We start from the raw sequence: 72,089 nt of genomic DNA, 5'->3' as shown, positions 1-72,089 counted from the left end.
CTCATTCTAAAACAGTTGTTTTAGATATACTGTACAGTGATTTTGTTTTCTAATTCCTTTAAGTAAAATTCTTTTTTTTTGGATTACTGTCTTTACAGAATATGGAAAAAATTTACATCTAGGGAGGAAACTTCCTGGCTGATGTGAGATATTTGTCTTTTTAAAAGTATTTATTACAAAGTATTTGAGAATAATGTCATAAACAAAGCAAGTTTCTGAATTGGTTAGCCCAAATAAAGCTGGAAAAGGTTGGTGATTAATAATCTCAGAACGCAGAGGATGTGAATGATTAGTTCATCTTTCTTTCTTGATGAACTCTTTGTGTAGAGAATCAATGAACAGATTAGACCAATTTTGAATTACATCTTTTCCTCTTGCTCAAATAAATCCTTTTATACTAAGCATATCGTGGGGTTTTTTTTTTGTTGTTTGTTTGTTTTGTTTTTTTTTCTTCAGCCACTAACTTTTTGTCTCAAATGAAACAGATGGTTGGATTCTGGTTTGTTTTCTAGCATCAGTCTAGGTAATTGAAGTGAGAAGAAACTGTGTGGTCCTGGCAGTTCTGGATTAACCAATTAGCATCTGATGCTTGGGGTGAAAACATTAGTTAACAAGCCCAGGCTTCAAATGCCTTTCTCACACCCATAATCAGACAACAGCTAAAGAATCGGCCATCTAGGGATAATGATTTTTCATCACTGTTGGCCTAGTTAAGTCCAAATGGCCACCGCGGAAGGAACATTGCTTGCATTATGTGTCGCCTTCCCATTGCTCCATTTCCTCTCCTTCACGTGGTTTCCATGCCATCATGCCTTCGCTGGCTGCAGCGACTATCTCTAGGAATATCCTAAATAATCAGGTTTGCTCTTAGGTTGTCTTTTATTGATGCTTCTAAAGTGTTTTAGTTCCTATCCCTTCAAAGTTTAGCTTTTAACAGTTATAAAGAAACCTTTTCACCTGCAAAACTTCAATTAACTTCAGCACTTACTCATTTAGAAGGTGTATTATTATGTTACTTTTTTATTGTAGAGACATTTATCATGTAGTCAAATCATTAGTAACCTCTGGAACTGAGTGTGAAATGAGGATTTTAAAGGCCCTCCCCAAGCTCTTTATATTTATTTATGAAGAAATTTCCCCAACTAATTTTATTAAATATATGTCCTTTTGCCTTGAAATAAATTATCGTTGGCACTGTCACGCTGTCTTGAGCAGAAACAAGTGGTGCTCTTACATATTTTTCTGAGAAGAACACATGGATGTAGTTACTTACGGGAAAATGAATGGAGAAAATAGAGACTTGAGGCAGAAATGTTCTAGACTTTTTAAACCCTGGGTCTAAATGTTTGCATATGTTTTATGTGTTGTACCTATGGTGTGGGGTCTGTTTTATGGTTATGGAGGGAAAAGCAGTCCTGGAAAAAGAGAGTATCCAATGTACGATTTCTTTGGGGGTATCTTTATTGGGGTTGCCATGAATTTTCTCTAAGTATTGGCCAAGAAGGAGGAAGTAAGTACAGATTTTTGGATTTAGTAAAATCTTTTTGATCAAAGAAAAATACTTCCCTTGACAGATTGTTCTTTTTATCCTTAACTCAAAAAGAGAAGAGTATTTATTAAATTAGGACAATTGAGGCACAAAGGACAATGTTGCTGTTTGACAGTAGGAGCTATGAAAAGTAAACTATGTAATGTGATTTCTTTGTGAGTTGCACAACCAACCATGTTTTTCACATGTATAATTGTGTTAGCAGGGTATTAATTCATTTGTGCTGCCACAGGGACTACCTTCTGTTAGAGAGTTGACAGGCTCCTTATGTGTGGCGGTAATGGAGGTGTGTGCCATTTGTTACATTTTCCTCATTTTACTTCCCTGGGTTGGTGAGCAGCGTTATCTGACTTTATATAGAAAACATGGATTCTTAATACACATATGGAAAGAAATATCTTCCAACTGTTAAATTGAAGGGGAAATAGAGTCTGGAAGAAATCCCTCCCCCCCCCCTGCCCACCACTGTTGGCAGAAAGAAAGCTATCACTGATATTTTTTTTCCTTTGGGAAAGAATTAGGAAACAGAATGCTTTTAAAATATGACGACATAAATATGGCTCTACTTTGTCTTATCACATTATTCTGGCAAACATTTTACTACGTCACAAGAATTGTCAACAGAGCCTCTGAAGACTAGACAAACAGAGCAGGAATATTCACTGAGGCAGAAACAGAAATAGTAAAAATCCTGCAGAGTGAATGCCTTAGATTTGTTACATTTTTTTTTTTTTCCAATCAGGAACTTCTGAAGATGAATGGATCTTGTTTGTTTAGTTGGATCTAGAATAGATCTAGTTAGTTTAGATTTTGGAAGAAAACCAAACTAAAGACAGAATTAGACTCAGGGGTCAAAAGAAGTTAGGAGGGAGCAAATGTTCTGGAAAGAAGTGGCAAAATGAAGAATTTTTTTTTTAAAGGCATGAAAATTATGCTGTGTGACTTTGGCTAGTTGCTTGTATTCTCTGGGTCTCCAACTTCTCTATCTGTGTAAAGAGCAGTGGTGATCCATGGAGGAGGAGGTGGTGATCAGAAGGTTCCACTGGGTGCAGGTTATAAGGGGGAGTATCGACTGTAGAGAATTTAAACTGAAATTTAGTTTCCTTTCTTTTCTTTTTTTTTTTTAGATCATCATGCACAGGCAATTCTAAGTGATGTTAGGGATAAAATACCCCTTACCACAGGGGAGGGCCACTCTTGCTGGCTGCCCTCTATCTTGAGATGCTGTTTCCTTCTTTACATCGGTCCTGGTAGTAGAAGCAGTGTTGAATATTCATAATTTACTGCTGAATCTAAGGAAATGAGAACTAATGCCTTACTATATTAATGATAAAACTACAACATGACAGAAACAACAGGGAGTGTTTATTGAACAATTGTGATATCCTAGGCACTATACATAAATGCGTTTCTCTTTACTACAATCACAAAACAATTATTACTAAATTTGTCAGTTGAGAAATTTGAGAACTTAAGAAATTTGCCCAAGGTTATATACTTTATTGGTTTAGGTGCTTATATTCATGTCCAGGTCTGTCTGAGTTCAAATCCTACATAGTTTTCCATTATAAATACATGGTTTCCTACTAACTTGGTCTTCTTTGGAGAATGCTTTTTAAAAAAAATTTTTATTTTATATTGGAGTATAGTTGATTAGCAGTGTTGTGTTTCGGATGTACAGCAAAGTGATTCAGTTGTACATATACATGTATCTATTCTTTTTCAAATTCTTTTCCCATTTAGGTTATTACAGAATATTAAGCAGAGTTCCCTGTGCTAAACAGTAGGTCCTTGTTGGTTATCTATGTTAAATATAGTAGTGTGTATATTTCAATTCCAAACTTCCAATTTATCCCCCCTCCACCTTTCCCCTTTGGTAACCATAAGTTTGTTTTCTAAGTCTGTGAGTCTGTTTCCATATAAGTGATATTGTATGATACTCATCTTTCTCTGACTTACTTCCCTTAGTATGATAATCTCCAGGTCCATCCACGTTGCTACAAATGGCATTATTTCATTATTTTTAATGGCTGAGTAATATTCCATTGTATATATGTACCACATCTTCTTTATCCATTCCTCTGTCAATGGACATTTAGGTTGCTTCCATGTCCTGCCTATCGTAAACAGTGCTGCAGTGAACATTGAGGTGCATGTATCCTTTCGAACCATGGTTTTCTCTGGATATATGCCCAGCAGTAGGATTGCTGTATCATATAATAGCTCTATTTTCAGTTTTTTAAGGAACCTCCATACTGTTCTCCATAGTGGCTGTACCAATTTACATTCCCACCAATAGTGTAGAAGGGTTCCCTTTTTGGAGAATGCTTTCTAATGAAACTTTGATAATAATTTTGTTCTTTTTCTTCTAGCTCCTATTCCCCTTTCATTTTTCCATTCTCTTAAGAAGGGCTTTAATATTCTCTTTATCTCTTGACTACTTTGGCAAGTACCTCAGCTTGCCCTAAGTCAGATGTGGCTTTCTTGACAGATCCTGCAAGGCACTTGTGGCAGTTTGGGAAATAGACATGCAATGCACAACTTTCTAACCTGTTAACTTGAGTAAGAAGCCAATGATGAAAGTGGGTCTATGGATAGGATATAACCTAATTTCCTCTTGTTAATTGTGATAGGTCTGGTGTTACTTGTCACCAAGAGCACCTTCTTGCTGAATCCCAATGCCACTTGTTATGGACTGCATGTTTGTGTTCTTCCAAAATTCATATGTTGAAAGCCTAATCTCCTATGTTATGGTATTTGGAGATGGGGCCCTTGGGAGGTAATTAGGTCATGAGGGTGGAGCCCTTATTATGGGATCAGTGACCGTGTAAGAGACATGAGACAGCTTGCTTCTCTCTGCCATGTGAGGACGTAGTGAGGAGACTACCATCTGCAAACCAGGAAGAGGGCTCTCATCAGAACTTGACCACACTGGTACCCTGACCTCAGTCTTCCCAGCTTCTAGAACTGTGGGAAATAAATTTCTGTTCTGTAAGCCACTTGGTCTATGGTATTCTGTTATGGCAGCCTGACTAAGACGTTACCCAGTGGGATTCTACCTGAATGGAGAATCAACATCAAGGAGGAAGGAGGAAGGCTGCCATTACTCTTTTTTTTTAAGACTTTACTTTTTTAGAGAAGTTTTAGGTTTACAACAAAATTGAGAAGGAGGTACAGAGATTTCCCATATGTATCCTGCCCCCACACGTGCACAGCCTCTTCCATGATCAATATCACTTACCAGAGTGGTACACTTTTACCAATGATGAACCTACATTGACATATCATAACCACCCAAAGTTTTACCTTAGGGTTCACTCTTGGTGTTGTAAGTTCTGTGGGTTTGGACAAATGTACAGTGACATATGTCCATTATACTATACAGAGTATTTTCTCTGCCCTAAAAATCCTCTGTGCTCTATTGATTGCTCTGCCCCCACCCCAACCCTTGGCAACCACTGATCTTTATACTGTCTCTACACTTTTGTCTTTTCCAGAATGTCGTATAGTATATACGTGTGTATATATATATATTTAGTATATACGTATATATATATACTATATATCTATAGTATATAGATCATACAGCCTTTTCAGATTGGCTTTTTACACTTAGTAATATGCATTTACATTTCCTCACTGTCTTGCAATGGCTTGATAGCTCATTTCTTTTTAGCTCTGAATAATATTCCATTGTCTGGATGTACCACGGTTTATGTATCTATTCACCTACTGAAGGACATCTTGGTTGCTTCCAAGTTTTGGCAATTATGAATGAAGCCACTATAAACATCCATGTGCAGGTTTTTGTGTAGACCTAAGTTTTCAGCTCCTTTTGGTAAATATCAAGGAGCAGGATTGCTGTGTAGTAAGAATATGTTTAACTTTGTGGGAAACTGCCAAAGTGTCTTCCAGAGTGGCTGTACCATTTTGCATTTTGGCAGTGAATGAGAATTGCTGTTGCTTCACATCTTCATCAGCATTTGGTGTTGCCAGTGTTCTGGATTTTGGCCATTCTAATATATGTGTAGTGGTATCTCATTGTTTTAGTTTGCGCTTCTCTGATAACATATGATGTGGAGCATCTTTTCATACAGATATTTGCCATCCGTGTATCTTCTTTGGTGTAGTGTCTGTTAAGGGCTTTGGGCCATTTTTTAATTGGGTTGTTTTCTTATTTCAATAATTCTTTGTATATTTTGGATAATAGTCCTTTATGTCATTACCTTTTTAAAAAATATTGAGGGAAACAGGAAAATTATAGTATTGATTTTATTCCTTCTGACTATTTTTTGGACTACAATATGATCTGTGGTCCCAACTGCAACCCCTCTTTTAACTTTGATTTGAATTGCAGTGGATTTGCAACTATGAACAATGATTAAATAGTGATTATATAATGAATATTTGATGTTACTGAATAATCATTTAAAATTTAATTTTGAATGTTTTAAAATATTCTTTACATAATTAAGGAGATACCTCCTTTTGCATTTCCTAAAACTGGTACAAAAGGACCCCTTCCCCCATCACAATAATGGTTATTTAAAATTAGTTTTAGTTACTTCCAAATATTTAATTGTGACTATTGTAGATCTTCACAAATGCAAAAAATCCCAAATCCCTGTGCTATCAGCCTCATGTGAGCCCTATTATTCACAACGATGACACAATCAAAATGCGTGACCAGATAAAATGGGGTTGGAAATAGCAGTTCCCAAAGGGTATAGAAAATTGCGTTCTCTGTCCAAGGCTACATGTTGTGATGCATAAAGCAACATTCAAAGGGCAAATAACTAGTATCATTTAGATGAACAATTACTTCATAACTAATTTTGTTAGTATGTATTACATGAAGTATCACCCTGTTTTGCTAATTTATAATACAAAAGATGATTAGACCAAATGCAATATTTTCTAAAGCTGGGTTTTTGTCTATAAATGTATCCATTTGTCTATCTTAACCCATCCATCCTTAGTGCTGAGTTAAAACGCTTCGTAGAGAAAACAGACCTATATGCCCTTATTATCCATGGGCTACAGAACACTACAGTGAGAAAAAGAGGTTGATATCTTGTAAGAGTGGAATGCAAATTGTTTGTATGTGCTATTTTCAGGGAAAGACAGATATATTTAATAAGTGAAGGAGAATAAATGCAGACTCTTAACCTATAAGCCACATACCCTCATTGATTGCTTATTTCATGTGACTTTGGGGATTGGAGAGTATTATTTTACCCCTCATTGCTCCATGTGCAGAGTCTCTGCTGGCTTAGGACTGCTGGCTCCTTTGCTGACACATCACTCAGTCCTCCTTGCTGACTGCAGGTTAGAGAGAAAGAATAGAGAAAGCCAGCCGAGCCCTTTTCCTTCTATTTTTAGGAGTAGCTTCCTCCACTTTTGCCCTTTTCTCTCCTACACTCAGGTGAACTCCCAGGGATGGGTAAAGCCCGCAGTCCTGCCTGTCACTTGGTGTGTGAGTCTGTCTGCTTCAGGGATGGAGTGCTGGGAAATCCTTTGGGTGCAGGTTTAAAGCCACATTCTCTAATCTGCTTTTTCAGCGACAAAGCTGTCATTTAAATCCCCATCTATCCCCTGTGCTTTATTTTTAATTGGTTCTGAACCTAAGATGGGAAGAAAGGAGTATTGTATATTGACCTCATAAGAGCTGAAAGGTATCACACTGAAATCCCTGGAGCATATGTTTCTGTGAAATGTGGAAAATAAAGCCACCCTGTTGGAAATTCAGATGAAAATATGACTGAATTACATTCAAATGAACGCTGTTGTATTTTTTAAAACTCCATTTAAAATTTCTAAAATGTGAACTAATCGAATGTAAAATCCAAAATCATAAATACATTTATTTTGGCATTCTTCATCCAGGTTAGATATAGAGAAACTATTCAATTCCAATGTATAAATATAAATATAAATCCCATGATTTAATTACTTCAAAAATAGTGATTTGGGCTTTAGCCTGTGTTGTGGTTCATTATATTGTTTGTTTAATCATTCAAAAAAAAAACATCCTGTGAAAGCCCTTTCCTATTAGTTCAGTCTATTGCCTTTCTCCAATACCAAGTTAATCTAAAAACTAGTGCATGATATTTATGGTATGAAAAATTTCAAATAAAAAGGGACATAATTTTGTTAGGGCTTTTAAAAGTTTTTACACTTGAGAAGGACATTTTACAGTATGTTTCACATCTTACAATACTTAGGGAGCATAATACAACTTTATTAGTATTCCTCATTGAATTAAATTTCTTCTTCAATTTTTTTGTTACCTATTTTTAACATTCTGGCCACAAAGTGAACTTTTCATTTTTATTGTCAAAGAATTGAAAGAGTTGAGGAATAAGATTGCCTTGCCTTTCAATATTTTGTATATTTGGTATTTCTCCTAGTAAAGGAGTATTCTTAAGATGCCAGATTTTCTGGTTCTGTTAACCAAATTACATATGTATTATTGCAAATAAGTTCTGCCACAAAGAAATCCACAATGAAAATATTAAAGGGAATTAAAGTGCTGTTTATAACATGTGAGCTAGCTCCATTAATCTGAGGGCAAAGGGATTGAGCTATTATGTTCCCAGATGGCATCAGGCAATGAATGAACAGTCCTTGCTAAAGTGTTAAGTTGTTTTTTTTTTTTTTTTTTTTTTCCTGAAGGTTAAGCCTAGGAGCAACAAATTGATGCTGGTTAACTGAAGTCCCTGAGAAGCATTTCAACTCAAGTTTAAATCTTTATGCCCCGAGTCATTAGGTCCCTGTTAACTAGCAAAAGATGTTTAAAGTTTTAAAGAGATACCTCCTAAACCATATTTGGGGGTAAAAACAGGAGTTAAACTAAGTCTGTATATACATTTGTTCTGCAGATTTGTAGGCACAATTGATTTTTCTTAAGTTTTTAGGCTCTCAGATGGGTATTTTGTGAGACAAGAATGAGATTGTGATTGTTACAAATGCCAAATTGTTGAAAAATATTATGTTTCCTGGCCAAAAAAATTGGCGATTATGATCATGCAATAGGAACTTCCTTTTGTCCATCCCTCTGAATTCTTAGTATTTATTTTCTTGTAGTGACTATTCGACCCTCAGAATGTACTACCTTACCACACTCATTGTATAGCAGAAAGAGCAAAAGCTTTGGAATCAGACATACATGGGGTATGTCTAGCACTCATAAGCTATTGGACTTGGACTATTTTCTCTTAACTGATGTGAATCTCAATTTTCTTAGCTGCAAAATAGAACAATAAGTACGTTACAGAAAAGTTGCAATGATTTAATAAATTATATAATGTCCCTAACAAAGTTCCTGGCACGAAGTAGGTGCTCAACACATTTAAATATAACAAAGTCTTGTATTTCCCACTAAGGCATCACGTGCTTGAGCAAAGGAACTATGCTGCTTTTTTAGTGTTGGAAGAATTTTCTGTGGCTGCAGCTGCAGCTGCATTCCCTTCATGAAGATTCCTTTACTGGCACAGGTAGAGCTCTCTTAAGGGTTTTCAGTGACTGAGCAGACAGGGCACATCAGACTTCACTGTAGAACTGCCTTGTGTTCTTTGATTTAACTCCTTTGGCTCTAGATAGAGAGGGGGGATGAGATGATGTCAGAGAGGTTTCCTGTCTTGCAGGCACCCTGGGCAGCCTGGAGACCACAGTTCCAGGACTCCATTGCCTTCAGGGTTCTGGTTACATCGTGGCAATTAAAGGCTTTCATGAAGATTCAGAATGGGAAAGGGGAGAAACCGTTCTCCCGATGCATCAGGTCAGGCACATGGCGTATGCAGGTGGCTGAGATGGGTTTTGTCTGCAGTTTGGGGGCATCTTCCTCAAAAATCTCTCCTTTGACTATGCAGGCAGATGAGAGTACTGATGGCAGCTTCCTTCTAACCCCGAAACTCTGGGTTTCCTGGGAGAGCTCACAATGTCTAGAGTAGCTTTTGTTCTTCTGATCAAACTTTAATAGATGCCTAATACTAGCTTCTTTCAGTTTAACAGCTGACATAGGAAACTTGTTATCCATTTTTATGAGCCAACAAACTAAACCTAAGCCTGGTGTGTGTACTCAAATTCATTTGAAAGAAAAGGAAAGCTAACAATTTATTACCTTCAATTTTGAACAGATTATTTTGGTGATAATATCTTGTTCATGGTAACACTAAGTGAAATTTTGAATAAATTATTGAAAGTTATCAGTTTCAGGTTAATAAGGCATTTGGTATCCTCTGCCCTCCTATGAATTGATTTTTAGTGAAAAGGAGAAAGGGAAAAGAGTTATTAATTAAGTTGAAAAACTTATTTTGGTAAGCAGAAAGAAAAGAGATGATTCAGGCTGCTTTTTTTTTTTTCTTTTGGATTGGGAGATACTTCAGTGCATTTTTGGATGCTGTGGCTTGTAAATGCTTGCATAAAACATGCTAGAATGTTTTCTGGGAATATAGACACATAGAATTAAAAAATAAGTGATTTCAATAATTATGTTTCTCAGATCGTCCTACACAATTAGAAATTGGTTAATGTAGGAAAATTCATATGGTCATATGGATTGTTCTTCTGAATTGGATTTCCATATCAGATAGCTGTGCTATTTCAGGATGACTTTCTACCAGAGCTGAGGGTAGAACGATGACTTGGCCAAAATCTCTGATTCTGAAAACTACAATCTTCTGGGGAGAAAACTTTAGTGTAGTTGTTAATATCATATTTATAAGAGTATTTTTAGGACCTGTTATTTGGGAATGGTAATGACTGATTTGAGGGTAACAAAAAGTCAAAAATATTTAATACCCTTTCCTAAACATTTCCTAAAATTTTTCACATTATACAGTAATTTTTAGATCAAGATTTAAGCAGAGTTTTATGAGATTGTGGGATTAATGGTTCCAAGGTGTGCTGCTGAGCTGGGCTATATGAGTGGGTCAGGGTCTGTTAATCCATGATACCACTGTCCTCCAATCCTGACCCAAGTCTCAACAATGGCCATCTGGAGGGGTAAGAGTATGTACCCATGTAAATCCATGCTCGTTTGAGAGTTCATACCTGTTGTGGAGGGCCACTATGATGTCCTTCATAACATATAACTTTAAAGCATTTTTTATAAAATTTCATATAACACCTGTACGTTCATTATCTTATATGTTTCTCAGTCACCTTGCAAAAAAAAAAAAAGATATTTTCATCTTTATTTTAAAAGATGCAGAATCTCAAGATCAAAGCACATCAGTGTCTTGGCTAAGGTTATCTAGGAAGTTTAAAGGGAGGGTGGAGGGAGGAATCTGGGTGCACTGACCTCTAGGCCAGTGTTTTTTTCTACTGCCATCTGAGCAGTAGTAATGGGTTTATTTTAATTTCGGGCACTGGGAATCTTGAGTGAGAGAATGACATAGCTCTAACACATAATATCAATAAAAAAGATATCACTAGTAGAAAATAATTGCGGGCACTGCAAAAGATATGAAGCCCCACATCGCAAATTTTCTTTCAAACTTCAGTGTCTTATCTTTTCGTTCAGCCAAGGATGTGCTGTTAGTCATCCATTGTTGCCAGAATGAACAACTTCAAAGAAACCATCAGCCGCCTGGCAAGGTTTTCCCCCCAACACTGATCCAGTGAATCTGTGCCAGGCTATTTGCACCATCTGTTGGGCATGATTCAGTGGAGGGAGGAAGGGTGGACAGCTGCAGCTGTCAGCTTTGAAATGCCACTTACTGGGGAAATACCAGAGTTCACAGCAAAAGGCATCAAAGCAAAGTCCTCTGCCAGTCCAAAAAGTAGGCTGGTTAAATATGGTGGCATTTCTGACGAAGGTCTTCTCTTTCCAGACACTCAGGTCCCTTTTTTATCCTTCCTAGCCTCCTTCTGAGGGAGGGTTTTGTTGTGCCCTATGAAAGAGATGTGAGCAGAGACTTTTCATGTGAGTGTAGTAGGAAATTGGGAAGCAGGGCATCTTGAAACTTTTGTTTGATTTTGCATTAGAGGAAGAGTTATACATTCATACTTGTGTCCATTTAGCTAGTCACCCATTCACTGAATGCTTACTGTACTCCAAGTGCTGATGGATGAAAGAGAATAATAACTACCATTTATTATGTACCTACCATGTGCAGTGTGCTTTAAATATGATAATTACTGTTGGCAAGAATACAACAGTACGAGAAGTATTTTCTCATTTTTCCATGACAAATAACCAATTCTGTGACTGTAACCAATTTTTAAAATAACCCAGGATTTCAATCCCAGATAAGTCCCTTTCACTTATCTGGTGATTTGGCACAAATTTACTTAGAAAAATCTAAAAAGTAAGAATTGAAAGTTCTCTACCTCTCGAACTTCACTCTTCAGAAGTCACCACCATTTAATAACACAATATCTTACAATAAATTGTTTTAATTAAAATGAAATCTTAACAAACATAATGGGTTGGAGGTTACTTTTATTAAAAAATAATGTATTATGGACATCTTTCTAGGTCAGTAGATTATATATACTTATTCTTTTTTACTGCACACTTAGTATTCCATAGTAAGGTTATATCATAATTTATACTACTGTTTCATTTTGATGACCATTTAAACTATTTTCAGTATATTGCTTTTACAAGATAAAGCTATAATGAAAATCATGTCTTTATGGCGTTCATAGTAATAGATTGAAACGTAATTAATGAAAAATACCAAATATTCTAATGCATGAAATTATTCATTCAAATCTTTATTCATTACTGTGAAAGGTTGCCCCCCCCATTCCTTTCATAGAGTTTTGCCAATGTCTTAAGTAGAAAAAATTGTGTTGATTTGCATTTACAAGGGACTCTGTCCAATCATGCTGCTCTCTTATATGAAAGAGCCTTGTATCTCAAGAATTAAGTTATATGAAAATAAAGTACCCAATTTTGTTAATTCTATTTACCATACTTACATTAAAATGAAAGATAGTCATAAGGGAAGAGCAAACAGAAAGACTACACAATCCTGTTAGCATTCTTGTATTTGCTAATATCATTGAGATGGAAATTGATGAGTTTAATCACACAGGAAAATCAAATCCTAGACAAAAACCTCTTTACAATTGCTTGTAGAAAGAGAATTTCACTGGAAGGATTTATATCCTAAGGAATACAGTAATTTTAATGGAAAACATTCTTTCAGAAGATCAAAATACATACTATTTAGATTAGAATATTTTTAACTTAGTATAAATATCTAGTCAGGTGGATCTAAACTACGTTCTAATAATCTCATCTGAATCAACTGCTTCTTTGATATTCAATTAATGATAATTTGCTTGTTAAGTATTTATGAAAAGTCTACACAATTATCTTTGATATACTTAATAACATAGCTCATAATTTGTAGGCTATTATATTCTGTGTGACATCGCTTAGCATAATACCATTGCAAAAAGTATACAAACATATACTTGTCATTTTAAAATCTTTTAAGCCAAATCCTCTTATAACAAAACTTTATTTAGTGTAGTGAAAATGTCTATTAAAGTATTTAAGCCACATTAATTCAATCAGCTCAAAAGGTATTTAGGTTAGTAAGATTCTAGGTTAAACAAATAGTACCTTCATCTTCAGGATATACTGAAATAAAAACTACTTTTTTTGACCATAAAAGCCAAAGACAGTTTCAAGTACAAAAAAGTCATCATCCTACTATTATTAATCTTGTTATCTTTATCTTTTTCATACAAAACTTTTATTTTTTAATCTTACTCTATGAACAATTTGGATTTGGATCCTAGTTTTCCTTTGTTTTATTTATTTATTTATTTATGGCTGCATTGGGTCTTTGTTGCTGCACGTGGGCTTTCTCTAGTTGTGGCGAGTGGGGGCTACTCTTCGTTGCGGTGCTGTGGCTTCTTTTGTTGTGGAGCATGGGCTCTAGGTGCATGGCTTCAGTAGTTGTGGCACGTGGGCTCAGTAGTTGTGGCTCACGGACTCTAGAGCACAGGCTTAGTAGTTGTGGTGCATGGGCTTGGTTGCTCCGCTGCACGTGGGATCTTCCCAGACCAGGGCTCGAATCCTTGTCCCCTGCATTGGCAGGTGGAGTCTTCACCACTGTGCCACCTGGGAAGTCCTTCCTTTATATTTATAGCATAATTTGCCTTGCCTATTGGTTTATGGTATTCATAAGCATAATTTTTAATTACTGCAAATATTTCATTATGTGTTTATCCATCAGTAACCTAAGTCATTTCTTTATTGTTGGACATTCATTTTGTGTTAATTTTTCCCTCATAAATAATGTTGAGAGGGTGAATACTCATGTATATATTATTTAACCTATTATGAGTTATTTTATTAAGACATATTGCTTGAAGTTAAATGTCTAGATTTAATGGAATGGACATAAGTAAAATGTTCTGTCTGTTTTATTTCAGCAGTATAATATCAACAAAATTAAAAAAATACACTGTTAGGGATCAAATTGCCCGAAATATATATGTGTGTATATGTATGAATATGTATATACCTGTGTGTGTATATATATGTGTGTGTGTGTGTATGCAAATAGCCAATGTTGACTATATAGCTTAATACTGAATCTTGAATATATGAAATAATAAGCCTAAATGGGGGTTCAAGATACAGAGTTGGATGTCATAGAATGAGTCAATCTTTCATGCATAAACATTTCACCATAAATAAACATTCCAAAGAACAAAGAGATTTCCATGGAGTGGCATATGGCCCAAACCACCAGTGTCCTGTTGTTACGAATACTTCTCTACAAGAAGTGATTCTGTTAGATAGTTTTGTGCCTGTTCACTAGCCATTTCCAAAATATTTTGCTTTCGTTAAAACAAGGAAGGTGAAAAACAAGAGTTGAAAGGTTTCTAAAAATTATTTTATATGGACAAGATTAAGTAACAGTTGATATTCAGTTTTCTTCCTCTCTCTTAGCCCTGGACATCTCTTAATTACTCACCACCCCCTAAACCCCAAAACCCAAAAACTCCAAACAAATCAAGCACACCTATACACCCATCCACACAAGACCTAAAACACCATCTAAGGCTAAACCAAACTTCAAGCCATAATTGGAAAAGAGAAGCTTACAGGGTGGTGATCTCATTATACTCTTCTCCTTTCCCAGTTGAGTTCGAAATATTTCTTTTCACTTACTAATTCAAGCCAGAGTAGCCACCCATCAGCAGGGGTTCAGCTTGAGCTCTTCTGACTAAGGGTATGATTTCTAAAAATATATTCACAGTAACAAAATTTAATTAAAGCAAAAGCAAATTACAAGGAGAGAGACCTTTAAGATGGCGGAGGAGTAAGAGGTGGAGATCACCTTGCTCCCCACAAATACATCAGAAATACATCTACATGTGGAACAACTTCCTACAAAACACCTACTGAACGCTGGCAGAAGACCTCAGACCTCCCAAAAGGCAAGAGACTCCCCAAGTAACTGGGTAGGGCAAAAGAAAAAACACAAAGACAAAAGAATAGGGACAGGACCTGCACCTCTGGGAGGGAGCCGTGAAGAAGGAAAAGTTTCCACACACTAGGAAGCCCTTTCACTGGTGGAGATAGGGGGTGGCGGGGGTAGCTTCGGAGCCACAGAGGAGAGCGCAGCAACAGGGGTGTGGGCAGGTGAGGGCTGGGAGCTGAGGCTCCGGCTTCGGAGGTCAGATCCCAGGGAGAGGACTGGGGTTGGCTGTGTGAACACAGCCTGAAGGGGGGTGGATAGCGCACCACAGCTAGCTGGGAGGGAGTCCAGGAAAAAGTCTTGCCTAAGAGGCAAGACACCATTGTTTTGGGGTGCGCGAGGAGAGGGGATTCAGAGCACCACCTAAATGAGCTCCAGAGGCGGGCGCAAGCCGCGGCTATCAGCACAGACACCAGATACAGGCATGAAACGCTAAGGCTGCTGCTGCAGACACCAAGAAGCCTGTGTGCAAGCACAGGTCATTATCCACACCTCCCTTCCTGGGACCCTGTGCAGTCCACCACTGCCAGGGTCCCGTGATCCAGGGACAACTTCCCCGGGGGAACACACAGCATGCCTCAGGCTGTTGCAACTTCATGCTGGCCTCTGCTACCGCAGGCTCACCCGCATTCTGTACCCCTCCTTCCCCCGGCCTGAGTGAGCCAGAGCCCCCTAATCAGCTGCTACTTTAACCCCGTCCTGTCTGGGTGGGGAACAGACGCCCTCAGGTGACCTACATGCAGAGGCAGGGCCAAATCCAAAGCTGAACCCCAGGAGCTGTGTGAACAAAGAAGAGAAAGGGAATTTCTCCCAGCAGTCTCAGGAGCAGTGGATTAAATCTTCACAGTGAACTTGATGTACCCTACATCTCTGGAATACCTGAATAGACAACGAATCATCCCAAAATTGAGGTGGTGGAGTTTGGGAGCAAATGTAGACTTGGGGTTTGCTTTCTGCTTCTAATTTGTTTTGGTTTTATGTTTATCATAGTTTAGTATTTAGAGTTTATTATCATTGGTAGATATGTTTATTGATTTGGTTGCTCTGTTCCTTTTTTTTATATATAGATATATATGTATATTTTTCCTGTTTCTCTTTTTGTGTGTATGTGTATGCTGCTTTGTGTGATTTTCTCTGTATAGCTTTGCTTTTACCATTTGTCCTAGGGTTCTGTCTGTCCATTTCATATTTTTAATTTTTTTTGTATAGTTTTTAGCACTTGTTATCATTGGTGGATTTGCTTTTAGGTTTGATTGCTCTCTTCTTTTTTTATTACTTTTTAATTTTTAAAAATTTTTTATTTTAATAACTTTATATTTATTTATTTTCTTTCTTTCTTCCATTTTTTTTGCGCTTTTCTTCTGAGCTGTGTGGCTGACAGGGTCTTGGTGCTCCGGCCAAGTGTCAGGCCTGTGCCTCTGAGATGGGAGAGCTGAGTTCAGGACATTGGTCCACCAGAGAACTCCCAGCTCCACATAATATCAAATGTCGAAAGCTCTCCCAGAGAGCTCCATCTCAATGCTAAGAGCCAGCTCCACTAAACGACCAGGAAGCTCCAGTGCTGGATACTCTATGCCAGACAACTAGCAGGACAGGAAAACAACTCCCACCCATTAGCAGAGAGGCTGCCTAAAGTCATAATAAGGTCACAGACACCCCAAAACACACCAGCAGACGTGGTCTTACCCACCAGAAAGACAAGATCCAGCCTCATCCACCAGAACACAGTCACCAGTCCCCTCCACCAGGAAGCCTACACAACCCACTGAACCAACCTTAGCCACTGGGGGCAGACACCAAAAACAACAGGAACTATGAATGTGCATCTGCAAAAAGGAGACCCCAAATACAGTAACTTAAGCAAAATGAGAAGACAGATAAATAGGCAGCAGATGAAGGAGCAAGGTAAAAACCCACCTGACCAAACAAATGAAGAGGAAATAGGCTATCTACCTGAAAAGGAATTCAGAGTAATGATAGTAAAGATGATCCAAAATCTTGGAAATAGAATTGAGAAAATACAAGAAACGTTTAACAAGGATCTAGAAGAACTAAAGAGCAAACAGACAATGATGAACAGCACAATAAATGAAATTAAAAATTCTCTAGAAGGAATCAATAGCAGAATAACCGAGGCAGAAGAACGGATAAGTGACCGAGAAGATAAAATAGTGGAAATAACTGCCATGGAGCAGAATAAAGAAAAAAAGAATGAAAAGAATTGAGGACAGTCTCAGAGATCTCTGGGACAACATTAAATGCACCAACATTTGAATTATAGGGGAACCAGAAGGAAAAGAGGAAAAGAAAGGGACTGAGAAAATATTTGAAGAGATTATAGTTGAAAACTACCCTAATATGGGAAAGGAAATAATCAAGTTCAGGAAGTGCAGAGAGTCCCATACAGGATAAATCCAAGGAGAAACACTCTACGACACATATTAATCAAACTATCAGAAATTAAATACAAAGAAAAAATATTAAAAGCAACAAGGGAGAAGCAACAAGTAACATACAAGGGAATTCCCATAAGGTTAACAGCTGATCTTTCAGCAGAAACTCTGCAAGCTAGAAGGGAGTGGCAGGACATATTTAAAGTGATGAAAGGGAAAAACCTACAATGAAGATTACTCTACCCAGCAAGGATCTCATTCAGATTCAACAGAGAAATTAAAACCTTGACAAACAAGCAAAAGCTAAGAGAATTCAGCACCACCAAACCAGCTTTACAACAAATGCTAAAGGAATTTCTCGAGGCAGGAAGCACAAGAGAAGGAAAAGACCTACAATAACAAACCCAAAACAATTAAGAAAATGATAATAGGAACCTACATATCAATAACTACCTTAAATGTAAATGGATTAAATGCTCCAACCAAAAGACACAGACTGGCTGAATGGATTAAAAAACCAGACCCATATATATGCTGTCTACAAGAGACACACTTCAGACCTAGGGACACATACAGACTGAAAGTGAGGGAATGGAGAAAGATATTCCATGCAAATGGAAGTCAAAAGAAACCTGGAGTAGCAATTCTCATATGAGACAAAATAGACTTTAAAATAAAGACTATTACAAGAGACATAGAAGGACACTACATAATGATCAAGGGATCAATCCAAGAAGAAGATATAACAATTATAAATATTTATGCTCCCAAAATAGGAGCACCTCAATACATAAGGCAAATTCTAACAGCCATAAAAGGGGAAATTGACAGTAACATAATCATAGTAAGGGACTTCAACACCCCACTTTCACCAATGGACAAATCATCCAAAATGAAAATAAATAAGGAAACACAAGCTTTAAATGATACATTAAACAAGATGGACTTAATTGATATTTATAGGACATTCCATCCCAAAACAACAGAATACACTTTCTTCTCAAGTGCTCATGGAACATTCTCCAGGATAGATCATATCTTGGGTCACAAATCAAGCCTTGGTAGATTTAAGATAATTGAAATCGTATCAAGTATCTTTTCTGACCACAGCACTATGAGACTAGATATCAATTACAGGATAAAATCTGTAAAAAATACAAACACATGGAGGCTAAATAATACATTACTAAATAAGCAAGAGATCACTGAAGAAATTAAAGAGGAATCAAAAAATACCTAGAAACAAATGACAATGAAAACATGACGACCCAAAACCTATGGGATGCAGCAAAAGCAGTTCTAAGAGGGAAGTTTATAGGAATACAATCCTACCTCAAGAAACAAGAAACAAGAAAAATCTCAAATAAACAACCTAACCATACACGTAAAGCAATTAGAGAAAGAAGAACAAAAAAACTTCAAATTTAGCAGAAGGAAAGAAATCATAAAGATCAGATCAGAAATAAATGAAAAAGAAATGAAGGAAACAATAGCAGAGATCAATAAAAGTAAAAGCTAGTTCTTTGAGAAGATAAACAAAATTGATAAACCATTAGCCAGACTCATTGAGAAAAGAAGGGAGAAGACTCAAATAAATAGAATTAGAAATGAAAAAGGAGAAGTAACAACTGACACTACAGAAATACAAAGGATCACGAGAGACTACTACATGCAACTATATGCCAGTAAAATGGACAACCTGGAAAAAATGGACAAATTCTTAGAAAAGCACAACCTTCCGAGACTGAACCAGGAAGAAATAGAAAATATAAAGAGACCAATCATAAGCACTGATGTTGAGACTGTGATTAAAAATCTTCTGACAAACAAAAGCCCAGGACCAGGTGGCTTCACAGGTGAATTCTATCAAACATTTAGATAAGAGCTAGCACCTATCCTTCTCAAACTCTTCTAATATAAAGCAGAGGGAGGAACACTCCCAAATTCATTCTGCGAGTCCACCATCACACTGATACCAAAACCAGACAAAGATGTTACAAAGAAAGAAAACTACAGACCAATAGCACTGATGAATATAGATGCAAACATCCTCAACAAAATAGTAGCAAACAGACTCCAGCAGCACATTAAAAGGATCATACACCAGGATCAAGTGGGGTTTATCCCAGGAATGCAAGGATTCTTCAAGATACACAAATCCATCAATGTGATAAACCATGTTAACAAATTCAAGGAGAAAAACCATATGATCATCTCAATAGATGCAGGAAAAGCTTTTGACAAAATTCAATACCCATTTATGATAAAAACCTTCCAGAAAGTAGGCGTAGAGGGAAATTACCTCAACAGAATACAGGACATATATGACAAACCCACAGCCAACATCGTTCTCAATGGTGAAAACCTGAAACCCTTTCCTCTAAGATCAGGAACAAGACAAGTTTGTCCACTCTCACCACTATTATTCGACATAATTTTGGAAGTTTTAGCCACAGCAATCAGAGAAGAAAAAGAAATAAAAAAATCCAAATCGGAAAAGAAGTAAAGGTGTCACTGTTTGCAGATGACATGATACTATACATAGAGAATCTCAAAGATGCTCCCAGAAAACCACTAGAGCTAATCAGTGAACTTTGTAAAGTAATAGGATACAAAATTAATGCACAGAAATCTCTTGCATTCCTATATACTAATGATGAAAAATCTGAAAGAAATTAAGGAGACACTCCCATTTACCATTGCAACAAAAAGAATAAAATACCTAGGAATAAAACTACCTAAGGAGACAAAAGACCTGTATGCAGAAAACTGTAAGACACTATTGAAAGAAATTACAGATACAAACAGATGGAGAGATATACCATGTTCTTGGATTGGAAGAATCAACATTGTGAAAATGACTATACTACCCAACAAAATCTACAGATTCAATGCAATCCTATCAAACTACCAATGGCATTTTTCACATAACTAGAACAAAACATTTCACGATTTGTATGGAAACACAAAAGACCCCGAATAGACAAAGCAATCTTGAGAAAGAAAAACGGAGCTGGAGGAATCAGGCTCCTGGACTTAAGAATATACTGCAAAGCTACAGTAATCAAGACAGTATGGTACTGGCACAAAGACAGAAATACAGTTCAATGGAACAGGATAGAAAGCCCAGAGATAAACCCACACAAATACTTCACCTTATTTTTGATAAAGGAGGCAAGAATATACAATGGAGAAAAGACAGCCTCTTCAATAAGTTGTGCTGGGAAAACTGGACAGCTACATGTAAAAGAATGAAATTAGAACACTCCCTAACACCATAAACAAAAATAAACTCAGAATGGAGTAAAGACCTAAATGTAAGGACAGACACTATAAAACTCTTAGAGGAAAACATAGGCAGAACATTCTTTGACATAAATCACAGCAAGATCCTTTTGACCCACCTTCTAGAGAAATGGAAATAAAAACAAAAATAAACAAATGGGACCTAATGAAACTTAAAAGCTTTTTTGCACAGCCAAGGAAACCATAAACAAGATGAAAAGACAACCCTCAGAATAGGAGAAAACATCTGCAAATGAAGCAACTGACAGAGGATTAATGTCCAAAATTTACAAGCAGCTCATGCAGCTGAATATCAGAAAAACAAACAACCCAATCCAAAAATGGGCAGAAGACCTAAATAGACATTTCTCCAACGAAGATATACAGATTGCCAACAAACACATGAGAGGATGCTCAACATCACTAATCATTAGAGAAGTGCAAATCAAAACTACTATGAGGTATCACTTGACACCAGTCAGAATGGCTGTCATCAAAAAATCTACTAACAAATGCTGGAGAGGGTGTGGAGTAAAGGGAACCCTCTCACACTGTTGGTGAGATTGTAAATTGATACAGCCACTATGGGGAAAAGTATGGAGGTTTCTTAAAAACTAAAAATAGAACTACCATACGACCCAGTAATCCCACTATTGGGCACATACTCTGAGAAAACCATAATTCAAAATGAGTCATGTACCACAATGTTCATTGCAGCTCTATTTACAATAGCGACGATATGCAAAGAACCTAAGTGTCCATAGACAGATGAATGGATAAAGATGTGGCGTATATATATAATGGCATATTACTCAGCCATAAAAAGAAACAGTTGAGTTATTTGTAGTGAGGTGGATGGACCTAGAGTCTGTCATACATAGTGAAGGAAGTCAGAAAGAGAAAAACAAATACCATATGCTAATACATATATATGGAATCTAAAAAAGAAAAAAAACTGTTCTGAAGAACCTAGGGGCAAGACAGGAATAAAGATGCAGACATAGATAATGGACTTGAGGATACGGGGAGGGGGAAGGGTAAGCTGGTTCGAAGTGAGAGAGTGGCGTGGACATATATACACTACCAAATGTAAAACAGATAGCTAGTGGGAAGCTGCCACATAGTACAGCGAGATCAGCTGGGTGCTTTATGACCACCTAGAGGGGTGGGATAGGAAGGGTGGGAGGGAGACGCAACAGGGAGGAGATATGGGGGTATGTGTATATCTGATTCACTTTGTTATAAAGCAGAAACTAACACACTACTGTAAAGCAGTTATACTCCAATAAAGATGTAAAAAAAAAAAAAAAAAGCAAATTACTGGTTCAGTGGAGTTCATTATAATGGGATCTTACTCATATTTGTATTTTATCAAGAATATAAATCAACCTGCTAGAGGTTTTCTTTACCCTCCCTTTCTGGAAGCCACCTGCCAATTTAATTTACATATTCTGCTCTCATGAGTGGGTACGTAGGAAAGCCAGTCCTGTCTGTGTGTTTCAGCATTACATGACAGATATGAAGTGTGTGCCACTCATTTGATAAGATTCACAAATGAGATGAGATACAGTGGTGTAATTTTTGTGTTATTAGGTTGTAACAGACTTTAGGAAAATACTTTCAAAGAGGCTACCCTTTGTCTATAGCATGGAAACCAGAATTTACCTTGCATGAGACATTCAGGATGGATTTATTTTCCAGAGGAAAGATGATAGGCAAAATAATCACTCCCTGGACCCATGAAGAGGACTTTATGAGTTCAATCTGCCTTAAATAATAATAAACAATTATAGCCCTTATTATATACCACATATTTTTCTAAGCTCTTGTATTTGTATTAACTCAGGCAGTCCTTTCCATAGCTGTATGAGATGTAAATTATTATTTGTTTTTGGATGAAGAAACTAAAGCTCAGTTAAATAAGTTACCTGAGGTCACACAGCTACCAGATGGTAGAGCTGAGAATCAAATCCTGGCAATCCCAGTCCAGAATGCATCCTCTTAATCACTGCTCCCATTGGGAGGTTGGAGAGATGGGGTACAGGGAGAGATGGTACTGGAATGTCTAGGCTAGATGCTTCCTCTTCTCCAAATGCAAATTGTACCTAAGAAAGTATGAGGGACCAGTGTCTCTGTCATAGGCCAGTAAAACAGACTTATAGGGCTGTGCTTCTCAAAGTTCAGCATACACAGGAATTACCTGAACAGCTTGTTAAAACACAGATTTCCAGGCTCCATTTTCAGATATTCTGATTTGAGATTGTGTACAAAGATTTATATGTCTAATAAGTTGTAGTTGATGCTTATTCTGGCTTAGGGGTCACATTTTGAGCAGCACTGGTATGAAGGACACCTGGGCCCTGAGTATCCCAGATGAGTAACATCCCCAATGGGATGAGATACAACTCTGGCTAAGAATTCTAAAGTTATCCAGTGAATAAAAAGTCAGAATGTCATTGGCTGACAAGATTGCCTTTGTTTTTCCAGTAGAGTTTATTTTACATGTTCGATCATTTTAATTTAACAGGGCTTCACAGAAAGTGGGGAGTGAGTGAGGAGGTCACAGCCCAATAACCAGGGAGCAGAGTCATACCAATGAAAGGGCGGAGATTTGACAAAACAGAGTTGAAAAGGAACTTCTAGTTCCTTTCAAGATTTAAGGCAGACTGAGGACTCCTAAGTCTTGCACTGTTTCTCAGGAAACGTTTAGGTATCAGTCTTTACGGTTTGAGGCGAATATTTGCTAACTGAGGGCTTCAAAATGCTTGTGTGTTAGTCTAGCTACTACATGTTTGTTAAGGAGTGTCTTATGTTAATCATACTTAGTATTTTATGGCCGGAAGTTTCTTCTTTCAACCCTCTCTTCCTTGTTTTCAGAAACGTTTATAGAACAAACTACTATGTGCTAGACTTTGCAGTATTGATAGGTAGTGGGGATCATGGTGTCTGTGGTCAAGCAAGGGGAAACAGACACTAAACACACAATGAAGCAAGTACTCCATGAATTAATTGCAATAGTGATTAGTTCTGTGAAGGAGATGCTGGGGATGGGGGTGGAAAGTTGGCGTGGTACATCTTTGAAAGATTGGACATCATTCCTTATGATACTAAATCTACCACAGGGAAATCTCCATAGTAGACAAGGTCAGACTGCCTTTCTCTGTGGTATCTGTCACATGATTACGTTGTAAAGAGACAATTTGTCGCTACTTGGGTTTGAGTTATTTCATTCTTGAGCAAGAAAGAAAGGCCATATTTCAATGGACTTGTGGATGCTCATCCTAAATACCCCCTCCCCCCCAAAGAAAAAATACATTTGAATGTCTAAACTCTTTGATGGTTACTGTTTATTACTTTTCTGGTGGCCATATGACCCACATACACATGCTCTGTTCTGCTGTCTGTTTCAGGTTGTAAAACTACTGCAGGTCAGAGGCCCAGAGCTATGCAATTAATTTTCTCAGCACTGAGAGCTTCATGCACGATTAGGTGCTTAAACACTTTTTCATTCTAGGGATAATGCTTATTGAAGTTTTTGTGTGAATTTGATTGATGGCCCAAATGATGTTTGGTTTTACACAGATAATATTAATGACTGTTTAATACAGTGTTAAGATGATTATGCTTATAAGCCAAAGTTTCAAAAATTAGTGAGGAAGCCATACATGGCCTTTTGTTATGTCATAGGGCCATATGCTTATGTAGAGTTAGTTATTTTTGATTAAATTTCTGGGTTGTGCTAGAGGGTAAGGGATAAATGTGGAGTATGGCAAGATGTCACAATAGGTTTGTTAAATAGACATTAACGTTAAACTTTACTAAGTATCACAAAGATAAGTAAAGTCATGTTCTAATGTGGCATGGTTATCTGTATAGACATTGAATCTTTTCTCTATATAACTGATGAGAAAGTTACAATCATTTTTTATGGCCCCAGTCCTCTGATAAATACTATATATTGATATATATTAATATGTAATATATGTTAAAAACTATATGTTAATTATTGATATATATTGAAATCAGTATGAAAGTGCAAAGTTAGTTCTCTAGGAAAATAAGCAAAAATCCTCCTTCGAGCAAGAATTAGATAAACAGAAACATTTTGAAGACATTGAAGGTGTCCTATAAATTTTAACCTTTCTTTTTTTTTTTAAGAAATTCACGTTCTTTTTATTTATTTATTTATGACTGTGTTGAGTCTTCGTTTCTGTGCGAGGGCTTTCCCCAGTTGCAGCAAGCGGGGACCACTCCTCATCGCGGTGCGCGGGCCTCTCACCATCGCGGCCTCTCCTGCTGCGGAGCACAGGCTCCAGACGCGCAGGCTCAGCAATTGTGGCCCACGGGCCCAGTTGCTCCGCGCACGTGGGATCTTCCCAGACCAGGGCTCGAACCCGTGTCCCCTGCACTGGCAGGCAGACTCTCAACCATTGCGCCACCAGGGAAGCCCAAATTTTAACCTTTCTTAACGACTGCTTTTATATTATATTTTGTGATGCATATTAAAATTCCAAAGAGAATTTTCTGGGACTTGTGAAACAATGTTGAGTCTTGGTGTTCACTTAACGATAATCTGCTAGCAGCTTGGCATAGAGGGCATCGAGCTGCTTTAGCCTATAGAGGCTTGGAAGGGTCTGCATTTCCAGGATTGCTGTCTTTGCAACGAGGAACTGTCTTGTCTGGCCATTCAGAAGGTGTGAAGTCTGATCCATTCAGTGTTCCTCTTTTTTCTTCCAGCACTAAATTTTTCCTTATTTCCTTATTCTGCTTCTTAGGTAACACCCATATCTGAAACAATTTGCTGTCAAACTTGGAAAGCACTATAGCTACTTAGAGTAGTGCCTAAAATACACATTTGTTCAGCTTTTCCTCAAGGATGAATCCAGCTCAACTAAACCTAGACATTGTAGATAAACATTTTCCTTTTTTGATGATCCTCTGCTAAAACTATCAATCCAAAATGAGTCTGTCCCATGTTTGCTGCTCATTTACTTGATTTCCTTTTGCATACCTAGAGCATGTTAGCTTGGATTTCTCCAGCTCTGTGATTTCTAGATTTTCTCAATCTGAGTCCTTTTGCTGACAGTAAGCCTTCATGACTCTCACTTCTCTCATTTGTAAAAAAAAATAACACTTTCTTATAGGTTGTTGTAAGGATTAAATAAAATTAATGTGTAAAAAAGTTCACAATAGTTGGCACAGAGCATGAGTATTCAGGAAATTTTTTATTTAATTAAATAAAATATAGATATATGATTTGAGAATCATAAAGGGAACATTCAGATGAACACTGAAGTCCCTAACTGATGGAGTAATTAAGAATCAAATTTGTAGAAGTACCCAAATTTTAAGAAGTAGTGAAATATGGAATGTCAAGTAGAAAGTAAAAGCATACAACAACTTGAAGGGTAATATACTAAAGATTTAACATCTAACATCACACTCAATGGTGAAAAGCTGGAAGCTTTTCTTCTAAGATGGGGAAGAAGATAAGGATGCTCACTCTTGCCACTTTTATTCAACATGGTATTGGAAATTGTGGCCAGAACAATTATGCAAGAAAAATAAATAAAAGACATCCAAATTGTAGAGGAAGAGGTAAACCATTTATCACTGTTTGTGGATAAAATGGCTTTATATATAGAAAACCCTAAAGACTCCACCAAAAAACTGTTAAGACTAATAAATGAATTCAGTAAAGTTGCAGGATACAAAATGAATATACAAAAATATATCTTGTATATTCAGTTGCATTTCTGTACACAAACTATCAGAAAGAGAAGTTAAGAATACAGTTCCATTTGCAATTGTATCAAAAAGAATAAAATACCTAGGAATAAATTTAACCAAGGAGGTGAAAGACCTGTACACTGAAAACTGTAAGATATTGATGAAAGAAATTGGGGAAGACACAAATAAATAAAAAGATATCCTATGTTCATGAATTGGAAAAATTAATACTGTTAAAATGTCCATACTATCCAAAGCAATCTACAGATTCAATGCAATCCCTATCAAAATTCCACTGGCATTTTTCACAGAAACAGAAAAAAGATAAAATCCTAAAATTTGTATGGAAACACAAAAGACCCCAACTAGCCAAGGCAACCTTGAGAAAGTAGAGCAAAGTTGGAGGCAATACATGCCTTGATTTCTAATCATGTTACAAAGCTATAGTAATCAAAACAGTATTGTACTGACAGATAAGTAGTTCAATGGAACAGAATAGAGAGAGAGAGCCCAGAAATAAATCCACTCATATACGGTCCATTAATTTACACCTAAAGAGACAAGAATATACAATGGGGAAATGACAGTCTCTTCAATAAATGGTGTTGGGAAAACTGGAGAGCAGAATACAACAGAATGAAACTAGACTACTATCTTATACCATATATAAAAATTAATTCAAAATGGGTTAAAGACTTCAAAGAACTGAAACCCTAAAACTCCTAGAGGAAAACATGGGCAGTAAGCTCCTTGACATGGATTTTGGTGATGATTATTTGGATCTGACTCCAAAAGTAAAGGCAACAAATGTAAAAATAAATAAGTAAGGACTAAATAAAACTAAAAAGCTTCTGTGCAGCAAAGGAAACCATCAACAAAATGAAAAAGTAGAAATGGGAGAAATTTGCAAATCATATATCTGGTAAGAGGTTAATATTCAAAATATATAAAGAACTCATAAAGTCAATATAAAAAAAAATCTGATTGAAAAATGGGCAGTGGATCTGAATGGAGATTTTTCCAAAGAAGACAGAGAGATGGTCAAGAGGCACATTAAAATATCTTCAACATCACTAAACATCAGGGAAATGAAAATCAAAACCATAATGGGATATCACCTCAAACATGTTAAATGAAAGGCTCTTATCAAAAAGACAAGAAATAACAAGTGTTGGTGAGGATTGGAGAAATGGGGACCCTTGTGCACTGTTGGTGGGAATGTAAATTGATGCAACCACTATGAAAAACAGTATAGAGGTTCCTCAAAATATTAAAAATAGAATTACTATATGATCCAGCAATTCCACTTCTGGCTATTTATCCTAAGAAAATGAAAACACTAATTCAAAAAGATAATATGCACGCCCATATTCATTGCAGGATTAACTAGAATAGACAAGACATGGAAATAACCTAAGTGTCCATCTATAGATGAATGGGTAAAGAAACACAACGTATGTATATAATGCAATACTACTCAGCCATAAAAAAGAATGAAATCTTGCCATTTGCAACAACACAGAAGGACCTTGAGAGCATTATGTTAAGTGAAATAAGTCAGGGGAAGACAAATACCATGTGATCTCACTTACATGTGGAATCTAAAAAACAAAACAAAACCAAGGGGACTTCCCTGGTGGTCCAGTGGTTAAGACTCCGTGCTTCCACTGCGAGGGTGCTGGTTCGATCTCTGGTCAGGGAACTAGGATCCTGCATTCCTGTAGTGTGGCCCAAAACAAAACCAAGGTAACAGAGAGAACAGATCGTGGTTGCCAGAAGACAGGGGAGTAGGGGGAGGGTGCAGTGGTTGAAGGGGGTCAAAGGGTACAAACTTCCAGTTGTGAAATAAATAAGCACAGGGCTGTAACGTACAGCATGGTGACTATAGTTAATAACACTGTATTGCGTATTTCAAAGTTGCTAAGAGAGTAGATCTTAAAAGTCCTCGTCACAAGAAAAACACGTTTCTAACTACACATGGGAACAGATGGTAACGAGATTTATTGTGGTGATCATTTCATACTGTATACAAATATTGAGTAATTATGTTGTACACCTGAGACTAATATAATCTTATGTCATTTGTACCTCAATTAAAAAATTTAAATCACGTTTGCATGATTTAACATTCATATAGTCAAACTTGTAAATCAAAAGTTTTCCTAACGCATTTCATTTTGAAGGGAAATTTTCAAATTCTGATTATTTCAGTAAATAATTATTGCATTCTCTTTATGATAAGCTAAATATTGTAGATAGGGTTAAAATTCTTTTCTTTTCCCTCCCTAGGGTTAAAATAATTTTTGTCTGTTTCATATATGCATCCATCCTTCTATTGTTTCTGTATATGCAAAACAAATGGAAACATGTTACTTTAATTTAAAATGTCTATAAATAGTATGGTGCATATATTTTGGAACCTAAATTTTTTCCTAGCAAAATGCCTTGATGAGTTTTCCATGTCAGTACATATAGATAGAGCTTTTAAACTGTTACTTACAATGGATATACTACTGAATTATAATTTCTTTCCTAACCCAGGGAAAATAGCGGCTCCTGACCTTGGCCTCACATATTACAAACTCAAATGATACATTTATTTAGGAACTAAAACACACTTGACATTTTGGATCTGGTACTCTGGGCTAGAAATAACAATTGTAGCCCTAAACATGCATTTCATGACTAACCCAATTCAGGCCCCAGGAAAATGCCTTTCCAGCTCTTCACCTATGTCCACAAACGAAAAGTGATATATCTGAAGGATATAGCACCATGGGTAGTTCCTCTACTAAAGTTAGAGGTGGACACCGCTCCAGAATGGGGGAGGATTTGTCCAAAAAATCGCTGAATTAAGAGAAAAGGAATTAATTAACATGTCCAGTTCTTCCCAGCATATGCAATAGATTTTTGCAAAGTAAAATATCATTTCAAACAGTTGAGAATGCATATTTTGTGCTATTACTATTCATCCTGTTCCAATTCTAAGTACCGTAAAGTAGCACAGCATTCACAAATGTGCTGCATGGTGCCTGGGAACATTTTACAGGATTAAACAATTCACATTACTATTAAAAATCCAAATGCATCATGGGTGAAGTAAGATACTAATTTTTTACATTGACAAATATATGGAAGTTAAATTACAGAATTGAAAATCATTTTAGTTTTCTAGTAGTATTGAGATTTAATTAAATTTTCATAACACCAAATTTATTGTTGGTTTTACTTAATTTTGATTTAAAAATTAGTTAAGTTACAATTTAAACTTTACTTTTTAATTTTAGTATTTAATTTCAAATATTTTAAAAGTAAAATAACTTTAAAAGTAGATATTTATATTTTGATGTTTTTACATTTATCTTAATTTATGATTTTTCAATGAATTTATTATATTTCTGACTATAAATATTTGGGAGGAAAATATACTAAATTTTTTTTACTCTATAAATACAGCTATATTTCATTTTTAATTCTTTCAAAAGAATAAATAAGGTCAAGATAATGGTGGAAACAATGAAAGTGGAGTTTAGAAAACAAACAAAACTGAAAAGAAAAGAAAAATCTTCAGAGAGGCAGTGTGATTAATTTGTTAAAACTTGGAAACAATAAAGTAAGCATTTTATGCTGTTAAGCCCAAAATACATAAATTTTGCTAATAGGACAATACGGATTTGTGATTTATTGAAGGTAATTACTGATAAAATAATGACAGTGACCAAGAAAATTAATCTCACCAAATTCAAACCTACAACTTGAGCAGGTCAGATAAAATCCCTGCAGCTTATATCTGTGCTACTAAATGAAGTTTTAATTGTTGATTACAATCATGAGAATTAAAAAAAAGAGAAGTATTCATATTGAATTCACAGATTAAAATTTAAAAAGTGCAACTCTCCCCATGACTTTTTCATTGATTGTACATCTGTTATAGAAAGTACCATTTTCAGTTTGAGAGGAAAATTGCAAAAATGATTTTGAATATTAACTATTAACACATGATGAAGAGTAAGTTTATTGGTAAAGGAAAAAAGTGTACAAGTAAGAATATTAGTAAATATTCTATGGCATATTTGGCAACATAGTATAAGTTTATTCCCATGAAATGTGGGCTCAACTCTCCTAGGAACAAGTCAAAAATCATATCTGATCTTTGTGCCCAAACATTAAATGTCTTCATGAATCACATGACAGATATGACGTTAAATCTCTTGGATGCATGGTGAGAATGTCATCATCCTATTGAATGCTGATAAAAACAGTTATATTTAATTGAGATAAGATGTGAATGAAATGCAATAGAATAATTGTGTGAAACAACAACATATCTCCAAATAAATGCCAAATGGTCTTTGGTGAAAAACTTATTTTGAACTTGTACTACCCACAGTCATTTGACTATGAACTATTGCATATTATTAAAAATGTTAGCAAAAGTGTACCAAACATCTAAGTGTGGATATTTCAACCGTTTATAGATTAGAATTTTTTTTATTTTAGAAAAAACTTTTAATAACTGATATATACAAAAGTAACATTTGAATTAAAAATGACAAAAATGTATATACCTATAAAGGAGATTTATGAGCAAATAAACCTGAAACTAATTTCTACTGAGACCATTTCTGTTGTCAAGATATAGTCTCAAAAATGTTGCTCACAAATTGAGCAACATGCTTCTATATTTTGATTTTTAAAAAATGATGTCTTAGCATTTAAAAACCTTGAAGAAAGAATTTAACAGTTTATGGGCCTAGATATTGATCTAAGTGATGTTAAAAATCATGCTGTGGTAGTCATTTATACAACTAAATTAAAATGTTTTATAGTATATTCTGCAACAATGATAATTTATCATATGTAGTTCATTGCAGTGTTTGGATACCATATATATAATGTATTATCTATAATCTACATATGATTTATCAGTTCTATTAATAATTTCAGTTTATATCTCCTCAGCAGTAAGAAGTGGCTCCAACTAAAAATAAATAAAAACTATGTAAGAACTACACTAGCTTCAGAAGCCTATCTACTTTGATATTAATATCAATAGAACAAAAAATTTTTGAAAATCTGGATTATGGCATAGTCTAGTTATTGACTTAACTGAAAAAATCAAGAAAGATAAGTTTTATGGAATAAATGTGTAATAATTTATGGATTATCACATCTTTGTTTAATTCAAATATTGCTAGCCCATTAAAAGGTCTTTTAGACAATGGCAGTAATAACTACACCAGTCACTTGTTGATATCGTGCTGACTTTCAGTAATATAAAAATGTAGCTCTACACACGCTTTTCAATTTTGAGATTATGATGGTCTCTTTATCAAGAGGGAAGAGCATATTAAAAGTTACAGCCTTGGTTTAAAACTTTTTCTAAGACTTAAGGTAAAACCTTTTCAGATTTCATAGATACTGCTGAAATGCTCTGATTTTAGTCTCCTCCCCTCCGGTTCCCCATACCTTTGCCAACACTCAGTCAATCCTGTCTTCTGCATCTCTTCCTTGTTAAACTTTAATATCTTTTAACTGTAGATTAGAATCTACAGAAAGTTGTAAAATTCTAGTCTACTTTTAACTTTATTGAGAATGTTTCCAACATCATACCATACTTTTAAGTTTCTGATAGATATTCCCAGTCTATTTAGAGAAATTTTCTTCATTTTTCTTAAATTTGAAATTGATGATACTTGCTTATATGTTTATCTTTTTATTTGAGGTTCATACTTAGGGGAAGGTGTGAGATAAGTTGAAGCAGTTTTTCTTCAACCTTTGCTCACAGAGAGGGAGAGAAGCCCAGACAGTGCTGATATTGAATAGGTTGCCTTTTGCACGTTTCCCATTTTTACTGACATATATAAACAAATATATTGAAAGTGTGATTAGGGATGGGATACTTACATAGTTTCACAGTAATACCCCCCTCCCCCAATATTTATTAACTGGTAAAGGGGAAAAAGAGTAACTTTTTAGTGGAGAAACCTGGTAGACACCACCTAATAAAATGATCAAAGTTACCAATACCTCTAATAAGACCAATCAAAATGTGTACAAACTTAGAGGATGCAATGGAAAATACAGTGTCACTTCTATGATACTCCTCCTGTAAAGATTTGAAACCTGAATCTGATTGTGAGAAAATGTCAGACCAAGCCAAATTGAGGAACTTCTTACAAAATAATTGAACTGTAACGTTGAAAAGTGTCAAGGTCATGAAAGTCAGGAAAAGACGGAGAATCTCTTCCAGATTAAAAGAGAATGAAGACAAATGCACATGTGATTCTGAACTAGTTGCTTTGCTATAACAGACATTATTGAGATGAATGCCGACCCTTGACTGAGGTCTGAAGATTAGATGGTAGCAGCATGTCATTGTTAATTTTCTGATTTTGAATGTTGTTTTGTGGTTATGTAGGAGAATGTCCTTATTTTCAAGATAATACTAAAGATATTTAAAACTTTAAGAATTTAAAAGTACATGAAAAAATTTACTAAAGTACTTAGGGTAGAATAGGAAATCAGGATGGCAGCTTATTCTCATATGGTTCAGGAAAAATCACAATTCTATTTTCTTGCAACTTTTCTGTAATTTTTGATTGTTGCAAAATAAAATATATTTCAATTGTACTGTATTCATATGTATTATAATTAAAGCTAATGTTTATTAAATATTCCTCTAAGGGATTACCACATAGTAAGTTATTCAGTCTTTGTAGCAACTCCGTGAGATTGGTACTATTACCATCCCTACTGTACAGAATAGGAAACCAAAGAAAGCACGGAGGAGTCAGATGACTTCCTCATATTTATATGGCTATAAGTGATGGAACTGTGTTTTGAACGAAGGCCTTCTCATGGCTAAACCCTCCCTTGTAACTACTAAGCTTCCCTGCCCCCTGGCAATTCAGACTTTGTTTCTATAATCATATCAGTCATCTAAATTTTTTTTCTATAATTTGGGTCTGGGAAAATTCCCCTTGATCGGTACTTTTTATAACAGCTTTGTTTCCATCTATGAATCCCAACATTTCCTAAGCCAGAGCTTCTCAATCCATGTACCATGAATGGGTAACACATGCATTGAGGGAGTGATTCCTTAGCCCTGGGTGGACCAGGGGCAACCACACCCCGATGGCCAGGCTCCTGTGGCCCCTGAGAAGTAGTGCAGACAGATCATTTGCTAGGAACACCGTGATCTGGGATAGGGAAGCATTTTTAGGATAGTATTCCTCTTTCCTTCAGCCTGTTACTTATTAGAGCCAAAGTTGCAAGAATTTTCTTCTGTCATTACCTAGGGAGGATATACCACACTATTAGTCTTGAGATCACATTAGGGTTTTTTGGTTGCCCACATCAAAGTCTTGACTTAGGATTGACATATTGTTGATTTAAATGTTTCTTTTTATCAATTAGGTGCTGCTAATCCACACCTGTATGATCTGTTGTGGTGATATTTTTCCTATAGATGCAGGTTACATTTAACCAGTTACATTTATCTTATATTTGACTCAGTATTCCAAGCTATTCTGATCTTTTTGAGTTCTGAAAGTGCACCAGTATCTTTGGTATTCTTCCATTTTGTATCACCTGAAAATTTACACATACATTCTTTGCCTTTATCCAGTTTATTGCTTAATAAATTGAGTAATCCAGGGCCATAGGTGGAGGCTTGAGCATGGCACCTACAGGGGTCTAGTTCAGCTGTAAGCCAATGCCCACTTATAGTGAAACAACTAAGGGATAGCATGTAGATGGCCCTGGGTTTGTGGCTTTGGCTAGTGCTTAGTAAGCAATGATTTGTTCTGTATTCACCACTTTGAAGATCTCAAAACACTCTCCCTCCTAGTTCTTCCCTTGACTTTTCTTTAAAACTCTCAGGATAAGGATATTCTTGTTACAAGTTTCTTTCCCGGGAAAATCGGTCAAATCAACTATCCATAACCTTTTAGTGGGAGTTATTATCAGTGATACAAAGTGTTGTATCTACCTAAGGTGTCTCAAAGTGAGTTACTTTGTTCAGCTTACCCTCAATAGTACAGCTGAGTACAATGTGACCTCTCTCATTGAACAAGCAGAAATCTATGGATTTAATGTCTCATGGTCTGCTTTACTAAGAGGTCTGCTTTTTCTTGCTCACTTGGGTGTACTTAGTTTACTGTGGATTTTCTCATATTCACTTAAACTTTATCTGGCAACATGTAGGGCTTTGGAAGGTGTGGCACAGAATTCCCACATTTAATCCTCAAATTATCCAGTTTAAAAAAAAAATTTTATTTATTTATTTATTTATTTGGCTGCATTGGGTCTCCGTTGCTGCACGCAGGCTTTCTCTAGTTGTGGCAAGCGGGGGCTACTCGTCATTGTGGTGCACAGGCTTTTCTTTGCGGTGGCTTCTCTTGTTGCAGAGCACGGACTCTAGGCTCACAGGCTTCAGTAGTTGTGGCACGTGGGCTTAGTAGTTGTGGCTCGTGGGCTCTAGAGCACAGGCTCAGTAGTTGCTGTGCACGGGCTTAGTTGCTCTGCGGCATGTGGGATCTTCCCTGACCAGGGCTCGAACCCGTGTCCCCTGCATTGGCAGGTAGATTCTTAACCACTGTGCCACCAGGGAAGTCCCTCAAATTGCCCACTTCTTTAGGATTGGCCAAGGAGCAATATTGTTGTAAGTGACCCAGTAGGGTGTAGGCTAGTGGCTGTGAGCTGACATGTTGGAATTGTATAGTAGATGTCCAAGTAAACCATGACCCTTGTTCCCAGAAATGATGCAAATTGCCCCACTCTTATTGCTGGGGTAGGTAAGCCAGCTCACCTGGTCTAGGTCAGCCTAGAAGGCCTTTTCTAGAAGATGCTACAGGATCCGTAGGTATCTAGTAAAGTGGTTCTCCTTAACACAGTATGCGCTCTATGGGCCTCGTACTAAAAAATGCTGATTCAAAAGAGCTGAGGTGGAGCCTGAGAATTTTTGTTTTTAAACAGCCCCCTTCTTGACTGTGTAGCTCAGCCAAGTGAACTACTGATGGTGTATTTAATTGGGACACTATTTGTCTCAGGTGGATTATGTTTTGTATATCTGAGAGACTCCCATGGATTGAAATAGATTTTAGTGGCCCCTGCTCCACACTGAGAAGAGTTTACTTCGTTGCAAATTCAGTCACCCATCCAGTGCTCCAGTTTTATTAATGCAGCCCTACTAAGTGTTGGGTAAGCCTCTAGGAATGGGAACTGTGTGACATCTCAGACCATCCTCTTCAAATTTGACTCTTTCCTTATGATGAATTATATTACTCTTTTGTTTATACATGTTTGTCTTTTTATCTCTCAGTTCTTTACAAAAGTAGTTGTGCCGAAAGGTGTTGAATAATTGTTTATTTAATGGAATTGAATAACATTGAAGGTAAGCGGAGGGGGGGAGAAAAGTGCTTCAGTTTTCTATGCTTTATTATTATCTTTATTGTTTTTGTTGCAATGGTAAGTGGGATTGTTTCCTTAATTTCTCTTTCTGATCTTTCATTGGTAGTGTATAAGAATGCAAGAGATTTCTGTGTATTAATTTTCTATCCTGTAACTTTACTAAATTCATTGATTAGCTCTAGTAGATTTCTGGTGGCATCTTTAGGATTTTGTCTTGTAATCTGCAAACAGTGACAGTTTTACTTCTTCTTTTTCGATTTGGATTCCTTTTATTTCTTTTTCTTCTCAGATTGTGTGGCTAGGACTTCCAAAACTATGTTGAATGATAGTGGCGAGAGTGGACATCCTTGTCTTATTCCTGATCTTAGAGGAAATGCTTTCAGTTTTTCACCATTGAGAATGATGTTTGCTGTGGGTTTGTCGTATATGCCCTTTATTATGTTGAGGCATATGCCCACTTTCTGGAGAGTTTTTATCATAAATGTGTGTTGCATTTTGTCAAAAGCTTTTTCTGCATCTATTGAGATGATCATATGGTTTTATCCTTCAATTTGTTAATATGGTTTATCACATTGATTGATTTGTGTATATTGAAGAATCCTTCAGTACATACAAATTGAAGTGGGGTAAATCACACTTGATCATGGTGTATGATCCTTTTAATGTGCTGTTGGATTCTGTTTGCTAGTATTTTGAGGTTTTTTGCGTCTATGTTCATCAGTGATATTGGTCTGTAATTTTCTTTTTTTGTGATATCTTTGTCTGATTTTGGTATCAGGGTGATGGTGGCCTCATAGAATGAGCTTGAGAATATTCCTCCGTCTACAATTTTTTAGAAGAGTTTGAGAAGGATAGGTGTTAGCTCTTTAAATGCTTGATAGAATTCGCTTGTGAAGCCATCTGGTCCTGGACTTTTGTTTTTTGGAAGATTAATGTTATTAATATAATGATTCTCATTCTTCCTCTGTAAATGTTTTATATGTTAGGCTGTTGCATAATACTATCTCAGACCTTGGCCTTTTCAAAGCAGAGGTAGAGGCAGTAAGGAGATTGTTATAGGAAAGAGAAGCCAGTCATCAAGTTTATTTTCACTCGACCAGGATATAAATACAGATCTCCGCAGTTGAAAGAATTGTTTCTATTGAGTTATCTGGCCCCTTTTATTATGGCAATTAATAAATCTCAAAATAATTTCATTCTCAAGCTTATTTTAGATACCTATCTCCAGTGGGTACCTTATGGAACACTCACTTTCTGGGGCCTGGAAGGGGTACTGGCAGACACAGAATAGAGTTCTGACTTTTTCAGTAGCCCTGTTGCCTATACATTTTATCTTCTCCATTTAAAAATCATGCAGTGTGATACCATAGGCCCCAAAATCATCTTGAAGAACATCAGGTTTGCTTTTTTAGAGCCTTAATTAGTAGACACGCTGACAGATTTTATTCTTTTAGTATTGGTGGTCAATAAAATCTCTACTGTGGTTGGAACACATAGTGTTTTTGAACTTTCTGATATCTTTGATCTAAAGAATACTATTTCACATAATAAAATAATTATTCTGTCCTTTTTAAGAAGAATGCTATAATTGCAAGATATTCTGTTTGGTTTGCTTTACAAATAGAAAGCATTCTCAAATAAATTAAAATCTAAACTAGTTCAATATCAGATAATTGGCAAATAGAAGTAACAGTGCAGCAAATGGCTCCTATAGCCAGAAGTTAATACAAAAATGATAAAGCAGTATTGCTTCTGTCAGGAAATCCAGTCAACATTTATGTCATATCATTCCTATGGTCAAATAATATTATAATTGTCCCTGGGTTAATAGAGAAGGAATTTCATAACAGCTTTGAAAAGTAATATATAATTGCCCAAAACAATTTTAGCAAAAGACTTTCTGTGCCATGATGACATTTAGTACATTTTGAACTGGCCTCATGAGATCAACACAAAGTTTCCTAGAAATGATGTTTTTTCATTCTCTTTGTATTGTCTTTAGGGGCATATGATACCATTCCTATGTTCAACAGTTGATTGTATTTTTTAAGTGTGAAGAAATAATCTCTTCCTATTCCCATCTTTCAAGTGGGTCGATGGCAAGGCCCCTTTAAGTAGCCTTTGAAAATATTACTTGAATAGAACATTTGCATATTTCTAGTTTACGTTAATATAATATACCAAGACATGAAAACAAATTTAACCACTGAGACAAATTTTATAACTTAGAGAGGGAGAGACAACCTTATAATGCAGTCAGGTGACACTGAGTACTTCAAAATATACCCCTGTTGGATTTAGCCAGGTTGCCTCTCTACAGTTTGTCTTGTAGACTATATTGGGTATGTCTTAAACTTTTGTACAATACACAGAAAGTAGCGAATTCAAACAGATATGTTCATATTTGATATTCTTTGTTTGTTTGACACTTATCAGAAACACTAAAATTCCCCCGTACCTCGTTAACTCAAAAATGACAAAATTGACTCTAATCATCTTTGCTTCTGTGGGCTCGATGAAAACAGTAAGCAAATACTGTACAGTTATTTACACTGCATTGACTTCCAAATTAGAGTGGAAGGGATGAAATATACCATTATCCAAATATAAAAAATGATCTAGTAGCATAATGTAACTTTCTTTTAAAAATTATCATCTTTGCATCACCATAAATATCCACTTCCAAGGTGCCATTATCTTTGAATCACCAGCCCGGTGCCATCAGAGATGCTGAGAACACAGCCGGCCTAATTGTCATTTTTCCTGCACAATGAGTTGATAAAACAATGGAACGTAGTTCTTTCCCTTGCTCCTGCTGCAGGGCTCTGGTGTTTGGCAGTAAAGCCTGCACGCTGAGAGGGTTGGTAAGTCGATGTACTGCATCCACCAGATGTGATGCTCGTTGTGCTCGACTTTTCAGCCAAATCTGAAAGATTATTCATAGGAAATTAGATAGTAAATGCAGATCGGATTTTTAATATTCCTGCTGTCCACAATTTTCCAGTTGTATAAATGGGATGATAACTAAGCTTGGGAGGGATGAGCCCTTACTCATCATCATATAGAAAACTCTGAAAATAAGAGCGGAAGAAATCATTTCTGCCCTCTGAGCATCCCTGAGGAGAGGAAGGCGAGTGCAAATGGATTTGAAAATGGCTCTCGCTACCCCATGCTGGCAGCGTAATTGCTTTGATAGTACTCTTTCAGAACTGTCAGCCACAAGAATGATATCTAGGAATTGTGCCCTATCTTCTCAAATTCCTAGTGTATTTTTTAACTGTGTTGCGGTCCAGGGAGAAGTAATCCAAAAGCCTGGTGGTGGCTGCAGGATCGACCTCCATCTTTGTTTTACACTTTGCAAATCCTTTCCTGCTCCGGTCCTGCATTAGTCCCCCATCATACTTAGATTGCTTTTTTGTTTGTTTATTTTATTTATGTTTTTATACAGCAGGTTCTTATTAGTCATCCATTTTATACACATCAGTGTATACATGTCAATCCAAATATCCCAGTTCATCACACCACCCCCCTCCCCGCTTTCCCCCCTTGGTGTCCATACGTTTGTTCTCTATATCTGTGTCTCTGTTTCTGCCTTGCAAACCGGTTCATCTGTACCATTTTTCTAGATTCCACATATATGTGTTAATATATGATATTTGTCTTTCTCTTTCTGACTTACTTCACTCTGTATGACAGTCTCTAGGTCCATCCACGTCTCTACAAATGATCCAATTTCATTCCTTTCTATGGCTGAGTAATATTCCATTGTATATATGTACCACATCTTCTTTATCCATTCCTCTGTCAATGAGCGTTTAGGTTGCTTTCATGACCTGGCTATTGCAAATAGTGCTGCATGCATTGGGGTGCATGTGTCTTTTTGAATTATGGTTTTCTCTGGGTATATGCCCAGTAGTGGGATTGCTGGGTCATATGGTAATTCTATTTTTAGTTTTTTAAGGAACCTCCATACTGTTCTCCATAGTGGCTGTATCAATTTACATTCCCACCAACAGTGCAAGAGGGTTCCCTTTTCTCCACACCCTCTCCAGCATTTGTTGTTTGTAGATTTTCTGATGATGCCCATTCTAACTGGTGTGAGGTGATACCTCATTGTAGTTTTGATATGCATTTCTCTAAAAATTAGTGATGTTGAGCAGCTTTTCATGTGCCTCTTGGCCACCTGCATGTCTTCTTTGGAGAAATGTCTATTTAGGTCTTCTGCGCATTTTTTGATTGGGTTGTTTGTTTTTTTAATATTGAGCTGCATGTGCTGTTTATATATTTTGGAGATTAATCCTTTGTCCAATTGATTCACTTGCAAATATTTTCTCCCATTCTGAGGGTTGTCTTTTCATCCTGTTTATTGTTTCCTTTGCTTGGCAAAAGCTTTTAAGTTTCATCAGGTCCCATTTGTTTATTTGTGTTTTTATTTCCATTACTCTAGGAAGTGGATCAAAAAAGATCTTGCTGTAATTTATGTCAAAAAGTGTTCTTCCTGTGTTTTCCTCCAAGAGTTTTATAGTGTCTGGCCTTACATTTAGGCCTTTAATCCATTTTGAGTTTACTTTTGTGTATGGTCTTAGGGAGGGTTCTAATTTTATTCTTTTACATGTAGCTGTCCAGTTTTCCCAGCACCACTTATTGAAGAGACTGTCTTTTCTACCTTGTATACCTTAGGTTTCTGATGGAAGAAGTGGGCAAACATTTTCCAGACTCAACAAGACTATATCATGTAGTCCTTATCCACATTAACTCTGTTGGGTTCTTAAAAAGATACAGCCTTATTGAGTTCTACTGTCTCTCTTACAGGGTTCAGGGAAGTGTTGAATTATAATTTTAGTGTCAAGTTTATTCTAACACAGTTTATGACATTTTACAAACTTCTAAGTTATTCTAATTATGTTCAACATCCATGGCTCTATTATCTGAATGGTTGTATTCATATACTGAATATATCCCATTGGATAGAACATTGTTCCTTTTAAGACCCTCGTCTTGAAATTCATTGTTACATATATTTTTTTCCTTTTTCTTTCTTTCCTTTTTTATTTTTTTGCCATTCTCATAGCCTATTTATTTCCCTTAACAAATTAAAGGTTTAGAAATGTAACCCAAATCCATTTTGGGGCAAGAGTGGTAGTTTGTTCTGCAGTATTCATACTCCTTCTATTCTAAGGCAGTAGGAACCTCAATTTTTAGGTAGGTACATAATTGCCCAGAAAAAGGACTCTTTCCCAGCCTCCTTTACATCTAGGTGTGAGCATGTGACTAAATCTTTATTAATGAGGTATAAGCAGAAGTGTTCTTTAGTGGTTTCTAGGACATTACTTTAAAAATAGTAAGGTTATGTCCTTTCTTCACTCGATGTCTCTTCATTTATCCTGTTGCCTGGTAAGCAGATGGGAGTAGAATTAGCCATTTGGAACCACATAGATTAGATCCTAAGGGATGGTTATCCATCGAACTTAAAGCAGCTTGGTGCCCTCCAGATTTGGGGAAACAAAGTACCACCTCAAGACTGTCCACCTCTCATAGATTCCATGGTGGTGTCTGTATGACTCCTGAGCTCTGTACGGTAGAGGACTGAAATTGAAACTGGAACTGGGATATACTTTCTTCTTCTCCTAGATAGAGAGAAAATAGTATTAGAAACAGGGGATCAGGATAGATAGAGATACAGAATGTGAAAACAACTCAGACATTTTCTGGACCTGACTGGATTGTAGAAGGAAGATGTTCTGGTCTTGTTTTAGAAAGTAGTATGAAAAGATGACGAATTTCAAATACTTCATTTTATGGTTTGATCAGTTAGGCTACAAAAAAAAGAGTTGTAGCACTTGTGGCGTCCTAACATATATTTTATGCAATAAATAGTTAATCAAAATTTTCATTTGATGGAATGATTCTGTTTATTCTATTTTTCTTGATGACATTCTTCTTGGAAACGACCTCTACCATTCTAATTGCTTTTTAGATTGGCTGTACAACTGTAATCTGATATATTTTTTTAATGTACTATTACATTTGCACTTTTTTTTTTTCCTGGTATCTCATGTCTTTTTTTCCTCTGTTTTTCTTTTGTTAGGGTACTTACTTGAATAATAAAAGAAAGAACACCTGAGAGGTAAACTTTTTTGATTCTTTTGATGTCCAAAAATATCTTCATTTTCTCTTTATACTAGATTCATAGTTTGCCTAAATATAGAATATATAATTATATGACCAAAATAATTTTTCCTCAAAATTCTGATACTATTTCACCATCCTATAATGTCCAATAAAGTTGAAAAGAAGGTTGTGCTATTCTCATTTTTAATCCTTTGTAAATCATCTCTCTGTTCCCTTTCCTTTCTCCAGAAGTTTTACTATCTTCTTATCCTGACTATCCTTACATTTCATGATAAAGTGTCTAGTTGGATTCATTCTTCATTTATTCTACTCAGTACTAGGTAATAGTTTTTAATTCCTTTATTATTTATTTATTTTCTGAGTTCTTTCATTTATTGAAGTATAGTTGATTTACAGTAATAGTTTCTGATGTAAGGCATAATGATTCAGTATTTTTGCAGTTTGTACTCCATTAAAAGTTATCACAAGGTAATGGCTGTAATTCCCCATGTTATACAATATATCCTTGTTGCTTATCTATTTTATACACAGTTGTTTGTATCTCTTAATCCCATACCCCTAAAGTGCCCCTCCCACTCCCATCTCCCCACTGGTAACCACTAGTTTTTCTCTTATATCTGTGAGTCCATTTCTGTTTTGCTGTGTATGTTCATTTGTATTATTTTTCAGATTCCACAAATAAGTGATATCATACAGTACCTGTCTTTATCTGACTTACTGCACTAAGTATAGTATTCTCTAGGTTGATCCACTTTGCTGCAAGTGGCAGAATTTCATTCTTTTTCATGGCTAAGTAATATTCCACTGTGTGTGTGTGTGTGTGTGTGTGTGTGTGTGTGTACACACATATATACACACAAACGTAGCCCAAATCTTTATCCATTTGCCTGTTGATGGACACTTGGGTTGCTTCCCTACCTTGGCTGTTGTAAATAGTGCTGTTATAAACATTGGGATGCATGTATCTTTTCAGATTGGTGTGTTTGTTTTTTCTGGATATGTACCGGGGAGTGGAATTGCACTGATTTATATTCTCACCAACAATGAACAATGGTTCCCTTTTCTCCACAGCCTTGCCTACATTTGTTATTGGTAGACTTTTTGATGTTAGCCATTCTGACTGTTGTGAGGTGATATCTCACTGTTTTCATCTGCATTTCTTTGATAATTAGTGGTGTTGAGCATATTTTCATGTGCCTGTTAGCCATCTGTGTGTCTTCTTTGGAAAAATGTCTATTCAGGTCTTCTGCCCACTTTTTGATTGGTTTTTTTTTTTTTTGGTATCTAGCCTTATGAGCTGTTTGTATATTTTGGATATTAACCACTTACTGGTCATAAAATTTGTAAATTATTTCTCCCATTCCATATGTTTTGTTTTTGTTTTGTCTGTGGTTTCCTTTGCAAAAGCTTTTAAGTTGAATTAGATTCCTTTTTTTTTTTTTTTTCATTTTTGCTTTTCTTTCTTTTGCCTAGGACACAGATCCAAAAAAATACTGCTACAATTTGCATCTAAGAGTGTTCTCTTCTAGGAGTTTCATGAATACCATTCTTATATTTAGGTCTTTAATCCATTTTGAGTTTATTTTTGTAAATCGTGTAAGGAAATGTTCTAATCTCATTCTTTTACATATAGCTTTCCAGTTTTCCCAGCACCACTTGTTGAAGAGACTCTTTCTCCATTGTATATGGTTGCCTCCTTTGTCATAGATTAATTGATTGTAGATGCGGAGGTTTATTTCAGGGCTCTCTATTCTATTTCATTGATCTGTGTCTGTTTTTGTGCCAAGACCATGCTATTTTAATAACTATAGCTTTGTAGTATAGTCTGAAGTCTGAGCAGGGTATACCTCCAGCTTTGTTCTTTTTTCTCAAGATTGCTTTGACAATTTGGGTTCTTTTGTGGTTCCATATTTATGTTCTCACCCTGTGAAAAATGTCCTGGGTATTTTGATAGGGATTACATTAAATCTGTAGATTGCTTTGGGTAGTATGGCCATTTTAACAGTATTAATCCTTTCAATCCAAAAGCATGGAATATCTTTCCATTTTTTTGTATCATCTTCAACTTCCTTTATCAATGTTTTATAGTTTTCAGAGTGTAGGTCTTTCACCTCACTGGTTAAGTTTACTCTTAGGTATTTTATTCTTTTTGATGCAATTCTAAATGGAATTTTTTTTTTTACTTTCTCTTTCTGATAGTTCATTATTAATGTTAAGAAATGAAACAGATTTCTGTATATTAATCTTGTATCCTGAAACTTTGCTGAGTTCATTTATTCTAATAGTTTTGCAGTGGAGACTTAGGGTTTTCTATATAAAGTATCATATCATTTGAAAATAGTGACAGTTTTACTTCTTCCCTTCCAATTTGGATGCCCTTTATTTTTATTTTTTCATGTCTGATTTCTTTGGCTAGGACTTCCAATACTATGTTAAATAGAAGCAGTGAGAGTGGGCACCCTTGTCTTGTTCCTGAATTTAGAAAAAAGGCTTTCAGCTTTTCACCATTAAGGATGATATTAGCTCTGGGTTTGTCATAAATGGACTTTATTATGTTGAGATATATTCTCTCTATACACACTTTGATGAGAGTTTTATCATGAGTAGGTGTTGAATTTTGTCAAATGCTTTTTCTGCATCTGTTGAGATAATCCTGTGATTTTTATCCTTCTCTTTGTTAATGTAGTTTATCACATTGATTGATTTAGGAGATTGGACCATCCTTGTGTCCCTGGAAGAAATCCAAATTGAGCATTGTGTATATGAGCCTTTTTTATATATTGTTGAATTTGGTTTGCTAATATTGGTTGAAGATTTTTGTATCTATAGTCATCAAAGATATTGCCTATAATTTTCTTTTTTAGTAGTGTCTGTCTGGTTTTGGTATCAGGGTAATGGTGGCCTCATAGAATGAATTTGGGAGTGTTCCATCAAATTTAATTTTTTGGAATAGTTTGAAAAGGATAGTTCTTCTTTATATGCTTGGTAGAATTCCCCTGTGAAGCCAAACTGTCTTGGATTTTGCTTGCTGGGAGTTTTTTAAAAATTTCTTTTAACAAATTCAATTTCACTGCTAGTGATTGGTCTATTCAAATTGTCTGTTTCTTCTTGATTCAGTTTTGGCAGTTTGTATGTTTCTAGAAATTTGTCTATTTTGTCTAGGTTGTCCAGTTTGTTGGTATATAACTGTCTGTAGTATTCTCTTATGATTTTTTGTATCTCTGTGGTATTAGTTGGTATGGCTCCTCTTTCATTTCTTACTTTGTTTATTTAGGTCCTCTCTATTTACTTCTTAGTGAGCCTGGCTAAAGGTTTGTCAGTTTTGTTTATCTTTTCAAAAACCAGTTCTGGATTTCATTGATCTTCTCTATTTTTTTTTAAATCTCTATTTTAGTTATTTCTTGTTCTTTAATATTTCCTTCCTTTTACTGGCTTTGGCTTTCCTTGTTCTTCTTTTTCTAATTCCTTTAGGTGGTAAGTTAAGTTGTTTATTTGAGATTTTTGTTGAGGAAGACTTGTATCACTATAAACCTCCCTCTTACAACTGCTTTTGCTGCATCTCATAGATTTGGGAGCATTGTGTTTCCATCTTCATTTGTCTCAAGGTTTTTTCTGATTTCGTATTTGATTTCTTCATTGTTCCATTTGATTTTTAGTAGCATACTGTTCAGTATCCGTGTTTGTTCTTTTCCCATTTTTCTTTCTGAAATTGATATCTAGTTTCATATCACTGTGGTTGGAAAAAATGCTTGATATAATTTCTATCCTCTTAAATTTGTTGAGACTTGTTTTGTGGCCCAGCATGTGATCTATCCTGGAGAACATGTCATGTACACTTGAAAAGAATGTGTTTTCTGCTGTTTTTAGGCTGTAACGTCCTGTAAATATCTATTAAGTCCAACTGGTCTGGTGTATCATTTAAGACCACTATTTCCTTATGATTTTCTGTCTGGATTATCTGTCCACTGATATAAATGGGGTGTTAAAATCCCCTACTATTATGGTATTCTTGTAAATTTCTCTTTTTATATCTGTTAGCATTTGCTTTATATGTTTAGGTGCTCCTTTATTGGGTGCATATATGTTAATGAGTGTAAAATCCTCTTCTTGTATTGATCCCCTTATCATATCATGCCCTTCCTTGCTTTTCTTGTAGCCTTTGTTTTAAAGTCTACTTTGTCTGAAAGGAGTAATGCTACCCCAACTTTCTTGTTGTTTTCATTTGCATGAAGTATCTTTTTCTATCCTTTCAATTTAAGCTTGTGTGTGTGTGTCTTTAGCTATGAATTGAATCTCTTGTAGGCAGCATTTTTAAGTGTCTGGTTTTTTAATCCAATCAGCTTCAGTAGTTTTTAATCAAAAACTTCATACTACTCTTCACCTCTAAGAAAATCCCTTCTTTTCCCCTGATTATTTATACCTCTATTTCTCTCTCTCTCTCTCTCTTTATTTTTTATTTTTTTAAATAGCACTCCTATTAGATCTCCTGGATTGATCTCATAAAAATGTGTCTCATATTTATTTTCTCTTTTTGCTCAGTGGTCTGAGAAAGTTCTGAAATTTTGTTATCCAGGTCAGTACTATTTTTCTCTATAATCCTATATACTCTTAGGTGTTTAAAGTGGTTTTCTGTTGCTTGATTTATTCTCGTTTCCTCTAGTGTGAGTTTAAAAATTGTCTATTTATCATGGTCTATCTCTTTCATGATGCTATTTTTCTTCATTTATCCTGTGATTATACACAGTTGATTTGTATTTTAGAATAAAGGCATTTATTTGTTATTTCATGTGGGAAGTGGTTATTAGGTCAACTGCCAGGCTTCTTTTGTGGGTGAGTAAAAATACAGTCAGCTATTAATCTGGGAAACCCCCAAGTGACCAAAAAGACCTTTGTTTCTATATGCTGAGGACCAGTCTAACCTAGTTTTATCTAGGCAGTTAGTTCCGTTTCTTCAAAGATGAGCCCCATGTTTTCAGACCTGGAATTAAATACTCGTTGCCCTTGGTTTGTGTTCTAGGGAGTAGAGAGGTAAGGAATTTTTGGCTCCTGATTTCTGCCTGCCTTAAAAGTTGTAAAAAGAATGCCTCAATGCACAAATTTTATTGACTCTACTTCCTACATGTCTCCTAAAATCGTTAACTTCTTTGAATCCTACTGCTATTACCTTAAAGTATCTTAAATTATCTACTCTTGTTTTGATTACTTCAACAGCCATTAGTGTCATTGACTAGTGTTTCCTCCTGTTTCCAATATTGCAAATGTGATATTTCTAAAACCAAAACTTGATGATTAATTATTCATCCATTCATAAAATATTTATTGTGTTTATAATGTGAAAGCATTATTCTAGGCATTTGTTTATTGCCCTCAAGGAGTTTACTTTCTAGTGATAATGTTGTGTGATGGTCAAATAATAAACAAGTAGACAAGAAAACATTCTGTCTTACATGAGATGACTCAATGTTTCATGGACATCAGTTATTTTTATATATATTTTTATACAGTTCATGAAATTCTAAACAAAATCTTGAAGGTATTTTCTTACCTTACATTTATTTTCAAAGTTTGTATGTGATTCTACAACTTCTACCAAAATCAACATAGTGATCAATGGAAAAATAAAGGGTATAAACATACTAAATATTCTTATTTATTATAAAATAAAGTCAGTATTTTAGATCAGTGACACAAAGTTAATTTTTTCTGTGTAAAATAAAAGCACAATGTAGAACTATGAGCGTTAAGGGAAGAGATTGTAGGATGTACAGAAATGATAAGAGAGATGAACCGATGGACTTAAGTAAGAAGAAAAATAAAAATTTGGAATGTCAGGGAAGTGAAGACCAAATCAGAATAAGCACAAGGAAAAATAGATAACATTGAAAACATAGTAAGAGGAATGAGAAAAAAACAAACAAAATAAAAATGAGTTAAAAGGGGCTAGAGACAAAATGATAGAATTGGAATAGAGGCAAACAAGATTCAATAGATGTGTAAGTGGAAACCCAAGGGGGAGACAAATAATGGAATAGACAACTATTTAAGCAATTACAGAACAAACCAACCAATCAAACAAACAAACCAAAAAAACCTTTATAGAAATGAAATGAACTTGCATCCATAAAATGAAAATATACACTGCTTTTTTGAAACTACATATCTTTGTAAGTTTTCTAGACTTCAAATTTAAAAACATAGACATGAGTTTTATGCATTTTCCTTTTTGCACTTTCCAAGTTTTACATTGATTTTGTATTATTTTTAAACTTAGAAAAAAATGACTATGGTCAACCAAGACAAATGAGAAAAAGGTTAGTAGCTCTAACATGGATCCAGAGATAAGCTGTGTAAATGTGGTAAAGATTGGTCATAGACTCTGTACCTCTCAGTAGTTGATGCAGAAGAAAAATTATCCTTGACAGTTGTTTTTAAAATGAAAAGTGTAATCCATTAGGAAAATGATTGGTTTTAGAGAGGATTTTTATACAGTATGAACACTATGTGGTAGAGATATAGTCTTCAACAGTATTTGCATTGCCAGTAAAATGATATAAAGTGAAGTATTGCTCTGTAACAGCATTTCTTTGAGCAGCTCTCTGATGGCCTCTCTTAATCCAACGGCAAATAAGAGGACGTAGAGAAAGGATATTTATTTAACTAATAATTTTCCAAACTATTAACTCTTTCAACCACATTTTCTTAGGTATTTGGTAATAAGCTTGCAGGTTTTTGCTAACAAATATGCATACTCTATATATTCCTTGTTTTTAATATACATTTACTTTAGCTGCCTTTGCCGAATCATCTGGCATCATTGTGTGTAATGCTTGACTGAATCCAGGTAGTAGTCCATTCAGACTATCAGTTAACCTCCAATAATTTCTCTAAAGCATGAGGTTAGTAACAATGGACCATTTCAGTTTTTACAGATTTTGATGATGTTTAAAATGTTTTGAATTCTTCTGGAAAAAATGGCATATAAATGTAATTCAAGATAACATTTATTCTTGCCATCATCTAAATTTGATAGCCTTGGTACAGGTCTTAAATATACCCAGTCCTCACATGGGACTCACGCATTTTATTTTGTAAGCATTCTAAGTCTTTGCTGATATCCTTACAGTGGAATTTGATTGTCTGGATATACTTCCTCAGTGTGTTTTACAGCATTTTCACTTATCCTTCCTAACAGACACTTTATACATTGCATGGCAGTGTATTATAGTCTTCTAGGATTAGCTAAGTGCTTTACATACCATTAAATGGTAAGGTTGTATGGGAAGCCCACTGGCATGAACTGTGGAGAGTCAGCAGTTTTGAACTTGGTAAGTCAAGGCTGTGTTTGAGGGCTCTGAGGAGACTAAATATTTTATTCACAGAGTAATTCAGTGTATGTCTGAGGTTACTTCCAAGAGTATGCCTATCAGGAAAATGCTGAATATATAGTATTAGCAAGACGGAAGCAATTTTAGCTGCATGTATCTCTGCCAAAGTGAGTTGGCCAGCATCCTGTTAAGAAACACTTTAAAAAAGGGAACAATGTAACTCTTCACCTAAAGCTAAAAGCTAAAGACTGAATTCCATATCTTTAAGTACCCACTTTTTTCCAGATTACAGGGTGAGGAATGTTTAGCCATTCCAGTGATTGGATAGACTAGCTATCTAAAATAATTTTAAGTGCTTTGCAATAGCTCTGACTTCCAGGGCAAATCGTATTCATTTTGAAGTTTAAAACATCTCTCTTTGCACCTACGTGAAAACTTTGGTTTGAAAATTTAATTACTGTTATATCTGTTATTAGCTAAACTACTAAAGAATTTGCCTGTAATATATGAAAGTATATTAAGTAAGAAAATAATTATTCTTCTGTTCTCAAGTTCTTGTTACACATTTGGAGACAAGTATTCAATGTCTGTACTTTACAGAGGAGGGGGAAAAAAGGCCTAAAAACTTCTAAAATAAATACTAACTCCTATGAGCCTGAGGTTTTATTCATAGGTAGTTAAGTTTTTATCTGTGGGTTGAAACCAGGGCTCAGACTCCACTTGGTTGCACTTTGGAATCCCTAGGGAGCTTTAAAATGTCCTGCTATCCGGATCCCAGACCCAGAGTTTCTGAATTAATTGTTCTGAGATATGTCCTTGCCATTCAGTGAATACTTAGAAGAGGAAGCTATGATTCAGATTCTAGGTGACCCCTTCAACTCTCATGATGACACTCCTACTGTTTGTCATGACATACACAACCCCGTGTTGTGCAGGGTCAAGAGAGAAGGGAAACCAAGAAAAATGTCTTTAACAGTTAAAGTGGGAAGGAGATTTGTCACTCATATGAGCTTTTTCCAAAATAGCTTATTTAAACTATGTTACAGAATCATAGCCTTATACCCATGACTCAGTAGGAAACATGACATCAGTAAAAATCTCTGAGGATTCTGTATACCAACAAAATTTGATTGACAATATACAAATCAATGTAATACTGGGAGATAATCCTCTATGGATCTCTTGTGTGTCTGCATGTCTTGAAAGCAGAGGCACTGCCTGTCGTTTTTCAAGACTATGTTCTCCAGGATTTTTTATAGTGAACAGCCTTGGAAGATAGAGTGTCTCCCTCTGGAGCAAAGGGCAGGCATACTTACCATCCATTGTAGAAGATACAGGTTCCCCAAGCTCAAGATTCCTCTCCTATAATACAACACACAATATAATACAACGTACAGTATAATACAATATAATATAATACGCAATCCACTCTGTATTCAGGCATTTCTCAGGGCCTTTCTGCATCATCACTGTAGGACTTGGGACAAAAGGAAGTGATACAAATATGCTGATGCTTATGTTTCTTGCTGTGCCATGAGTAATAAAAGTCCTTTGTCTCTGGCCCAGGAGTCTTATGTCTTCTTCAGGCAGCCATGAATGGTAGCTGTCTAGCTTATTCATTTCCTAGTAAGTAAAATCTCAAACCCTTCACAGTTCTTGCAGGTAACACTGGTGAAATATTTTTAATGACTTAAAAGATTGAGTCAGGGATTATGTCCAGTCATGGTGTCCTTAATGTATCAAGGCTATATAAAATGTTATAACCATGTAAAAAATCAGGGAATACTCTACTCCCTGAGCCCTTTTTGAGGCATCTAGAGACAAAGAGCTCCATTTAACTAGGACATGACTGGGGAACTTGAGCAAAAAGAACTGGTGGTAATCATTCAGCTTATTTAAGTGGAGATCTAAAAATAAAACTAAGGTGAGGACAAGTATTAAGGCCAGTATGTCAGTGCTATAGTAAGATAAGTAGAAACATACAAGTAAAATTTTTGAGGTAAATAAAAGGATAAAGGGAAGTGTATAATGGACTTATTGATTACTACATAGTAAATACTAGTAAAAGGATATTACCTAAAGTTAGTTAACCCTAGCATTAGATGCCTAATTAGGAAAAGAGAGGACCTTAGGCATTATAAAATGTACAAGTATAAAGATAACTACTAGAGCAGTAATACAAACTTTACTAAATGAGAAAGAACAATAAAAAGCAGAATTAAAAACAAAAAAAAAACCAAAAAAAGTAAATTAAAAACAGTAAATATAACAAAGTGCACACAGTAAATACAGCATAAAATAGGCCAAACAAAGGAATTATATCTACAAATATAAATGGGTTTAACTCACTTATTAAAAGAGAAGGATTTTTAGAATTTTTATTTTATATTGGAGTATAGTTGATTTACAATGTTGTGTTAGTCTCAGGTATACAGCAAAGTGATTTAGTTAGACACATACATGTATCTATTCCTTTTCAGAGTCTTTTCCCATATAGGTTATTATAGATTATTGAGTAGAGTTCCCTGTGGTACACAGTAGGTTCTTTTTTGTTTGTCTGTTTTATATATAGCAGTGTGTATATGTTAATCCCATCCTCCTAGTTTATTCCTCCTCCCCCCACCAACATTCCCCTTGGGTAACCATAAGTTTGTTTTCTAAGTCTGTGAGTCTGTTTCTGTTTTGTAAATAAATTCATTTGTATCATTTTTTAGATTCCACATGTAAGTAATATCATGATATTTGTCTTTCTCTGTCTGACTTACTTCACTTAGTATGATAATCTCTAGGTCCATCCATGTTGCTGCAAATGGCATTATTTGATTCTTTTTTATGGCTGAGTAGTATTCCATTGTGTGTGTGTGTGTGTGTGTGTGTGTGTGTGTGTACATATAATACATATATATATTACATATACCACATCTTCTTTATCCATTCATCTACTGTTGGACATTTAGGTTGTTTCCATGTCTTGGCTATTATAAATAGTGCTGCAGTGAACATTGGGGTGCATATTGGGGTGTATGAATCTTTTCGAAGTATGGTTTTTCTCTGGATATGTGCCCAGGAGTGGGATTGCTAGATCATATGGTAGTTCTATTTTTAGTTTTTTAAGAAATCTCCATAGTGACTGCACCAATTTACATTCCCACCAACAGTGTAGGAGCGGTCCCTAAAAGAGAAGGATTTTTATATTGACTCACAAAACTCAGTTAAACTCTAAAATAAAGTGATACAGGGTGGCTAAAAATTAAGTAATGGGCAAGGGTGTCGCAGGTAAATGCAAACAATAAGGAAGCAGGGGTTGTGATATTGATATCAGACAAAAGAGAAATCAGGCTGAAAGTAACAAATGAGAAAGAGAAGGAAACTGTATAAAGTAAGGGCTAAAAATCACACTGATGATCAAAGTGTATGGATATCTTTGCACCAAACAGACAGCAAAAACTTCATAATGCAAAAAAAAAAAAAAAAAGACTAGAATAAAGCAATAGTAAGTAGATTTTAAGATAATATTCTTGGTTTAACACAGTTCAAGTAGATAAAAATGGGCAAATATATAGAAGGTAAGAACAAGATCACCAGTAAGGTAAATATTATATAAATGTGCATCAAATGTCTTATGAGGACATGGAGGATTTATAAAAATTGACCACAGTAAATTCTGTATAACAGGAAAAGTAAAAATAGCATTTTCATATCATACTCCAATAACTAGAAGTTAATAACAAAACCAAAAAACAAAGTCCTTTAACTTGAAAATTTAAAAGTTCTCTATTAAATGTAAATAAAAGGAAATAAAAGGTGAATTTTCAGAATTTATAAATGAAAGCAATAAAGAAAACCATATTTTAGAATCTATTGGTTACAGCTTAAAGCAGTGATCAGAGGAATATTTTTCTAACTTATTTTGTCAATAAAAATGAAAGAATGACATACATAAGGTATATTCCTAACTCAAACAGCTTGAAAACAAAAGAAATGTAAAGAACAGAATAAGTATAAAGACACACTGAGAAAACAAATATATTAAATAAAATGCTGTCTCTTCAAGAAAAATTCAATAATATGGCAAAGCCCTAACTAATCTAATAAAAATAAGGGGTGGGGTAGGGAGGGAACAGAAATATGCAAAATAAAGTATAAGGGGAAACATCCCTGAAAAAGAGGAAATTTCAAACACCTCTTTCAAAATATATTTGAGATTTTATATAAATAGTACAATTTACTAGGAAAATACAATCTCCAAAATTGACTTCAATTGAGATTGCCAGTTTAAACAGACCAAACTTCTATGGAATAAAGAAAGTCATAAACTATCCCACAAAAAGTTTTACACTAAGATGGTTTCATGGGGGAATTCAAGAAAACACCAAAAACTAGATGCAATTCTATTAAATTATTTCAGTAAATTGGAAAAAGAAAACTTTTAAATTATCCTTGAGACAAGTATAACACTGTTCCTAAACTGGCAAAGAATGTTCAAAAAATTAATACCAGTGCAACAATTCTCAATAAAATACTAACAAAATCTAACAACACATTAGAAATAATAAACCATGATGAACGGTGAAGACCTGGATGCTTTCCTCCTAAGACTGAAAACAACACAAGGATTTCCTCTCTCACCACTCCCATTCAACATCGTTCTGAAAGTCATAGTTACTGCAATAAGAGAAAGAAAAGAATACAAGATACACAGATTGGAAACAAGAAATAAAACTCTTTATTTGCTGATGACAAATTGTTTATGTAGAAAATCCCAAATAATCTATTAAAAAAACCCTCATGAACTTGCAAGTGTAGCAAGACTAAGGGATCCAAAGTCAATATATAAAATCAAGTGCTTCTTTACATACCAGGAATGAAAAATTGGAATCTGAAATTTAAAAGTACCATTTCCAATAGCACCAAAGAACCCCCACTTAGATATAACTCTAAGAAAATAGGTATACTATCTACACATTAAACATTACAAAACATTGATTAAAAAATCAAACACGTTTTAAACAAATGGAGAGAGATAATAAGTTCACATTTTGGAAGATTCAGTATTGTTCAGATATCAATTCTTCCCAACTTGATTTCTAAATTCAGCACAGTCCCTATCAAAATCCCAGGAAAGTATTTTGTAGTAAGCAAACTGATTCTAAAGTTTATATGAAAAGGCAAAAGCCCTGGAATAGTAAATACAGTACTGAAGAGTAACAAAGTTGGAGGACTCATACTACCTTATTTCAAGATTTAGAATAAAACCACAGTAATCAAGATGGTTCTGTTGTATTGACAAGAGTAGATGCATAGATCAATGGGAGAGACTAGAGAGCTCAGAATTAGATTTACATAAGAATAGACAACTAATTTTTGACAAAGGCATGGAGGCAATTTAATGGAGAAAATATAGTCTTTTCAACAAAGGGTGCTGAAAATACTGTGTAACCATATGTAAAAAATGTACTTAGATACAGACCTCATACTTTCTATAAAAATGAACTTGAAACAGATCATAGACTAATGATCCATTAGTAATGTAAAATGCACAACTATACAATTTTTAGAAGAAAATATAGGAAAAAATCTACATGATCATGGGTTTGCTGATGAGTTTTTAAATAAAACACCAAAAGCACAATTCATGAAAGAAAAAATTGATAAGTTGGATTTTATTAAAATTAAAAAACTTCTGCTTTGCAGAAAATAATCAGTTAGGAGAATGAAAAGACAAGCCACAGACTTGGAGAAAATAGTTGGAAATCACATATCTGATTGTACCTAATATATACAAAAAAGTTTTTAAACTCAACTGTAAGAAAAGAACAACCCAATTAAAAAATGGGCAAAGGATCTGAATAGATACCTCACCAATGAAATGACAAATAATTATATAAAAAGATGCTCAGTAACATTTATCATTAGGAAAATGCATATTAAAACAATGAGATATCATTGTTTTTATAACCTACCTATTACCTACCTCTTACAGGTATTACCTATTTTTTAATTTTTTAATTTTTTTATTTATTTTATTTTTTTTTCTTTTTGTTCTTGGTATTACCTATTTTTATTAGCTATTACTATTATTAGCTATTATTACCTACCTATTAGAATGGATAAAATCCAAATAACTGAGAATACTGACTGCTGGTGAGGACATGGGTATACATACATGTATTTTCTTGCTCTCTTAGCTGAGAGGGTCTAGAAGAGAGAACACTTAGTAGCAGTGAATACACCTAGCACCCCGATCTTGGTTTCTAATATTCTCAATAAAAAGGAATAAGGGCACCTTGGAGAAATGGCTAATTCAAGAGCTGAAGCCAGAAATATACAAGATGAGCCTGGAACATCTTGGAGAGCCAGAAAGTAAGGAAGTTTTCAGGAAAACAGTGATGGGATGTGTTAAAGGGACACAGAAGCCAAATGAAGGAGCTTGCAATAGTTAAATTAAAACAGTAAAATTAATATCATGTTATTGAGTTATAATGCAAAATAAAAAATAAAAATACATGAGCTGGGGGACCTTCAAGATGGTAGAGGAGTAAGACGTGGAGATCACCTTCCTCCCCACAAATACATAAAAAATACATCTACATGTGGAACAACTCCTACAGAACACCTACTGAACACTGGCAGAAGACCTCAGACTTCCCAGAAGTTCACAGAGTGAAGAAAGACTGGTGTAAACCAAGAAAAGTCTATAGGGTAGACAGCAAAGCATGTCCCTGAGGATTGGGCTGTGGGCAGATTAGACAGAACAACAGCTGCTGGGATTTCTAAGCTCCAGAGGCAAAAAGCTGTGTGGCTGACAGGGTCTTGGTGCTCCGGCCGGGTGTCACGCCTGTGCCTCTGAGGTGGGAGAGCCAAGTTCAGGACATTGGTCCACCAGAGACCTCCCAGCTCTATGCAATATCAAACGGTGAAAGCTCTCCCAGAGATCTCTATCTCAGTGCTAAGACCCAGCTCCACTCAATGACCAGCAAGGTACAGGGCTGGACACCCTATGCCAAACATCTAGCAAGACAGGACCACAACCCCATCCATTAGCAGAGAGGCTGCCTAAAATCATAATAAGGTCACAGAAACCCCCAAACACACCACCGGACTTGGTCCTGCCCACCAGAAAGACAAGATCCAACTTCATCCACCAGAACACAGGCACCAGTCCTCTCCACCAGGAAGCCTACCCAACCCACTGAACCAAACTTAGCCACTGGGGGCAATCACCAAAAACAACGGGAACTATGAACCTGCAGCCTGCAGAACGGAGACCCTAAACACAGTAAGTTAAGCAAAATGAGAAGACAGAGAAATACACAGCAGATGAAGGAGCAAGGCAAAAACCCACCAGACCAAACGAAGAGAAAATAGGCAGTCTACCTGAAAAAGAATTCAGAGTAATGATAGTAAAGATGACCCAAAATGTTGGAAATACAATGGAGAAAATACAAGAAATGTTTAACAAGGACATAGAAGAACTAAAGAGCAAACAAAGAACTAAAGAGCAAACAAACAACGATGAACAACACAATAAATGACAGTAAAAATTCTCTAGAAGGAATCAATGGCAGAATAACTGAGGCAGAAGAACGAATAAATGACCTGGAAGATAAAAATAGTGGAAATAACTGCCACAGAGTAGAATAAAGAAAAAAGAATGAAAAGAGTTGAGGACAGTCTCGGAGACCTTTGGGACAACATTAAATGCACCAACATTCGAAATACAGGGGTCCCAGAAGAAGAAGAGAAAAAGAAAGGGACTGAGAAAATATTTGAAGAGATTATAGTTGAAAACTTGCCTAATATGGGAAAGGAAATAGTCAATCAACTCCAGGAAGTGCAGAGAGTCCCATACAGGATAAATCCAAGGAGAAACACACCAAGTCACATGTTAATCAAATTATCAAAAACTAAATACAAAGAAAAAATAATAAAAGCAGCAAGGAAAAAACAACAAATAACATACAGGGAATCCCCATAAGGTAAACAGCTGATATTCATCAGACACTCTGCAGGCCAGAAGGGAGTGGCAGGACATATTTAAAGTGATGAAAGGGAAACACCTACACCCAAGATTACTCTACCTAGCAAGGATCTCATTCAGATTCGATGGAGAAATTAAAAGCTTTACAGACAAGCAAAAGCTAAGAGAATTCAGCACCACCAAACCAGCTTTACAACAAATGCTAAAGGAACTTCTCTAGGCAGGAAGCACAAGAGAAGGAAAAGACCTACAATAACAAACCCAAAACAATTAAGAAAATGGTAATAGGAATATACATATTGATAACTACCTTAAATGTAAGTGGATTAAATGTTCCAACCAAAAGACATAGACTGGTTGAATGGATACAAAAACAAGACCCGTATATATTCTGTCTACAAGAGACCCACTTCAGACCTAGGGACACAGACTGAAAGTGAGGAGATGGAAAAAGATATTCCATGCAAATGGAAATCCAAAGAAAGCTGGAGTAACAATTTTCATATCAGACAAAATAGACTTTAAAATAAAGACTATTACAAGAGACAAAGAAGGACACTACATAATGATCAAGGGATCAATCCAAGGAGAAAATATAACAATTGTAAATATTTATGCACCCAACATAGGAGCACCTCAATACATAAGGCAAATGCTAACAGCCATAAAACGGGAAATCGACAGTAACACAATCATAGTAGGGGACTTTAACACCCCACTTTCACCAATGGACAGATCAAAATGAAAATAAATAAGGAAACAGAAGCTTTAAGTAATACATAAAACAAGGTGGACTAAATATTTCCAGGACATTCCATCCAAAAACAACAGAACACACTTTCTTTTCAAGTGCTTATAGAACATTCTCCAGGATAGATCATATCCTGAGACAAAAATCAAGCCTTGGTAAATTTAAGAAAATTGAAATCGTATCAAGTATCTTTTTCAACCACAATGCAATAGACTAGATATCAATTACAGGAAAAAATCTGTAAAACATACAAACACATGGAGGCTAAACAATACACTACTAAATAACCAAGTGGTCACTGAAGAAATCAAAGAGGAAACCAAAAAATACCTAGAAAGAAATGACAGTGAAAACACGACGACCCAAAACCAGTGGGATGCAGCAAAAGCAGTTCTAAGAGGGAAGTTTATAGCAATACAATCCTACCTCAAGAAACAAGGAACATATCAAGTAAACAACCTAACCTTACACCTAAAGAAATTAGAGAAAGAGAACAAAAAAAACCCCAACGTTTGCAGAAGGAAAGAAATCATAAAGATCAGATCAGAAATAAATGAAAGAGAAGTGAAGGAAACTATAGCAGAAATCAGTAAAGCTAAAAGCTGGTTCTTTGAGAAGATAGACGAAATTGATAAACCGTTTGCCACACTCATCAAGAAAAAAAGGGGGAAGACTCAAATCAATAGAATTAGAAATGAAAAAGGAGAAGTAACAACTGACACTGCAGAAATACAAAGGATCATGAGAGATTACTACAGGCAACTCTATGCCAATAAAATGGACAACCTGGAAGAAATGGACACATTCTTAGAAAAGCACAACCTTCCGACCTGAACCAGGAAGAAATAGAAAATATAAACAGACCAGTCACAAGCACTGAAATTGAGACTGTAATTAAAAATCTTCCAAGAAAGAAAAGCCCAGGAATAGATGGCTTCACAGGCGAAGTCTATGAAACATTTAGAGAAGAGCTTACACCTATCCTCTCAAACTCTTCCAAAATATAGCAGAGGGAGGAACACCCCCAACCTCGTTCTACGAGGTGACCATCACCATGATACCAAAACCAGACAAACATATCACAAAGAAAGAAAACTACAGGCCAATATCACTGATGAACATAGATGCAAAAATCCTCAACAGAATACTAGCAAACAGATTCCAACAGCACATTAAAAAGATCATACACTATGATCAAGTGAGGTTTATCTCAGGAATGCAAGGATTCTTCAATATATGCAAATCAATCAATGTGATAAGCCATATTAACAAACTGAAGGAGAAAAGCCATATGATCATCTCAGTAGATGCAGAAAAAGCTTTCAACAAAATTCAACACCCTTTATGATAAAAATCCTCCAGAAAGTAGGCATAGAAGGAACTGACCTCAACATAATAAAGGCCATATATGACAAACCTGAAGCCAACATCGTTCTCAATGGTGAAAAACTGAAATCATTTCCACTAAGATCAGGAACAAGACAAGGTTGTCCACTCTCACCACTATTATTCAACATAGTTTTGGAAGTTTAAGCCACAGCAATCAGAGAAGAAAAAGAAAAAAAAGGAATCTAAATCGGAAAAGAAGTAAAGCTGTCACTGTTTGCAGATGACATGATACTATACATAGAGAATCCTAAAGATGCTACCAGAAAACTACTAGGGCTAACCAATGAATTTGGTAAAGTAGCAGGATACAAAATTAATGCACAGACATCTCTTGCATTCCTATACACTAATGATGAAAAATCTGAAAGAGAAATTAAGGAAACACTCCCATTTACCATTGCAACAAAAAGAATAAAATACCTAGGAATAAACCTACCTAAGGAGACAAAAGACCTGTATGCAGAAAGCTATAAGACACTGATGAAAGAAATTAAAGATGATACAAACAGATGGAGAGATATACCATGTTCTTGGATTGGAAGAATCAACATTGTGAAAATGACTATACTACCCAAAGAAATCGACAGATTCAATGCAATCCCTATCAAACTACCACTGGCATGTTTCACAGAACAAGAACAAAAAATTTCACAATTTCTATGGAAACACAAAAGACCCCGAATAGCCAAAGCAATCTTGAGAAAGAAAAACGGAGCTGGAGGAATTAGGCTCCTGGACTTCAGACTATACTACAAAGCTACTGTAATCAAGACAGTATGGTACTGGCACAAAAACAGAAATATAGATCAATGGAACAGGATAGAAAGCCCAGAGATAAACCCACGCACATATGGTCACCTTATTTTTGATAAAGGAGGCAAGAATATACAATGGAGAAAAGACAGCCTCTTCAATAAGTTGTGCTGGCAAAACTGGACAGCTACATGTCAAAGAATGAAATTGGAACACTCCCTGACACCATACACAAAAATAAACTCAAAATGGATTAAAGACCTAAATGTAAGGCCAGACACTGTAAAACTCTTAGAGGAAAACATAGGCAGAACAGTATGTGACATAAAGCACAGCAAGATCCTTTTTGACCCACCTCCTAGAGAAATAGAAATAAAACCAAAAATAAACAAATGGGACCTAATGAAACTTAAAAGCTTTTGCACAGCAAAAGAAATCATAAACAAGATGAAAAGACAAACCTCAGAATGGGAGAAAATATTTGCAAATGAAGCAACTGACAAAGGATTAATCTCCAAATTTACAAGCAGCTTCTGCAGCTCAATATCAAAAAAACAAACAACCCAATCCAAAAATGGGCAGAAGACCTAAATAGACATTTCTCCAAAGAAGATATATAGATTGCCAACAAACACACGAAAGAATGCTCAACATCTTTAATCATTAGAGAAATGCAAATCGAAACTACAGTGAGGTATCACCTCACACCAGTCAGATTGGCCATCATCAGAAAATCTACAAACAATAAATGTTGGAGACGGTGTGTTGAAAAGGGAACCCTCTTGCACTGTTGGTGGGAATGTAAATTGATACAGCCACTATGGAGAATAGTATGGAGGTTCCTTAAAAAACTAAAAATAGACTACCATATGACCCAGCAATCCCCCTACTGGGCATATACCCTGAGAAAACCATAATTCAAAAAGAGACATGTACCACAATGTTCATTGCAGCTCTATTTACAATAGCCAGGACATCGAAGCAACCTAAGTGTCCATCGACAGATGAATGGATAAAGAAGATGTGGCACATATATACAATGGAATATCACTCAGCCATAAAAAGAAACGAAACTGAGTTATTTGTAGTAAAGTGGATGCACCTAGAGTCTGTCATACAGAGTGAAGTTAAGTCAGAAAGAGAAAAGCAAATACTGTATGCTAACACATATATATGGAATCTAAAAAAATAATAATAATAAATGGTCATGAAGAACCTAGGGGCAGGACGGGAATAAAGACACAGACCTAGTAGAGAATGGACTTGAGGACATGGGGCGGGGGAAGGGTAAGCTGAGACAAAGTGAGAGAGTGGCATGTACATATATACACTACTAAATGTAAAACTGATAGCTAGTGGGAAGCAGCTGCATAGCACAGGGAGATCTGCTAGGTGCTTTGTGACCACCTAGAGGGGTGGGATGGGGAGGGTGTGAGGGAGGGAGACACAAGAGGGAAGAGATATGGGGATATATGTATATGTATAGGTGATTCACTTTGTTATAAAGCAGAAACTAACACACCCTTGTAAAGCAACTATACTCCAATAAAGATGTTAAAAAAAAAAAAAAAAAAAGAAAGGAGGGGAGAGGGGAGAGAGACACAAATTGGGGGTGTGGGTGAGATGTTAACAGTTGGTCAAAAGTATGTAGGAATTCATCACACTGGCTTTGAACTTTTAAGATTAAAATCTTTGAAAATAAAAAAGAAAATTTAAACAGCTACAAAAGAGATTCTCTAACCAACTTCCATATCCTTATTTTCTCCTTACTGAAGTTTCCACTGCAAGACCATAACCCTTGTCTTTGGTCATTAAGAAACTTCTGCTATGGAAATCTTTGCTCTGTTAATAGCTCTTATAATATTAGCTTCTAGTGAATTTTTCATTATGTCCTTGAAAGGAAACAATGTAATTGCCAGATGAAAGCCCCTTAAAATGATTCCTCACTGCAATATTTAAAACATTCTGGAAAGTGATATGAGATCAGTAAACTGTGGCTTGTCATTGTCTGCTTTACGTCCATTCTGGATGTTACCTGGGAACACTGGAGAATTCGTGGAATTAGTTATGGTGGCAGTATCAGAGTCTAGAGTTGCCATGTCTAATATGTCTTCATTATATCTCCTAATATACACTGGGTGGTTTTTCAAATACTCTAAGTCAGAGCCTGGGACATTTTAATTTGTAGTATCATTTTCCTGTGAAATAAAAGTATTCTCAAAACCCCAAAATAGCATTACATTTTCAAATTGAGAATTATTATAGATAATACATTTTCTTATCTCCTCAACTGTATAAAGTCACGTTGAGGTAAATTTAAGGAAATTTAATTTCTGAAAAAAATAAAATTAATTAGGCAAGATTTTCAGTACTATGTAAAAGCACATATGTACAGACTACTAGATAAGGTAAGTGTGTTTTTAAAAGAAAGAGGAAAATGGAATGCAATTCATAACAGCTAATAGATAGTCGATCTTAACTAGTCTTGGGATTTTAAAATTAGAGCCAATTAAATAGTGAAGAATAAAATCTTGAATATTTTGCTTCTTGAGATCTGAAACGATTTACTTTTTGCTAGCCTTTTTCCTGAGTTATATCCTTAATACTTTTTAATGTCATTATTCTGCTCACTGAGAGGCAGAAATGTAGCATTTGAAAATGATTTGGAAGACGGTAGCCATCAGTGCAGTGTTGACAATGCTTGTTTCATTTCTTTGGGGAGTTGCCTCCAACAGCGTGTGTGGGAACATACTTGGCCTTCCAGAGAAATTTCTAAGGAGCTTGCTCCTAGGGACGAGAGAGATGGACAAGCTTGTTCTCTGAGATGTCTGATGAGTCTAATGACTCAAGATGGAAATGTCTATGGAATTTATGTCACTGTTGTTTTTTTTCTTGACAGACATTCCATGATTTGGTATGCCTGTGAAACATTAGTAGCCTTGTCAGAAAATACTTAAGTTCATACAGTTTTAATCTGCCTGTAATAAGACAGATTTAAGCAAAGATGCTTTAAGTCAGTCAGTCTGTCTCTGTCTCTGTCTCTCTCTTTCTGGACACCAAAAGATCTTGACTTTTGGAAGCCACCACACGAAGCTAGACTTTAGTAGGTGAGGTATGCAACCTACTGCTGAGTAAGCTTTTCATGATCAAATCTTTCTGCATGTCTCTTGCATTGTTTAGCAAAAATAGTGCAATTTCAGTAAAGAACTATCCTACTCTTTAAAGAAATATCATCATTTATTTGATGGAACCTCTGTACATCAGAACCAGATACAGGAAAGAATGGAGACAGTATACTAAATTCAAAGAGTGAACTCTGTTTTCCACAGTGTGACATCCTTGGAAGTGTGAAGAAGATGTAACTTTGGGCCATTATGTACTTTGTGAGTGCAAAATTCATCATTTGTTTACTACTGAGCACACAGAAAAATGTTTTCCTGGCTCATTGCTGGTCCCCTGTGGCACATTTATATTGGGTTTCCAATCATGTAGTCCTTTAACATTGCATTGATATCAAATTGTGGTTTTAGAAAAGGCTAAAAATAGAGATTTGTTCTGTTGTGATAATCCTCCCAACATTAAACTAATAAAAAAATAATTATGTTGCATGGCATTTCTTACATTCCATTCAAGCCAGTGAAAATAGCTTATAATCAGAATCATGAAGATTTAATTTCTTAAAAGGCTGAATTTCTTCATTCAATGAATTTTTATGGTGTCCACTGTGTACCAGGCACTATTCCAAACTGAGTGAAGTCTAAAAGGGGAATGGAAGAATTTTCCTCTGATATTAAATGTAGTTTTTACTGTACTGAAGTGTGTTTTTAAAGTGAGTGAGTTTTCCTTAAGAATTAAAAAAACCACAATTTTCTGACAAGTTAGGATCAAAATAATCACTGCTGTTAGTGTATATATACTACACCACTAACAACCTGGAGTTTTATAGAGTTGCTTTGTTGACTTCAGTTTAATTATTTTAAGATAATCTGGCACCTTGAACTTGATGCTTTCAGGAGCATTTGGTTTCTGCTCTAGACTACCAGCTTTAGATTTGATGTCTTTGTCTAACACAAATCCTAATTATTTAAATAACATTGTGGGTTTTCTAGGAACGATTAGTTTTGTTTCCTAGGTGTGTTCAATTTTCTGGATTCATTGATGCCCATCCTGATGTGAGGGTCATCACAGAACGAAGTGTGCAATTTCTTAATCTTTGGAGAAATATAGTGATTACAGTCTTATTAGAGAGGTGCCACACAGCAACCACTGAGCAATTTAACTTTTGCTAAATTAATTTTCCCATGCCATGGTACAGTTGGAAATGGCATTCTTCTTTTTAAAAATGGGATGGATACTTGTATATTTTATCTATTCATCGGAGAACCTCTCAATGTAGAAATTGGGAAAGTTGATCTTTCTAAAAATCTGAGTGAAATAATTTTAAAGGTTTTCAGACTATAACATTAGAATATTTTAAATAACTTTTCTATAGTTTAGAAGATTATTTGAATTGTGGCTGTATTTTACATATTCCAGTTTTGAAGTAGGCCTAAGACCTGATATTTCCACCAATCATTGCCTGACTGGCAGTGATCTCTAGGGGGTGTTGATAAATAAGTATTTAAATCTTTGGGTTATTCTCAATAGAATCTAGACCAGTGTGTGAACATGATTTAGGAGTGTCCTCCATCTTCCTAGTTAGCCAATTTGGAAATGAAAGAACTTGTATCAACTTATAAAACTAGCAAAAGAAATACTTTGAAATTTAATGAAGCTTTTTGAAGTAAACACCCCTGAAGATGAAGCAGAATATCTCAAAGCATTTAGCTTCATGGCTAAAAGCAACATTATTTACAAAATTATAGTGTGTGAGCTGTTTTGCCAGCACCATGATCTACTTGGCTATGTAGAGAAATGTTAACAGCTTTTTAATGGCTCTGCTAGCTGAGTAAATCATACACATTTAAGGTAAATGAAAAATTACTTTTCTATCAGTCATTTCTTTAAGAAACTTCTTTCACAGGTATTTTGTATATTTATGTTTCCAAATGTTAGACTGAAGTTGAAAAATAATTTTGCTCTCAAGAAATTATCCAGACTTTCTGCCTTCAGTGTGGGGAACTGAGTAATGGAAAAAAGAAGAATGGGAGAGACATTTTTTTCACTGTTTCTTTTTGTGCCTTTTATGCAAAAGTTCTATAAATTTAAGTGTGTGTGTGTGTGTGTGTGTGTGTGTGTTTATGTGTGTGTGTGTAAACTAGTAAGGCATGGGTAAATAATTTGATTGTGGTGACTCATGCACCAAAAGTATATTAAGCTAGGTGGTTCTGTTAAAAAGGGAGAAGTAAGATGTTTTCATAGCCAAAAATGTATTTAAAGAATTGATCACTATTTTGTGCTTCTAGAATTCCATTTATTTCTTTTTAATATTCATTCTACCACTAAAATCAATATCCAGTAAGATTTTAGATTTTAAGAAAAATGATTCTCCTTAAGGCAGTGAAAGAATAGTCTCCTGAATGAGTAGAATTCTGAAGCAAAAAGAAAAAATGGTCTTCCTGAAGACAGGCATAGAAGCATGGTCTACTGTAGCCCCCTGTTCAAAGGAGGGGAGGATGCTCCCAATTCAGATAAACCCCCTTCTCATGATAGTGGCCTCTGAGGCCCCTGGGATCTGTTGCTCTGCATGGACTATTTATTCTCCTTACCAGCCTTCTTAGGAAAAATGACCTCTTCCAGCGTTTTTGTGAGGCCCACAAAGGTACTCAACAAACTTAAACATAATGTCACCAGTTCCTCTAATTTAGTCTTTCTGGATCCTAAGTGACAGTTTGTTGTGGAGGTTAAAGCTTATTTTTAATTATTTAATTTTTTTTTTGCTGCTTTATACAGTTTTTTTTTTTTTAACATCTTTATTGGAGTATAATTGCTTTACAATGGTGTGTTAGTTTCTGCTTTATAACAAAGTGAATCAGCTATACATATACATATATACCCATGTCTCTTCCTTCTTGCATCTCCCTCCCACCCTCCCTATCCCACCCCTCTAGGTGGTCACAAAGCACCAAACTGATCTCCCTGTGCTATGTGGATGCTTCCCACTAGCTATCTATTTTATATTTGGTAGTGTATATATGTCCATGCCACTCTCTCACTTCGTCCCAGCTTACCCTTCCCCCTCCCCATGTCCTCAAGTCCATTCTCTACATCTGCATCTTTATTCCTGTCCTGACCCAAGGTTCTTCAGAACCATTTGTTTTTTTGTTTTTTTTAAATTCCATATATATGTGTTAACATACAGTATTTGTTTTTCTCTTTCTGACTTACTTCACTCTGTATGACAGTCTCTAGGTCCAACCACCTCACTACAAATAACTCAATTTCGTTTCTTTTTATGGCTGAGTAATATTCCACTGTATATATGTGCCACATCTTCTTTATCCATTCATCTGTCGATGGACACTTAGGTTGCTTCCATGTCCTGGCTATTGTAAATAGAGCTGCAATGAACATTGTGGTACATGACTCTTTTTGAATTATGGTTTTCTCAGGGTATATGCCCAGTACTGGGATTGCTGGGTCATATGGTAGTTCAATCTTTAGTTTTTTAAGGAATCTCCTTAAAAAAGGAGGTTCCTTAAAAAGCCTTATGCTGTTCTCCATAGTGGCTGTATCAATTTACATTCCCACCAACAGTGCCAGAAGGTTCCCTTTTCTCCACACCCTCTCCAGCATTTATTGTTTGTAGATTTTTTGATGATGGCCATTCTGACCGGTGTGAGATGATACTTGTAGTTTTGATTTGCATTTCTCTAATAATTAGTGATGTTGAGCAGCTTTTCATCTGCCTCTTAGCCATCAGTAGGTCTTCTTTGGAGAAATGTCTGTTTAAGTCTTCTGCCCATTTTTGGATTGAGCTGTTTGTTTTTTTGATATTGAGCTGCATGAACTGCATGTATATATTGGAGGTTAATCCTTTGTCAGTTGCTTCGTTTGCAAATATTTTCTCCTATTCTGAGGGTTGTCTTTTCATCTTGTTTATAGTTTCCTTTGCTGTGCAAAAGCTTTTAAGTTTCATTAGGTTCCATTTGTTTAGTTTTGTTTTTTATTTCCATTTCTCTAGGAGGTGGGTCAAAAATGATCTTGCTATGATTTATGTCATAGAGTGTTCTGCCTAGGTTTTCCTCTAAGAGTTTTACAGTGTCTGGCCTTAAATTTAGGTCTTTAATCCATTTTGAGTTTATTTTTGTGTATGGTGTTAGGGAGTGTTCTAATTTCATTCTTTGACATGTAGCTGTCCAGTTTTCCCAGCACCACTTATTGAAGAGGTTATCTTTTCTCAGTTATATATTCTCTCCTCCTTTATCACAAATAAGGTGACCATATGTGTGTGAGTTTATCTCTGGGCTTTCTATCCTGTTCCATTGATCTATATTTCTGTTTTTGTGCTAGTACCTTACTGTCTTGATTACTGTAGCTTTGTAGTATAGTCTGAAGTCTGGGAGCCTGATTCCTCCAGCTCCGTTTTTCTTTCTCAAGATTGTTTTGGCTATTCAGGGTCTTTTGTGTTTCCATACAAATTGTGAAATTTTTTGTTCTAGTTTTGTGAAAAATGCCATTGGTAGTTTGCTAGGGATTGCATTGAATCTGTAGATTGCTTTGGGTAGTAGAGTCATTTTCACAGTGTTGATTCTTCCAATCCAAGAACATGGTATATCTCTCCATCTGTTTGTGTCATCTTTAATTTCTTTCATCAGTGTCTTATAGTGTTCTGCATACAGGTCTTTTGTCTCCTTAGGTAGGTTTATTCCTAGGTATTTTATTCTTTTGGTTGCAGTGGTAAACGGGAGTGTTTTCTTAATTTCCCTTTCAGATTTTTCATCATTAGTGTATAAGAATGCAAGAGATTTCTGTGCATTAATTTTGTATCCTGCTACTTTACCAAATTCATTGATTAGCTCTAGGAGTTTTCTGGTAGCATCTTTAGGATTCTCTATGTATAGTATCACGTCATCTGCAAATAGTGACAGCTTTACTTCTTCTTTTCTGATTTGGATTCCTTTATTTTCTTTTTCTTCTCTGATTGCTGTGGCTAAAAGTTCCAAAACTATGTTGAATAATAGTGGTGAGAATGGACAACCTTGTCTTTTTCCTGATCTTAGAGGAAATGGTTTCAGTTTTCACCACTGAGAACGATGTTGGCTGTGGGTTTGTCATATTTGGCCTTCATTATGTTGAGGTAGGTTTCCTCTATGCCTACTTTCTGGAGAGTTTTTGTCATAAATTGGTGTTGAATTTTGTCAAAAGCTTTTTCTGAGTCTACTGAGATGATCATATGGTTTTTCTCTTTCAATTTGTTAATATGGTGTATCACATTGATTGATTTTCGTATATTGAAGAATCCTTGCATTCCTGGGATAAACCCCACTTGATCATGGTGTATGATCCTTTTAATGTGTTGTTGGATTCTGTTTGCTAGTATTTTGTTGAGGATTTTTGCACCTATGTTCATCAGTGTATTGGCCTGTAGTTTTCTTTCTTTGTGACATCTTTGTCTGGTTTTGGTATCAGGGTGATGGTGGCCTTGTAGAATGAGTTTGGGAGTGTTCCTCCCTCTGCTATATTTTGAAAGAGTTTGAGAAGGATAGGTGTTAGCTCTTGTCTAAACGTTTGATAGAATTCGCCTGTGAAGCCATCTGGTCCTGGGCTTTTGTTTGTTGGAAGAGTTTTTTTTTTTTTTTTTAACTTCTCTATTGAAGTATAATTGCCTTACAATGGTGTGTTAGCTTCTGCTTTATAACAAAGTGAATAAGGTATACATATACAATATGTTCCCATTTCTCTCCCCTCTTGCATCTCCCTCCCTCCCACCCTCCCCATCCCACCCCTCTAGGTGGTCACAAAGCACCGAGCTGATCTCCCTGTGCTATGCGGCTGCTTCCCACTAGTTATCTATTTTACATTTGGTAGTGTATATATGTCCATGACACTCTCTTACCCTGTCACATCTCACCCCACCCCCTCCCCATATCCTCAAGTCCATTCTCTAGTAGGTCTGTGTCTTTATTCCCGTCTTGCCACTAGGTTCTTCATGGCCTTTTTTTTTTTTTTTCCCTTAGATTCCGTATATATGTGTTAGCATACTGTATTTGTTTTTCTCTTTCTGACTTACTTCACTCTGTATGACAGACTCTAACTCCATCCACCTCATTACAAATACCTCCATTTCATTTCTTTTTATGGCTGAGTAATATTCCATTGTATATATGTGCCACATCTTTATCCATTCATCTGTCGATGGACATTTAGGTTGCTTCCATGTCCTGGCTATTGTAAATAGAGCTGCAATGAACATTTTGGTACATGACTCTTTTTGATCTATGGTTTTCTCAGGGTATATGCCCAGTAGTGGGATTGCTGGGTCGTATGGTAGTTCTATTTGTAGTTTTTTAAGGAACCTCCATACTGTTCTCCATAGTGGCTGTATCAATTTACATTCCCACCAACAGTGCAAGAGTGTTCCCTTTCCTCCACACCCTCTCCAGCATTTATTGTTTCTAGATTTTTTGATGATGGCCATTCTGACCGGTGTGAGATGATATCTCATTGTAGTTTTGATTTGCATTTCTCTAATGATTAATGATGTTGAGCATTCTTTCATGTGTCTGTAGACCATCTGTATATCTTCTTTGGAGAAATGTCTATTTAGGTCTTCTGCCCATTTTTGGACTGGGTTGTTCGTTTTTTTGTTATTGAGCTGCATGAGCTGCTTATAAATCTTGGAGATTAATCCTTTGTCAGTTGCTTCATTTGCAAATATTTTCAACCATTCTGATGGTTGTCTTTTGGTCTTGTTTATGGTTTCCTTTGCTGTGCAAAAGCTTTTAAGTTTCATTAGGTCCCATTTGTTTATTTGTGTTCTTATTTCCATTTCTCTGGGAGCTGGGTCAAAAAGAATCTTGCTGTGATGTATGTCATAGAGTGTTCTGCCTATGTTTTCCTCTAAGAGTTTGATAGTGTCTGCCCTTACACTTAGGTCTTTAATCCATTTTGAGTATATTTTTGTGCATGGTGTCAGGGAGTGTTCTAATTTCATACTTTTACATGTACCTGTCCAATTTTCCCAGCACCACTTATTGAAGAGGCTGTCTTTTCTCCACTGTATATGCTTGCCTCCTTTATCAAACATAAGGTGACCATATGTGTGTGGGTTTATCTCTGGGCTTTCTATCCTGTTCCATTGATCTATATTTCTGTTTTTGTGCCAGTACCAAACTGTCTTGATTACTGAAGCTTTGTAATATAGTCTGAAGTCAGGGAGCCTGATTCCCCCAGCTCCATTTTTCGTTCTCAAGATTGCTTTTGCTATTTGGGGTCTTTTGTGTTTCCATACAAATTGTGAAATTTTTTGTTCTAGTTCTGTGAAAAATGCCAGTGGTAGTTTGATAGGGATTGCATTGAATCTGTAGATTGCTTTGGGTAGTAGAGTCATTTTCACAATGTTGATTCTTCCAATCCAGGAACATGGTATATCTCTCCATCCGTTTGTATCATCTTTAATTTCTTTCATCAGTGTCTTATAATTTTCTGCATACAGGTCTTTTGTCTCCTTAGGTAGGTTTATTCCTAGATATTTTATTCTTTTTGTTGCAGTGGTAAACGGGAGTGTTTTCTTATTTTCACTTTCAGATTTTTCGTCATTAGTGTATAGAAATGCAAGAGATTTCTGTGCATTAATTTTGTATCCTGCTACTTTACCAAATTCATTGATTAGCTCTAGGAGTTTTCTGGTAGCATCTTTAGGATTCTCTATGTATAGTATCACGTCATCTGCAAATAGTGACAGCTTTACTTCTTCTTTTCTGATTTGGATTCCTTTATTTTCTTTTTCTTCTCTGATTGCTGTGGCTAAAAGTTCCAAAACTATGTTGAATAATAGTGGTGAGAATGGACAACCTTGTCTTTTTCCTGATCTTAGAGGAAATGGTTTCAGGTTTTCACCATTGAGAAAGATGTTGGCTGTGGGTTTGTCATATATGGCCTTTATTATGTTGAGGTAGGTTCCCTCTATGCCCATTTTCTGGAGAGTTTTTATCATAAATGGGTGTTGAATTTTGTCAGAAGGTTTTTTTGCATCTGTTGAGATGATCATACGGTTTTTATTCCTTAATTTGTTAATGTGGTGTATCACATTGATTGATTTGCATGTATTAAAGAACCCTTGATTTCCTGGGAGAAACCCCACTTGATCATGGTGTATGATCCTTTTAATGTGCTGTTGGATTTTGTTTGCTAGTATTTTGTTGAGGATTTTTGCATCTATGTTCATCAGTGATATTGGCCTGTAGTTTTCTTTCTTTGTGACATCTTTTAATTATTTAATTTTACTAGTTTATATTTTGATGTGAGCAGTTCATGGACTGCTAGTATATTTGGGAAACCATCACTGCTGTTGTCTTCTAGAACATTTTCATCACCCCAAAAAGAAACCCCACAACCATTAGCAGTCACTCTCTTTCCTCCCTAATCCTATTCCTTAGTAACCAATAATTTACTTTCTGTCTCTGTTTTTTCCTATTCTGGAATTTCGTATAAATGAAATAATATAATGTGGGACCCTTTGTGTCTGGCTTTTTTTACTTAGCATAATGTTTTCAGGGTTCATTTATATTTTAGTGTGTACCAGTACTTCATTCCTTGTTATGGCCAAATGATATTCCATTCTGTAGATATATTGCATTTTGCATTCATCAATTGATGGACATCTGAGTTGTTTCCATATTGGTGCTGTCAAGAATAATGCTGCTATGACCATTCACGTACAAGTGTTTCTTTAGACATGTTGAATTGCTGGGTCATGTAATATTTCTGTTTCAGAACTACCAACATATTTTCCAGAGTGGCCCTGCCATTTTACATTCCCACCAGCA

This window comes from Balaenoptera musculus, chromosome 9 (assembly GCF_009873245.2).
Source record: "Balaenoptera musculus isolate JJ_BM4_2016_0621 chromosome 9, mBalMus1.pri.v3, whole genome shotgun sequence".
Classification (NCBI taxonomy): Eukaryota; Metazoa; Chordata; class Mammalia; order Artiodactyla; family Balaenopteridae; genus Balaenoptera; species Balaenoptera musculus.
Note: the sequence above shows the minus strand (reverse complement) of the source record.